Raw genomic sequence first — 71,720 nt, forward strand, 5'->3', positions numbered from 1 at the left:
GCAGAAGCTTTTTATCTTGATGAAATCCCAATAGTTCATTTTTGCCCTGGCTTCCCGTGCCTTTGGCGATGTTTCTAGGAAGAAGTTGCTGCGGCTAAGGTCGAAAAGGTTGCTACCTGTGTTCTCCTTTAGGATTTGGATGGACTCCTGTCTCACGTTTAGGTCTTTCAACGATTTGGAGTCTATTTTTGTGTGTGGTGTAAGGAAATGGTCCAGTTTCATTCTTCTGCATGTGGCTGTCCAATTTTCCCAACACCATTGGTTGAAGAGACTGTCTTTTTGCCATTGGACATTCTTTCCTGCTTTGTCAAAAATAAGTTGACCATAGAGTTGAGGGTCCATTTCTGGGCTCTCGATTCTGTTCCATTGATCTATGTGTCTGTTTTTGTGCCAGTACCATACTGTCTTGATGATGACAGCTTTGTAATAGAGCTGGAAGTCCGGAATTGTGATGCCGCCAGCTTTGCTTTTCTTTTTCAGTATTCGTCTGGCTATTCTGGGTCTCTTCTGGTTCCATACAAATTTTAGGATTCTTTGTTCCATTTCTTTGAAAAAAGTGGATGGTATTTTGATGGGGATTGCATTGAATGTGTAGATTGCTCTAGGGAGCATTGACATCTTCACAATGTTGATTCTCCCAATCCATGAGCATGGAACGTTTTTCCATTTCTTTGTGTCTTCTTCAATTTCTTTCCTGAGTATTTTATAGTTTTCTGAGTACAGATCCTTTGCCTCTTTGGTTAGATTTATTCCTAGGTATCTAATGGTTTTGGGTGCAATTGTAAATGGGATAGACTCCTTGATTTGTCTCTCTTCTGTCTTGTTGTTGGTGTATAGGAATGCCACTGATTTCTGTGCATTGATTTTATAGCCTGCTACTTGACTGAATTCCTGTATGAGTTCTAGCAGTTTTGGGGTGGAGTCTTTTGGGTTTTCCACATACAGTATCATATCATCTGCAAAGAGTGAGAGTTTGACTTCCTCTTTGCCGATTTGGATGCCTTTGATTTCTTTTTGTTGTCTGATTGCTGTGGCTAGGACTTCTAATACTATGTTGAATAGCAGTGGTGAGAGTGGACATCCCTGCCGTGTTCCTGACCTTAGGGGGAAAGCTCTCAGCTTTTCCCCATTGAGAACGATATTCGCTGTGGGTTTTTCATAGATGGCTTTTATTATATTGAGGTACGTACCCTCTATCCCTATACTCTGAAGAGTTTTGATCAAGAAAGGATGCTATACTTTGTCAAATGCTTTTTCTGCATCTATTGAGAGGATCATATGGTTCTTGTTCTTTCTTTTATTAATGTAGTGTATCACGTTGATTGATTTGCGGATGTGGAACCAACCTTGCAGCCCAGGGATAAATCCCACTTGGTCATGATGAATAATCCTTTTAATGTACTGTTGCATCCTATTGGCTAGTATTTTGGTGAGAATTTTTGCATCCCTCTTCATCAAGGATATTAGTCTGTAATTCTCCTTTTTGATGGGGTCTTTGTCTGGTTCTCAGATCAAGGTAATGGTGGCCTCATAAGACGAGTTTGAAAGTTTTCCTTCCATTTCTATTTTTTGGAACACTTTCAGAAGAATAGGTATTAATTCTTCTTTAAATGTTTGATAGAATTCCCCTGGGAAGCCATCTGGCCCTGGACTTTTGTTTGTTGCGAGATTTTGGATGACTGCTTCACTTTCCTTAGTGGTTATAGGTCTGTTCAGGTTTTCTGTTTCTTCCTGGTTCAGTTTTGGTAGTTGATACATCTCTAGGAATGCATCCATTTCTTCCAGGTTATCTAATTTGCTGGTGTATAGTTGCTCATAATATGTTCTTATAATTGTTTGTATTTCTTTGGTGTTGGTTGTGATCTCTCCTCTTGCATTCATGATTTTGTTGATTTGGGTCATTTCTCTTTTCTTTTTGATAAGTCTGGCCAGGGGTTTATCAATCTTGTTAATTCTTTCAAAGAACCAGCTCCTAGGGGCACCTGGGTGGCTCAGTCATTACGCATCTGCCTTCGGCTCAGGTCATGATCCTGGGGTCCTGGGATCAAGCCCCACATCGGGCTCCCTGCTGGGTGGGAAGCCTGCTTCTCCCTCTCCCACTCCCCCTGCTTGTGTTGCCTCTTTCACTGTGTCTCTTTCCATTGAAAAAATAAAATCTTTAAAAAAAAAAAAAAAAGAACCAGCTCCTAGTTTCGTTGATCTGTTCTACTGTTCTTTTGGTTTCTATTTCTGCTCTGATCTTTATTATTTCTCTTCTCCTGCTGGGTTTAGGCTTTATTTGCTGTTCTTTCTCCAGCTCCTTTAGATGTAGGGTTAGATTGTGTATTTGAGACTTTCTTGTTTCTTGAGAAAGGCTTCTATTGCTATATACTTTCCTCTCAGGACTACCTTTGCTGTATCCCAAAGATTTGGAACAGTTGTGTTTTCATTTTCATTGGTTTCCATGAATTTTTTAAATTCTTCTTTAATTTCCTGGTTGACCCATTCATTCTTTAGTAGGATGCTCTTTAGCCTCCATGTATTTGAGTTCTTTCCGACTTTCCTCTTGTGGTTGAGTTCTAGTTTCAAAGCATTGTGGTCTGAAAATATGCAGGGAATGATCCCAATCTTTTGGTACCGATTGAGACCTGATTTGTGACCTAGGATGTGATCAATTCTGGAGAATGTTCCATGGGCACTAGAGAAGAATGTATATTCCGTTGCTTTGGGATGGAATGTTCTGAATATGTCTGTGAAGTCCATTTGGTCCAGTGTGTCATTTAAAGTCTTTATTTCCTTGTTGATCTTTTGCTTAGATGATCTGTCCATTTCAGTCAGGGGGGTGTTAAAGTCCTCCACTATTATTGTATTGTTGTCAATGTGTTTCTTTGCTTTTGTTATTAATTGCCTTATATAATTGGCTGCTCCCATGTTCGGGGCATAGATATTTACAATTGTTAGATCTTCTTGTTGGATAGACCCTTTAAGTAGGATATAGTGTCCTTCCTCATCTCTTATTACAGTCTTTGTTTTAAAATCTAGTTTGTCTGATATAAGGATTGCCACCCCAGCTTTCTTTTGGTGTCCATTAGCATGGTAAATGGTTTTCCACCCCCTCACTTTCAATCTGGGGGTGTCTTTGGGTGTAAAATGAGTCTCTTGCAGACAGCATATTGATGGGTCTTGTTTTTTAATCCGATCTGATAGCCTGTGTCTTTTGAGTGGGGCATTTAGCCCATTTACATTCAGGGTAACTATTGAAAGGTATGAATTTAGTGCCATTGTATTACCTGTAAGGTGACTGTTAACTGTCTGTTGTCTGTGTTCGTTTCTGCTCTTTGCTGCTTTTAGGTTCTCTCTTTGCTTAGAGGACCCCTCTCAATATTTCTTGGAGGGCTGGTTTCGTGTTTGCAAATTCCTTTAGTTTTTGTTTGTTCTGGAAGTTTTTTATCTCTCCTTCTATTTTCAATGACAGCCTAGCTGGATATAGTATTCTTGGCTGCATATTTTTCTCGTTTAGTGCTCTGAAGATATCTTGCCAGTCCTTTCTGGCCTGCCAGGTCTCTGTGGATAGGTCTGTTGCCAATCTAATGTTTCTACCATTGTAGGTTACATATCTCTTCTCCCGAGCTGCTTTCAGGATTTTCTCTTTGTCTCTGAGACTCGTAAGTTTTACTATTAGATGTCGGGGTGTTGACCTATTATTATTGATTTTGAGAGGGGTTCTCTGTGCCTCCTGGATTTTAATGCCTGTTTCTTTCCTCACATTAGGGAAGTTCTCTGCAATAATTTGCTCCAATATACCTTCTGCCCCTCTCTCTCTCTCTTCTTCTTCTGGGATCCCAATTATTCTAATGTTGTTTCGTCTTATCGTATCACTTATCTCTCGAATTCTGCCCTCGTGATCCTGTAGTTGTTTCTCTCTCTTTTTCTCAGCCTCTTTATTTTCCATCATTTGGTCTTCTATATCACTGATTCTCTCTTCTGCCTCATTTATCCTAGCATTTAGTGCCCCCATTTTTTATTGTACCTCATCAATAGCCTTTTTGATTTCGATTTGGTTAGATTTTAGTTCTTTTATTTCTCCAGAAAGGGTTTCTCTAATAACTTCCACGCTTTTTTCAAGCCCAGCTAGTATCTTTAAAGTCATGATTCTGAACTCTAGGTCCGACATTGTACTAATGTCCGTATTGAGTAGGTCCCTGGCTGACGGTACTACCTCTTGTTCTTTTTGCTGAGGTGATTTCTTTCGTCTTGTCATTTTGTCCAGAGGAGAATAGATGAATGAGAGAACAAAAGGCTAACAGGTTTACAACGTCCCCAGCAAATATACTGTATACAAATCAGAAAAGACCTGAAACCAGGGGAAAAGAAAGGGAAAGAAAGAAAAAAGAAAGAGAAAAAGAAAAAAAAAAAGAAAAAAAGATAAAAACAAAAACAAAACAATTCAAAAAAGGAGAATATGATCAAATATGATCAGGCTAGTGCATAGATCAGTGCCACACACTAGATTTTGGGCGTATTTTGGTCTGTTAGAAAAAAGTGCCTCCTAAAATTTTAAAGGAAGAAAGACATATATGTACAAAATAAGGGTTGATACAATGAAGGGATGGAAGATGACTGTAAAGATGAAAAGTATGAAAGATTTTATAAAAGGACTTCCAGTAAGTGGTCGCTTCTCTGTTCAGAGAGTTGTTGCTACTCTCCTGTTCGATCTCCTGTTAAGTTCATAGGTGTTCAGAATGGTTTGATCCCTATTCAGCTGAATTCCTGAGACCAGACAAAATCTAGGTCTCCTACTCCTCCGCCATCTTGCTCCGCCCCCCCTAAAGTTTCAGATTTTACAGAAGAAAAATTGAGAGGATAAAACACACTTAGTCCAAACACCCCGCTAATAAAGTCAGTTATTCTGGAACTAGTGTCATAAAGTCCCCAACTTTTTCTCCTGGAGGCCCTTCTTGTGATGGTTTGTGGCGGATGCATGGGCCCAGGATATACAGAGCACGAGAGAGCGGGGTATTCTTGCTTTCATCTAGAAGACTGACTTTCATGGCTCACACATGTTCCTACTTATATACAGAAATATGCACGCCCTTGAACGTAAGTCTCTTTTCTTTCTACCTGTAGGTAATGTTCAAGAAGAAAAACAGGAAAAGACAAGGTCAAACGCTCATATGAGAAGAGGAGCAGTCCGTTGAACCAACGCTCCCCCGGTGCTCACCAGGAGGGCCAGGAGCGCTGGGGTCGTGAGAACCGCAAGGCACCGAGCAGGGGCAACCTGCCTCGCTCAGCGGAAATTCGCTTCCTCCTGGAAAAGTCACAAAGGTTACTTGAGGCGTCTGAACAGGGAGGCGCCGTGGCCAAAAACATTCCGCAGGCGCGCCCTCACCATACCTCCCGGCCCAATGCGGGCACCGACTCCTTTAAAGAGGCCCCTTGGAGACTGGGTCGCACCTGTGTTTTAACGCTCTCCTATCCGGGCCTTCTTTGCACGTGGCCTCAACCAAAACAGGCTCAGCCCTGAAGATGACCAAACCGACCCGCCCAGGGAGACGCGGACCAACCCTGCAAATACCGCCGGGGGCAAGGGACGCCGCTTCCGCTTCCTGCCTCTCGCCGTAGGGGCGTGGCTCCAGTTTGGACAGCCGGCCGTGTCGGACCGTTTCTCGCGGGGAAGCCGAGGTTTCGTACCGTGGGTGCTGAGGGTCCTGCAGTCGGCCCAGTGCGGGGGCAGAGAGCAGGGACAGACCCAAGGGCCTAGGATGGGGCCCGAACCAGTCCTGTGCTGTGTTTGGAATTCAAGAGGGCAAGGCTGAGAGGGGGCGGGGGTCCCCTCAGAGGATGCTTTTAACAAGGAATTTTTTTAAATTTTAATTTATTTTATTGTGTTATGTTAGTCACCATACATCATTAGTTTTTGATGTAGTGATCCATGATGCCTTTAATAAGTAATTTTGAGGGTTCCCACCTTATCTTAAAAATTCTCTTCAAACTCTACATTCCATATAGATTTCCTATTTTCTTTCTTAATGTATGTTTTAATGACATTATGATGTTTGGTCCTACAAGAATGCAATTTAGCATAGGATGTGGGATAGTGAATCCATTTTTCCTTTTTCTTCAGAAAGATAGTCTACTGTAGTATGATCTATTGATAAGCTATCCTTGACATACTGATTTGAAATTCCACTTTTATTAAACAGTGAATTGCTCAGTATACACCTGTATCAGTTTCTAGACTTTTCTATGACAACAATATAAACTTAGGGACATATCATACATACTTTTTTTTACAATAATTTTATACTATGTTTTAGCATTGAGTGGTAAAAATATAATGGCAGTTAATGGTTACTACATCTTTCTGGTCAAGTTTCTTCAGAGACATAAAATTTTTTATGAATTTACTTACGTAGCTATTATCATGATTTCCCCTTTTGTTTGTGTTTTGCAACAGCTATATTGAGAGATAATTCACATACCGTATGATTTACTCTTTTAAAACGGTACTGATCCATGTGTTTTAGTATGTCACAGAGTGGTGCAAGCATTACATTTTAGAACACTTGCATCACTCTGCAAGCACCCTTGGCTGTCCAACCCTTATTTTCCTCCTCCCTCAACATCTAAGCATCCACAAATCTACTTTCTTTCTCTGTCGATTTGTACTGTATAGTCATTTCATGGAAATGAAATCATACAATATTTTGTCAATAATTTCTTTTCACTTAGTATGCTTTTCAAGGTTCATAGGTTTTGTAGTATACATCATTTTTTAAAAGATTTTATTTATTAGAGAGCGTGCGTGCTCTCTGCGGGGGAGGGGCAGAGGGAGAGGGGGAGAGAGAATCTCAGGCCGACTCCCTGAGCACTGAACCTGGCTTGGAGCTTGATCCCAGGACCCTGAGATCATGACCTGAGCCAAAATCAGGAGTTAGCACCTTAACCAACTGAGCCATCCATGTGCCCCCATCATTTCTTTTTCTTGGCTAATGATATTCCACTGTATATTACATTTTATTTATTGATGAACATTTGGGTTGTTTCTACTTTGTGGGTATTAGGAGTGTGTATTTTTTTTTTTTTAATGTATGCTCTATGCCCAAGGTGGGGCTTGAACTCACGGCCTGTGATACTTTTTTTTTTTTTTAAAGATTTTTATTTGTCAGAGAGAGAGGGGACAAGCACGGGGCGTGGTAGGCAGAGGCAGAAGCAGTCTCCCCACTAAGCAGGGAGCCCGATTTGGGACTCGATCCCAGGACCCTAGGATCATCACCTGAGCCAAACACAGACACTTAACTGACTGAGCCACCCAGGCACCTGACTCCATACAGTTTATACAGGGATTTTACTCAGGACAACTTACAGATGGGGGGATCAGTTGGGTGACAATCCAGGTGCTACACAGCTAATCTCTGCAAATTCCGGAACTTACTCCACAAATTTTATAGATCAAGAGGATGCCCCCCCCCCTTTTTTTTCCATGGGGGAGCTGTAGTGAAATCAAAGGTTTCATATGCACCCAATTGACAGCTAAACTTTAATTAGATTTTGTGGTGCACTCTGTGTATCACAAAGGGGAGAGACTATGTTATCTTTAACAAATTTACAGAGGACCAAAGCAAGCCTACCCCCATTCTGGCCTTGGCTATATTAGTCTCCAAGGGGGCCAGAAGAGGTAGCCCCAAGAGAGCTCATCACTGGAACATGAGCAAAAAGAAGGGTCAAAGCTGCAGTCGGTATTGTCAGTGATCCTACAGTCCTTCAGTTCTCACTGTGGCTCCCACTTCCTAAGGACAGCCCTTCCCAACTACTGACCCTCATGCATCACAAATAAACTCTCATGGACACTGTACATATTGTTGCAGGTCATGAACCAAATGCTAATGGGGTGGACTGTAGTAAACCCTGTGTTGGGTCACCCACTCCTCCAAAATTAAGGGCTTATTCTCCAGGCTCAGGGAGTACAGCCATCTGACAGCCCTCAGCCTTTAACCCTGTTAGAGAATTGCCCTCAGCTAAAGAAGCTGACCTCACTTACCCACTCAGATCTCCTGCTGTGGGAGCATAACTGCCTGACAGCCATCTGTACCCACCACTGTCTTTGTTCTGAGGATGCTGCTCCCATCCTTGGACTGAACACAGTAGGGTACCAGTGCATGCCCACTGCCATGCTCACACAATGACATTCATGACCACGGTCAATTAACCCTGCCAAAATGGTGTCTCCTCTTTCTGGCATGAAGGACCTCAAGTTCCAGGCAGCTGAGAAACTTCAAATAGGACCTTGGCCATGTCTCTGGAAGTGCTACCGTTGTAGGTGTCAAGACTTCTAAACCTGCTGAGGCCAGAGTTGAGGAGACCTGAAGCAAATACTGTCCAATTGGCTCACTGGGCATGACATTAGGGCTGCTTCTACTAAGAAGCCTTTATTTCTGGACCCACATATCCCATATATTTAAGTTAGAGCACATTATGATTGTAACTGACTTAGAGTGTACATGCATCCTGTGAATTGTGTAGCCAGAATATCTACTGTATGCAAATGTCTGCTCTAAATGTGATCATACTCTTTGAAATTAAACATGTTGCATATTTTCCATTAAACAAAAATTTTAAAACCATACTCCACATTTTTTCTCTGCACGGTTTTACCTATATCCTCATGTTCCCTGACAAACTTTATAGGTGGTTTATATTGGCACCTCCATTTCCTCAATACTCACTTACCAACCCACTCTACCTGGATTATTTATGCCCCTATCCCTCATGTTAGAGGTAAAAAAATGGAGCCCTCTCTAATATCAACAAAGGCCTCCATGTCACCAGCAGTCCTCATTTGGTTAGTCCTTTCAACGGAACCAAAACTATTAACCACTCTGTTTTTCTTCAGAAAGGACCTCTTTGCTTCCATGACACTGTGGACTAAGTGATCTTTGAAATCTCCAAAGATTCTTCAGGAATGAACATTCCATAAAGTTGATTCCTGGTTTTGGTTCTTGTAGGAATTAAATGTTTCTTAGGTTATATTTTCTCATTTTAAGTCAAACCAAAGAAAGAATTTCTTTTTTGAGAATATACCTTCATCTTTGCCCACTGTTCCCTACACAGACATGGCTGAAAATTTGCCATTCTTTCATCTTTGTATCCCATGGGACCTGAATTGTGTGCAGTGAGGAAAGTCAGAAGAACAATTTATTCAATGAGGACTTTAGAGAATTCAGCCACTGAGATGATAATAACATGTCCTGTTTCCCGTTTCCTCTGATGGCAGCCTAAGGGAAAACCCAAATGGGCTCTCCTGGAACAGACTACAGAGAAGAGAAAGCTTCAGTGATAATCATCAGAGAAGGTAGGATCATTGCTGGAGGAATATGGAGGGAAAAGGGTGAGAAAGTGGCACTGGGTTTATCTCTAGAGTAATGAGACAGGTACAGTCCCATATTTAGTCAGCCTACAAAGGTGGTCTCTAATTTGAAGGTGCTTTACTTGCTACCTAAACCAGTCTTCCCCAGCTCTCATTCTGTTTCCCTCTCTCTCTTTCAGAATCTATAGATGCTCTTTAGTAAGTTATTTTCCACTGAGTCTCCTCTTTATTCTTTCCCATGAATTCTAGGTTCCTGTTCCATTTTCTGTCCCATCACTTATCATTAACTACTCACTGAATATGTGTTATGCATGATGTGTTGTCCTCTTTGTTTCTCAAGTGATTGGACTTTTAAAAAATATATTCCCTAACTGTTTTTGCTGGAAGATTTGTCTTACTGATAGCACTTAATTGTTCTGTATTGTTGTTGTTTTCCTTTAGTGTCCACAATATAGCTACAAATAATGCAATCACTTCTGACATTTGGTATTCAGGCTAATTTCCTATCTTACTAATCTCTATAAATATTCGAGAGAATATGTAGTGACTGAGTTGGAGTAGATTGTCTTGATCTGCTCACAAATTTAAGAGAAATAATTTAGTGTATTAATGTGGAATACCCTGTTGGCTGCAGTTTTTTTTTTTTAAGTGATCTCTATGCCAAACATGGGGCTCAAACTCACAACCCAGAGATCAAGAGTTGCACGCTCTACTGACTGAGCCAGCCAGGTGCCCCTTGGTTGCAGTTTTAAACAACTATTCTTTATTGGGTTAAGAAACTGACTGAAGTTTCATGTAGTTAAGAGGCTCATTCCAGGAATCTAACCACAGTAATGACTGTTACATTTTCTCAAATAGTTTTTCCATTGTGATTATGGTTATGATTCCTCTTCATTTCTCTATTTTTGTGATGCATACTTTTAGCAAACATCTTAGCATTAATGAGCTTTCCATTCCTAAAATACTTGTGTCATGTTTTTAGGATTACTCTTCTTAAATAGGTATGACTGCATTGTATTTAACTTTACTATTCCGTGTCTTTTCTTGGTCTACATTTAGTCATATGATGAGCTTGAAGATTCCTTTTTTTGTGTTCAGTGGACGCTTTTGGTCTCAATCTTTATTATACATCTAACATTTCATGTGTTGAATGCCTAGTATGTGCAGGCACCATGTAAATTTTTAGAAAGACAATGGAGAACAAAACAGTCACAACTTCTGACCCACAAATAAACATAAAATCACCAATGTGAGAGGCACATTAAGGAATAATACAGGGTGCTCCACTTGTGCTCTTCACATACTCTGTCCCTCCTGAACCTCACTGTCTGCTCTCCATCTCACTGGCCTCTCGAATCCCTTCCATTACCAAGCTCACCCAACCATGGGGAAAGTGCAAATTCTGTTTTTGGGAGCTGAAATATGTGCTTTTTCCTTATTTCCCTTGATTAACAATTACCCATCCTTCCTCTTGCAGCTCAAGTATACCTATTTCAGAAAAGACTTTTCTATGTACCTCCACAGACTAAATTGGTTCTCAATAATTATTTCTCTTTAATTAATTTCAATCTCCAGACATTAGGAATAACAAGGACCTCCTTTCTATCATGCATAATGTAAACATTTATTTTCATGTTAAATTTGCCTTTTAATTTTTAAAGGATGATTTCCTTTATAGAAGTTTTCGAGTATTTTAAATCAAATCTACCAATCATTTTTTTGCAATGAAAGTGCTGATTTGGGGGCACCTGGGTGGCTCAGTCTTTAAGTGTCTGCCTTCAGCTCAGGTCATGATCCTGGGGTCCTGGGATCGAGCCCCGCATCAGGCTCCCTGCTCCATGGGAGGCCTGCTTCTCCCTCTCCCACTCCCCCTGCTTGTGTTCCTTCTCTCACTGTCTCTCTCTCTGTCAAATAAATAACATTTTAAAAAAAGATCTCAAAAAAAAAGTGCTGATTTTTAATACAACAGAAAGCTGCTCCAGGGCACACAGGAGCACACACTCCCACACAAACTTTGTATTTTACTTTAATGGTTGTGTGCTTCTGTTTCACCCTATCATCTATGTAGTCCACCTGTTCTTCTCTCTTCTTAGAAGAACCACCTGGCAGGTGGTATCTGAAAGAGGGAGGTATAGAGTATTCATTAATGAGAAGTGCTGGAAGGTGGTCAAAAGAGTTACCAGACCTATTGTGTTTATAATGATCAGAATTCCACCTTTGATGGCTGCCTCAGTTTAATATTGATAAGTGATAGCCATACAAGATAGATTTATTGTGGTGGTAAGGACAGAAACTCACATTTTTAAGTGTCCACAGAATGTCACAAGAACCACAGTAGAAACATTACATGCATCATCTCATTTAATTCACTAACCAGGCTTACACTGTAGGAAATACTTACCACTCCCATTGTAGAGGTGTACTATCTGCAGCTACAAGAGATTAACTAACTTTCTCAGGGTCACACAGAGGGTAAGTTGGTAGACCAAATTTCTGTTCTAGAAAGACTGACTCAAGATCCCATATTCTAAATCACAGCTCTATACTGAATTTTGGGATATTTGTCTACCAAAGGGATCAACAAATAAAAATAGCTACCATTTATTGACATCCTACTGTGTACATGAGCATTCTGAATCCCCACAAAGAAGTTAATAGCGGTAGCCACATATTTAGAATGAAAAATAATAAGACAATAGCTAACTGTCTCATTGAAAGGAAGGATCACCTCATTGAATTAAGGCTATTTGAGTTGAGAATCCACATTGTATAACTAGTATAGAGATATTTGAATAATGGAGATTATCAAAGAAAGACATTTGATGTCTTCACTTATTTTGGATGATCATATAGAAGAAATTGGTTTATGTCCATGGCCTCAAATAGAATTAGACCTGTGAGTAGGAAATTAAAAAATAGATATCTGCTAAATTTTTAAAAGGATACCTAAGTACATTTAGATTGAAAACGAGATACCATTTGGCTGAGTGAATGAAATCATTGCCTTTGGAAGGACTAATGGAGGGTGAAAGATGTCCACCTAACGGTGGTATTATAAAGGTGATGACTGGCTGATGTGACAGTGGCTATTCACTGAATATTGCTTTCAACTCCTCTAGCAGGTACATCAGCTACATGGAAGCAGGAAACGATACCAGAGTATCAGAATTCTTCCTCCAGGGCCTCTCAGATGATCCAGAACTGCAGCCCCTCCTCTTTGGGTTGTTCCTGTCCATGTGTCTGGTCACTGTGTGGGGAAACCTCCTCATCATCCTGGCTGTCAGCTCTGACTCCCATCTCCACACCCCCATGTACTTCTTCCTCTCCAACCTGTCCTCTGTTGACATCTGTTTCATCTCTACCACCAACCCATAGATGCTGGTAGACATCCAGGCACACAGCAAGGACATCTCCTACACTGGATGCCTCATTCAGGTGTATTTTTTTTATGATTTTTGCTGGAATGGATGGTTTCCTCCTGACTGTGATGGCCTACGGACCAGTTTGTGGCTATCTGCCACCCCCTGCACTACACCATCATTCATGAACCCACGACTCTGTGGCCTGCTGGTTCTGGTGTGTTGGTTCATCATTTTCTGTGTCTCCCTGATTCACGTCCTACTGATGAACCAGCTGACCTTCTGTCCAGGCACGGAAATTCCACATTTCTTCTGTGAAGTGGTTCAGATTCTCAAGGTGGCCTGCTCCGACACCCTCATCAATAACATCTTCTTATATGTGTCCACTGCCATACTGGGTGTGTTTCCTCTCTTTGGGATCCTCTTTTCATACTTTCTGATTGTCTCCTCTTTAATGAGAATATCCTCTGCAGCAGGAAAATATAAAGCATTTTCAACCTGTGGGTCTCACCGCTCTGTGGTCTCCTTGTACTATGGGACAAGCCTGGGGCTCTATTTCAGTCCCTCTGAGACTCATTCTTCCCAGAGCTCAGTTGGCTCAGTGATGTACACTGTGGTCACCCCCATGCTGAATCCCTTCATCTATAGCCTGAGGAATAAGGATGTGAAGGGGGCCCTGGGAAGACTCCACAGTCGAGCCCTTTGTCTGTGATGGGTCACTGGCCTCAGAACCAAGGGGACACTGTGGGCTCCAAAGGCAAATATTGTGCATGTAAATCTTCTGGGTTTTTTTCCTCCCCTAAAAGACAGGCCTCACTGCTATTCCCAAAGTACCCATGGGTTTGCTTTTGTTAGGTTTTGTTTTTGTGTTAGTTTCTCCTTAACAACCTCCTCAATAATTCTTCTTCTCTTTTTTCTTCCCTATTTACAGCCCATAACATTCTTTGGTCAGCTTTCCTACAGCCATTCCTGAGATTTTCAATATTATATGTGAAGTACTTATATCAAGTGCCAGCATGGTTTCCTCCCAAAATTGTCCTCTGGAATGCTGCTATCCTTCACTTTAAGTTGGTTTTACGTTTGTTTTTCCCTGGAAGAAACAGAATGGAAATCATACAATAGTCATAACCAAAGTGCTTGCCATATCAACAAGACTGTACTTGTTGCTCTACATCTGTAAATTTGTGTATCTTGTCATTTCCTTAAGATATTTTCTCCCTTTTTAAAAAAGATTGAGGGTGCCTGGGTGGCTCAGTTGGTTAAGCAACTGCCTTCGGCTCAGGTCGTGATCCTGGAGTCCCGGGATCGAGGCCCACATTGGGCTCCCTGCTCAGCGGGGAGTCTGCTTCTCCCTCTGACCCTCTTCCCTCTTGTGCTCTCTGTCTCTCTCTCTCTCTCTCTCAAATAAATAAATAAATAATCTTTAAAAAAAATAAAAAATAAAAAAGATTGAGATTGGGATGTGGAAACCTGACCCTGAGCTCACCCTCCTAGGTTTGCTACCAGAGTGTTCCTGAAAACACTGGTGTCATTTTCAGCTTCAACAGTGGGATGTTGATTTGAAACCTTGTTGAGGGTTTTTTTCTTTTTTTAAGATTTTGTTTATTCATTTGTCAGAGAGAGCGAGAGCGCACGAGTAGGGGGGCGGCAGGAAGAGGGAGAGGGAAAAGCAGGTTCCCTGCTGAGCAAGGAGCCCGATGTGGGACTTGGTCCTTGGACCCTGGGATCATGACCCGAGCTGAAAGCAGACACTTAACTGACTAAGCCAGCCAGGTGTCCCTCATTTGTTCAGGTTTATAGGTAATATATTGCGTTGCATATCATTGAGATATTGCCTATTTGTCTTCTTTCCTCTTCCTTCTTTCCTTCTTGTCCTCTGCCTATTCTTTGTTCTACTGGACCTTTATTTCCCATTATTGTGGTTTTAAGCTACATCCTCAAGATCCTAATACATGATTCCATTAAGTTTCAAGCAATGTTGAATTTTTGTCTATGTGTACAAATTGAGGAGGGGACCAAAGAAGTAAATATGATTGCAGTACAGAATTGTGAGCATAATAATGTTGGTGTGTAATAGAACCTGTTGAAAAGAAAGGTAAAAGTTTTCAACTCAAGTAATTCCAGAGAAAATATTTACTTAATGAAATTACTGAGGTATAATTTGCATACCATGAAATTCACCCATTCAATTTTTGTAAACTTATAGAATTATGTGACCATTACCACAATGCAATTTTAGAACATTTCTATCACTCCAAAAGTTCCCTTGCCTCCAGTTGCAGTTAATGTCCACTCCCACCTCAGTCCTAGGCAACACCTTATCTGCTTCCTGTCTCTATAAATTGGCTTTTTCTAGATATTTTATGTAAATGTAATCATACAATATGTGGTCTTTTGATTCTGGCTTCTTTCACTTAGCATAATGATTTTTGAGGGTTATCTATGTGGAAAACTCATATCAGTATTTTGTTTCTTATAATTGCAGAATAATACTCAAACGTATAAATATACCTTTATTTGTTTATTCGTTTATCAGCTGGTAGACACTTGGATATTCCAGTTTGGGGTTATTATGAATAATTCTGTTATGAACTTTTGCATGTGCGTCTCTGTGTTGACATGTGTTTTCATTTCTTTGGGGTAGATAACTCATGGTGTAATTACTGAGTCACATGGTAAATTGATGTTTCATTTTTAAAAATCTGCTAAACTTTTTTCAAAGTGGATCCACTATTTTACATTCCCACGAGCAATGAATGATGGTTCCACATTTTCCATATCACCAGCACTTGGAATTCAGCAAAAACTTCTAATGGGACAATGCACTTGAGCACTGAGTGACAAATAATCAGTAGAAATTTAACTGAAGGATGGTTTGGGTAGGAAGTAGAGAGGCGAGTTGGAACTAGAGGAGAAAGGAACCGCATATACATAAACATGGAAAATTCAAGACAAAGGCATTTCAGGAGGCTATATGGAATGGATGAATGAGTTATTAGAAATAAGCCTAGACAGGCAGATGGAGGACAGGCTATTAGGAATCTAATGTGAGGGACGCCTGGGTGGCTCAGTCGGTTAAGCATCCGACTCTTAACTTTGGCTCAGGTCATGATCCCAGGGTTGTGAGATTAGTCCTGCATTGGCTCTGCACGGGGAATGAAGCCTGCCTGAGAGTCTTTCTCTCCCTCTGCCCTTCCCCTCTCCTCCCCGCTCTGCTCTTAAAAAAAAGAGAGAGAGAGAGAATCAAATTTGACATATTAAGGATTTTGAAAGCAATGGAGCACTAGAGCCATATTGTAATCACAGGTGTAGTATGAAGACTTTAGGATTGCTCTGAGTGGGAGAAATTGGAGGCAGAGGGAACAATTAGGAGACTGTTGAGGTAGTCGAGGGGAAAAGATAATGGGGACTCGGTCCTTGGACCCTGGGATCATGGGTGGCAATAACATGGGAAGATTTTGGAAGAGAGGCATATTAATTTCCTATTGACCTAGCCAGTGGCAATAAGATGGGAAGGTTTTGGAAGAGAGGTGTATTAATTTCCCATTGAAACTGTAACATACTGACATAAGTCTAGCGGCTTAAAATGACACAAATTTATTATTTTAGATTTCTGGAAGTCAGAAGTCTAAAATGCAACAGCAGGGCTGATTTCTTTCTGGAGGTGCTTGAGGAAGTCTGTTTACTTGCCTTTTCCAAATTCTAGAGATCCCCTCCATTTGTGGGAGTTTTGGAATTCAGGTATAAGACTACAAAGCTCCAGTAGGGCCCAAGAACAAGGAGGGACATTTTGAGGAGGCAGACCTATGCCCAGGTGGTCGGCTTGCTGACCACGGTCCCAGCCACACACCTGAAAACAGCCATATCCTCATGTGAACTTGGCTATAGCCCCATTTGGCCTTGGCACCAGCACCATCCCTCAGTCCCCAGAAGGAGACACATCCACCCATGCCTCTCAGGTAACAGGCTGCTGACCTCACTCTAAGATGCAGATCTTGAAGCAGCCCACAACCCAGCTCCAAACACTCTGAGCCATGGTGTAGGAATTATGAGGGGAAGACTCATCCATCAGTGCCGCTTGAGGCAGGCCTACAGAACTCAGTCATGGATGTGGACCCTAAGGCAGTCCTATGACATGGCTCCAGCCCCTCTCAGCTGTGTTGTGGGGCCATTCATGCATGCCTAGTGAGAGAGCCATACTTTTCCACACAACTGGGAAGATAGCCCTGCCACCTGTGGATCCTGAAGAGAACCTTTGTCCCAGGCCCAGCCCTACTGACCAAGGTCCTGGAGGCAGTCCTGTCTACCCAGGGACCAGACAAGGTCCACTTCCCTACTGATAGGATTTTCAACCACAGATTGTAGTACAGATCCAGGAGCAGCTGTATTACATGGCTTTAACCCAACTCAACTATGATCCCAGAAGCAAAACCACCAGGCCTGAAACCCAGCAGGAGAAGGTCTTTATCTAGTGAAAGCAGCTTCTAAAGACTGAAAGAAGTGTTTGCTCCTTCAAATGCACAGACCCTAATACCAATACCACTTGTCTGCATACTCTACCAGCTGACCTGTGAAGGATGCCAAGCTGAATATCTACCACTGTTACATGCAACAAATATTACCTGCCATTATATATTTACCATGAAATATTAAAACATATAAAGCTACCATAATCAAGAGTGAGATATGTTTATATATAAATACATTACTAGTACACAAGAGTTCTAGAAACTGATACAGGTATTTTTAAGAACGGTTTTTTAAATAAGGGTGGAATTCCAATTCAGTATGCCAATTAACTTATCAGTAAGTGGTACTAAAACAATTAGCCATATTTTCTGGAGGAAAAAATGTGACTGGATCCACTACCACACACTACATGTCAAAATACATTCCATGCAAATTAGAGATTTAAATGTCTTTAAATATATTTAAGAAGAAAATGATAAAATCTGAATAAAATATGTAATTTAAAGAGACTTAAAATTAAGGCAGGGAATGCAGATAGTCTTTTAAAAAACAGACTTCTTTGGGGGCGCTTGGGTGGCTCAGTCAGTTAAGGGTCCAACTCTTGGTTTTGGCTCAGGTCGTGATACTGGGGTCATGGAATCATGCCCTATATCGGGCTCTTTGCTGGGCAGGAAGTCTGCTTGAGATTCTCTCCCTCTGCCCCTCCCCATGCTCTCACTCTCTCCCATAAATAAATAAAATCTTTAAAAAAAACTAGACTTCTTCACCTATATAACACTTAAACCTTTGTACAGGGGGCCTAGAGGGCAGGGCGTGAGGCATGCAGGAGGGAGAGGGGCTAGGCTGCGGCAGTGCCCAGGAGCATGAGGGCCACAGTACTGCAGTCCTGGGGTCCTGGCATTTTTTAGCATCTGTGAAAGCTTCCTTGTAATTCATTTCTTCTCACTACAGTATTAAGAATTATACAAAATTGAAAAGATATGAATGAATATCCTAAAACAAGAGTAAGTAACATTAAACTCTTCTTGTTACTCAGATTTCTCTGGAACAAGCAGAATTGCAGATGGATTCAATGGAATTTTCTCTGATCAGTTATAGTATATGTTCTATAAGAAAACCAGACTAAAATATTTTGACAACCAAGAGGATGACTCTGATACAGAGACATCAAATGATTTGCCAAAATTTGCAGATGGAATCAAGGTCAGAAATAGAAATCAAACGACCTGGTTCCCAGTTCTGTACTGAGAATTCTAGACCACACTGCCTTTTGTGAAAAAACATCTGCTGATACTGAAATCTGTGATGAAGAATGTGACTCACCTGAATCGGTCAACAAACTCAAGAGGAGAGTCCTAGAGAAGTTCACACTGCTGAAGATGTTCCAATTGTTGCAGAAGTGCATGCAATTTCTGAAGAGTATGATTTGGAGACAGAAAACAATTCCTCTGAGAGTCTCCAAGACCAAACTGATGAGGAGCCACCAGCTGAAGTTTGTAAAATTCTTGACAGGAGCCAAGCTTTGAATGTGCCTGCCCAGCAGAAGCGGCCTTTACTGAGAGCTAATAGCAATGACTTCTGTAAATGTGAACTTTGTGAGTTCAACAGCAAATATTTTTCTGCTATAAAGCAGCATATGATGCTGAAGCACAAAGGTACTGATTCAAATGTGTGTTGAATTTGCAAGGAAAGTTTCTCTACCAACATGCTTCTGATTGAACACACCAAACTGCACGAAGAGGATCCCTGCATTTGTAAATACTGTGATTACAGAACAGTGATTTTTGAGAACCTCAGCCAGCACTTTGCAGACACCCATTTTAGTGACCTTTATTGCTGTGAGCAGTGCAATGCAGTTATCTTCAAGCAGTGAACGCTACCTACATTTCCAGGAGCACAGCTGTGATGGATAGGACTAGTGTCTGTTTTGTAAACATGAAACCAATGATCCAGAAGACTTGCAAAGCCATATGGTAAATGAACATGCGTGTAAATTAACTAAGTGCTAAGTATAACAATGGAGAACATGGACAGTACAGCCTCTTAAGCAAAACTGCCTTTTTTGGAAAAAGATTTTATTTATTTATTTAGAGAGAGGGCACATGGGGGGGAGGGGCAGAGGGAGAAGGAGGGAGAGAATCTCAAGCAGACTCCCCACTGGGTGCGGAGACTGACACAGGCTCAATCTCATGACCCTGAGATCATGACCTGAGCCCAAATCAAGAGTTGGACATTTAACTGACTAAGCCATGCAGGCACCCGCAAAATTCCCTTTGACAAATGTAAAAACTTCTTTGTATGTCAAGTATGTGGTTTTCAGAGTAGTCTTAATATGAATGTTAACAGGCATGTTGCTATTGAACATACTAAAATTTTTCCTCATGCTTGTGATGACTGTGAAAACAGCTTTTCAAGTATGCTAGAATATTGCAAACATATAAATTCACATTTATCTGAAGGGATTTATTTATGTCAATACTATTAACATTCAACAGGACAAACTGAAGATCTTAAAAGTTCATCTACATTTCAAGCATTCAGCTGACTTACCTTATAAACATAGTGACTGCTTGATGAGGTTTGGAAATGAGAGGGAATTATTAAGTCACCTTCCAGTCCATGAGACAACTTAATTATTTTCTTCCACTTCCATAATGTTGATGTAAACTAATAAATCTGACATTTTTGGCGATGTTAAAACAACAATTAAATGTTTGTACAATTAAAGATGAAACATTAACATTGTAACAGAGATTATCAATTCAATCGATGCATAAATCACATTCGATGATGCGCATGAACAAGACGTTTCTTTTTTTATTGATGAACAACTGACATACAGTATTTGGTTAGTTTCAGGGGTACACAGTGATTTGGCATATATACACGTCATGAAATGGTGACCACAGTAAGACTAGTTAACAGCTGTCACCATACAAAGAATGGTGAAATGTTACATTGACTATATTCCATATGTGGGTACATTACATCCCCTGTCTTAATTATTTTATAACTGGAAGACTGTACCTCTTAATCCGCTTCACATATTTCGTCCATTGCCCTCCCACTCCCCTCCCCTAAGTCTTGAATAGATGGGATACCCAATCGTGTTTTAAAAGATCTTTATTTACTGCAAAAAGGCCACCCAATAACACCCAAGATAAAGGCCTAAAAACGGGATTCTAAAAACTGGATTCTCGGGCTTATCGATATGGGACAACGACTGTAAAGGCTCTCTAGGACGTGCAAGGAGGGAGGCAGGAAACCTTTCACTGAGCAGGCTGTGGGGTTTGTCCAAGGGGTCCTCCCGCCGCCCAAACTGTAGATGGGCTTCGCCCCACGCCACCCCGGGCCGCCCCCGCGCACGGGTCCCGCTCTCCGCGGGTAGTCGCGCCCACATACCAGGTTCCAGCCCCGGCCGTGTCCTCCGGGCCGCAAACCAAGGGCCCAGCCCAGCCTGCCAGCCCCGAGCCGATGCGGGAGGGAACCACAGCGGGGCGGTCTGAAGTGCAAGCCCCGCCCCTCGAGCCCCGGCAGGAAACGGAAGTGGCGTCACATGCCCTCCGGGGTCTCTTCCACTGCCGTCTCTGTGCCGCCTTCGGCGCATGGGGAAGGTAGTGGTCGTCCGTGGGCCGGCTGGGGTGAGTGCGGCGTGAAGGGGAGAGAGAGAGAGAGAGAGAGGAGGGAATCCAGGGACGGGTTTAGTCCGGGTCGCCGATGGGCCTGCTGAGGGGCCGGGCCGCTCGGTTCGCATCCGCCTAGATCGCCCGAGAGGTCGCTGGGGCCGGCGGTTCCCGGCCGGAGCCGCTATGGACCTGCTGTCAGGGCGCTTCCGTGGGGTCTTTGGATCCGCTGTGCAAGCAACCTTTGTGACCTTTCTCCAGAAGGAAAAGAATTTCAGCTGTTGGGAGTGACCCAGACTCCGCCCCGCGTCCTCGCTTCTTCGGGGACCTGACTGGTGAGCTTTGGGCAAGTTGGTTCACAAGGGCCTGTGTTTCCTTTTCGTGTGGAAGGGAATGTTTCGTCTGAGAATGTGGCTTTGTCTCGCTGATCTTTGTTTTGGACACACTGTATCTTAGTAGGAAGCTGTTGTGCTTTCTCGGATGTCTGTAGTGTGCATATTTCAGTAGCTGCTTATACACACGTACACCGCAAGTCTCTGTACTAAAGGGAACGCTTTCACCTACCTTAACATCCTTCCCTCCTGGACCCGTCCATCCCCACCAAGTTTCAAACCAGGGGACTCTTGGAGAAAAGAATGGAGGCTTTATTACCCCACTTTGAGAATAATTGAATTTCACAATTACAGGACGTTTGGATTAAGTGTATTTTCCCGGCATTTTTGTTTCGTAAGATCTTAAACCTAAAGGAAATGTAAATACTACTGCTATGAATGTGCGTCGAAGTAAATTCACCCATTTTCGCGTTTTGCATGGTTGCTCTCTCTGGATAGAGAAATGTATTTTTTGGTGGACTGTTTGAGAGTAAAAAGGAAATAAATTGCAGGCATGATACTTGACCTTTAAATACTTGGAAATGTATCTCCTAAACATAAGGACCATTTTGCTACTAAAACGATAATACATTGATTTCACCCAAGAAAATTAAATATGTTATCTAATAGCTGCTCTGTAAAAACTAAAATCCTATGCATTGTTTCAAAATACGTTTTTGAATGTTTTCGGATGTAGGACTTGGTTAAGGTTTATATATGACAATATATATGTTTATGTCTCTTAGTTTCTTTTAAGCTAAAGCAGAGCTGTTGTTTCTTCATAATACTGACTTGAAAGAGTCATGCTCTTTGAGAAACTTAGACTTTTGATATTTGTGATTTTATTTCCATGATGTGTTTAAATGTTTTCTTTATCTTGTAATTTTGTAATATGGTAATTGGGTCCGGTACAGAGGTTGGTAGACTTTTGTCAGAAAAGGTCAAGGCAGTAATGTAGCTGGGGCTCAGGGATGCAACATCACTTGTCTCTGGGGTTCTAAAACAGACCAGGTTCGGCCACTGGTCACTGGCAAAAATCAAAGGCAGAGAAACGAGTGGTGGTGAAACGAGATAGAAATGTATGTCAGTGAGGCCAGTCCCCGGAAGAGAGCGAACTAGTATCTCAAAGATGGTTGCCGAAGTTCGGCCAGTTTTTTATAAGGAACATGTGGGACAGAGGTCAGTGCGTACTTGAAGGTGAGCAAAGATCAGATCAGTCATTGCCTTGGAATCAATCACACGGGGTCTTGCTGGCCCAGGGTAGTCCTTAAAGCTGGAGCAGGAAGTTTCAGTTCCCATCAGAGATGCTTTGCCCTTTTGGGCTTCTGTCTGAGTTAAGAGATGAGCTGGAAAGAAGACCTTAATCAATTAGAAAGTTTGAGGTCAGAATGGAGGTAGTTGCAGTCCTCTTTCAGTGACTGCATTATGATTTGTTGGCCATAAGGCCTGGAATTACTCAGCTCTGCTTTCGTAGTGCACAAGCAACCATAGACCTTAGTGAATAAATAGATATGGCTTTGTTCCAATAAAATTTGATTTACAGAAACAGCCCTGTGATTTATAGCTTGCCAGGACCTTCAGCTTCAGGTCCAGAGACTTCAGAAGAGCTTTCACATACTATCTTGTGGGTGGTATGCACTCCATATTATGCTGCATAAAGGAGTTACAAATGTACATCAAGTCATTTTATCTCCCTCACAGGCTATAGTAATTATTGCTCAAATTTAGTTACAATCTCACAAAAACCAGTTACCTAAAGACTCAATTGTAATGTTATCCTGTAATGACTTGCATCCTAATGAAAACAGGAAGGATATAGATGCAGCTAACCTTTTGAAGCATTAAACTTTGCATTTTCCCCTGCAGTGTTGGTATTGTTTCTGGTTTATTTTGTCCAGTGGTGGGGAATTCCAGGATCCTCCTTTTAGCTTTTCCCACCGTAATGGTCCTTACCCTGTGGGTCAGAGCTAAGGAAATTCTGCCAGTTGCCAAAAAATCCAATTATATACTTAGGTTTGGGGGAAGGAAATAAATACAGGGTGAGTGCTTGCTGCAGCTGGTCCAATCTGAGTTCACTGAAGTTAAGACTTTTAAAAAAATCACCTGACTACCATAAGCCTCCACTTTGGTGCTGTGCCACAATGGTATTTTGGACCCTCAGGAATTAGTGTCCTCTTAGAGACTGTCTATTTCCTTTTCCCCCATGCATAGTCACTTGTAAATGACTGTACATCCCCTTATGAAGAGTCTGTAGGAAGGTTTATAGTATGAATAGTGGTGATGGTATGAAGGAATTCTTAGTTTGTGATATGGCCTATGTCTGGAAGTTGGTTAGGGGGCTGTGACTTTCCACTGTGGTCAGTCACATCAGAGTTTTGGTTACTGTACTTGAAACTACTTGTTACAGACATCAAATAAAATTCTAGTACGTAGGTTGGCAAACTGGACCCTGGGCCAAATCTGGCTCTCCACCTGTTTTTGTAAATAAAGTTTTAGACAAACCTAACCATATTCATTGGTTTACATATTTTCTGTGGCTTCTTTGAAACCACAGTGACAGACTTGAGTATATATAGCACAGAGACTATTTGGCCTGCTCTGCCTAAGAAGTACTGTATGGATTGTTAGCGCAGGTTTGTTGACTTCTGCTGTAATAGGCTGTATATATATTTCATTGCAAGGGACCAATTAGGCTGGGATCAGTTAGCCACCATGAGGTATTTCTGCACGCCAGAGCACTCGGATTCCTGTTTCATTCTCACTGCTCTTGGTGGTTCATGTGCCCACTTTGTCTTTGGCAGTTAAGTGCCGCCTCCTTGATTTCTGCTACTCTGGCTTCTCATCATCCCCAGTGAAATCAGGGAGTTCATCTCAGTGATGGTATAGCCCCTACAGTCATACCTCACCTGTCATGGAGAATAACCACAGAGGCTTCTAGGATGGAGGCTGTCCACTTACCGGTTTCTCCGTACCTTTGTGGAGAATCTTCTGTTCCCTCAACATAGAATGGGGAATGGGGCTGTATATCACACAGGATAAATCCAGTGCTACACTGCTCTCTCCCTAGGATTTGCTCCTTCACATTTTGTTGTGGAAGTTCTGGCATGTGAACTCATTACTGTAGGTCACCATTGAGTCTCTGGGATCAGCCAAGCAAGTAAGCTGTTAGAGCTTTCCCTGGGTCCATGAGATAGTATATATTAAACCCAGACTGTCTAATAAGTGCCCCCATGTCAATGAATTTGGCCCAGTTTACTGTTATATTCCAACCTTATGGGTCTGGCATGCTTACAGTTTATTCCCCCACAGGGTACTCAAGTTTCTTCTGTATATTATCTAGTTGGAACTATTTTGTTGTACAGGCTGTTTTATCTTGCACTGTGTTGTATCCCTGTTCCCCATGACTGTGAATTCGTTGTCACTAGGGGCAGTAGCAGGTGGTTTGGGTGGATCTTGAAGAGAAGGAGCATTTCCTTCTAAGACTTCTGCCCCAGGTGAGATTTCCTCAGTATCTTTAAGCAGAGGAAGGCTCATTTCAGAAACCAAAGGGCAGGAGACTTCTGATAAGGGAGAGTTAGTATCTTGTGGATTCAAGATTGTACGTTTCATCTTTGTCTGACTCAATGTCCCCATTCGTTTTCAAGTTCTCATTCTTCCCGTATCAGTGCCGTAATTTTCACATGAACAACTAGTTGATGTAGACACTCTAATTGTGGTTGTAATTTTACCTGTGCAATTAAATTTCGTGTTTGATTTTCAACAGTGTCAGTCCTGTGGCCCCAAGAAATGTCCTTTTTAAGAGCTGTCTTGAGGCTTTGTGGTTATCAGACCTTGGTTTGAGCTTGTCTTAGTAAATCTGAGCAGGCCATTTTCTGTGCAACTCTAGTCATAAGAATCTATGTCTCGGGGCGCCTGGGTGGCTCAGTCGTTAAGCATCTGCTTTTGGCTCAGGTCATGATCCCAGGGTCCTGGGATCAAGCCCCACATCGGCCTCCCTGCTTGGCAGGAAGCCTGCTTCTCTCTCTCCCACTCCCCCTGCTTGTGTTCCCTCTCTCGCTGTGTCTCTCTCTGTTAAATACATAAAATCTTAAAAAAAAAAAAAAATCTATCTCTCACCACAGTCTTTGTAGTCATCATTACTGAGGTAACAGCATTCACTTGGATTCCCAAGGCAAGTGCTTCTGTGTACATCTTTAGAGTGAGCCATAGGTCAGAACTTGATTTTCATAATGCAGCTGAGTGTCTTTCAAGGAGCTCAGCATCTTGCTCCAGACCAAAGACTTGATGAAATCAACCCCCACATCTCATCTTTACAGGTGTATCTCCTGCAATCACTGTCTCTTTCAATTCTGTATAAGTCTGGGTCTAATCAGAAGACAAAAATCACTCCTTGATTTCTTGATATACATGGGAAGAGTAACATAAAGATGTAAAGAGCACTCTATTAGATCCTAGAGTTGAACAGTAATAAGGAAGGTCAGATTTATAGGGATGTCTTCTCTGCAAGACTGGGTCATATCTTATTTGCAAGGTATCATTGCAGTCCACTGACTGTAAAGAAGTTGGCTGGATGTCCTGTGGCAGAGGTAGTCAGCAAGCATTGGACAAGCATTTGAAAATCTCTGGGTTGCAGCCAAGCCCTGTTTGGTGGGCAGACACATCAGGTATCCATGGGAAATAAGTATTCAGTTTGCAGACATTCCTGGCTGGTGGGTGAGTGCTCAGAAGACTGAGATCCCCACACACTTACATTCTGAAGAGCTCTCCGAAAGAAAGTGGATCCTTATGTCAGACAACATTGTCATATAAAGCATTACTAGAGATAGAGCAGTTTACAATAGAAGAGTCAATATCTCCAAAATGATACAATTTCAAAGTTTGTATGTACCCCCACAGTATTGTTGCACAAAATATAAACCAATGCTTGACAGAAATACAAGAAGAAATGGACATTTCTGCACTTCCTTGGGAGGTTTTTTTTTTTTTTTTTTAAAGATTTTCTTTATTTATTGACAGATATAGTGAGAGAGGGAACACAAGCAGGGGAGGTGGGAGAGGGAGAAGCAGGCTTCCCGCGGTGCGGGGAACCCGATGCGGGGCTCGATCCCAGGACCCTGGGATCATGATCTGAGCCAAAGGCAGACGCTTAACGACTGAACCACCCAGGTGCCCTTCCTCGGGAGTATTAAGAATGTTTCTCCCTTATTGTTTCTCTAAACAAGAGAAAATTGTCAGGATATAGATTTATAAATGATGTGCACACTGCTTAACAACATATCTAGGAATTGACAGAAATCAGATGATGATCGTCTGGAATGAGGGTGAGGGAATGAACTAGAAGGGTGAAGGCTTTTTGGGGAGATGAATATATTCTCTGTCTTCCTTGTACTGCTCATTATATGGGTAAATTTGTCAAAGCTCATCCTCAGAATACTTACGATCTGCGCATTTCATTGCATAGCACTTTTCATCTGTAGAATGAAGTATCTTGCATTGTGAGGGTTAATTTGGCTTATGGTAACAAAACTGGAACTTCCAGCATTTGTCATCATTTGGATACCATTCTGTAGATCAGCATTTGGGCTGCTGTTCTCTGTTCACTTTATCAAAGAGAGTCAATAATTCTCTTTTCTTTTTTTTTTTTTAAAGATTTTATTTCTTTAAGATTTTATTTCCTTATTTAACAGAAAGAGCACAAGTAGGGGGAGTGGCAGACAGAGGCAGAGAAAGAAGTAGGCTCCCCGCTAAGAGGGAACCCGATGTAGGACTCCATCCCAGGACCCTGAGATCATGACCGGAGCTGAAGGCAGTCGCTTAACCAAGTGAGCCACCTAGGCGCCCGAGTCAATAATTTTCAACATAGGAGTTGTCCTTTAGACTGTAGCAGGTTAAAAGATTAAAATAAGAAGGAAGCCTTACTAAGAAACGAATAAAAATAAAATAAAAACTTGGTGAAAAACAAGTGGTAATGTGAAAAGGAAGTTCTGTGGAAAGACTCCTAAAATAGATCATTGTAAAGGACAGTGATTTGGCATTGCTCCTTTGCCAGGGCAAGGGGCAGTGGGCAAACCTTGATTGCTTTGAGCCTCAATCAAGACCCTCCTGAGGCTGTTGAATACTTAAAAGAGTCTTCTGAGTTTTGTAAAATCCTTCCAGCATTATTTTTCTTAAAAGTTTGGGTCCTATGTAGAACAGCCTGTGGTTATTTTCCTTTTTCTGTCATTACATTACCCAAGAATCAAACCACAATATTTGTGTTTGTATATAGGATACTCTTTATTTTCTCACCTATTTGATTTTTTGCTCCATAAACACTGATAAACAGAGGTGTTCATTAATAATTGAATGTCTTGTCCCTTTGGAATGTTGGGCCATTAAGCCCCGGGACCTTTTCTGTATATATCACTGTTTTCTGCATAGTGCCTAGAACAGGACCACAATTACTTAATTGTTTGTGGAAAGAACAAAAGAATAAGCCTGTTATGATAAATTAAAAGGAGGCACAGGGCTCCAAGCCACTCTAAGCTCCATGAAGTGAAGCTCGAGGGTGTTAACCAAATTAAACACTTCATTTTTCTCCTCTTCATAATATCCAGCAGTATTGTAGGCCAGTGCTGGCCAATGGAAATACAATGTGTAGGCCAAGTATATGATTAAAGCTTTTCTGTAACTGTAATAAACAAAAAACAAGGAAATCATATAAGTATTTCAGTATGTAACCCATATAAAAATTGAGGTATTTTAAATTCTTCTCATGAATTCAGAATTCATTGGACACAAAATTTTCCTTAGATGTATTTTATGCGTTTGAATCATGTAATAGAGTTGAGAAAACAGATACATTTAAGTTTACACAAACATATTTAAGTTTTCTAATAAGTAAATTTGCAAAAAGTTTTAAATTTAAAATTTAATTAAAAACAAATCTAAAATCCTGTTTTACTAACTGCATATCAATTACTCAGTATGTGACTTCTGGCTACCAAAATGGACAATGCAGGTCTAGAATGACGTCTGATCATATTTGGGAATAAGAACCTCAGGATCTCAAACATTTGAGAGAAGCCTATCTGCATTCAATTGTGGATCTCTTTTTTCCTTAATTGGATGGTACTGGGCCAATGATTAGTAAAAATCTAGCTTTATCAGCTATTAAATAGGGCTAATGATACCTATGTAAAGGGTTGTTATGATAATTAGGTGAGCTGATATACATACAGCTCCTAGTGAGACAGACATCTGTCATGTATCTATCGTCAGGAAATGGTAATAGCTATTACTGACTTTCATGCCAAAGGTTATAACATTTTTAGTGAATTTCCCATATATCATCTACAGAGAGAGAGCTAATGTATGATGTTTGATAATGGATTAGTAATGCTTGCTGATTAATGATTGATAGGAAAGGTACTCTGGGTAACACTGTCAAAAGTAATGAAGATTGCTATATTTACTTAGATTCTTAAGTTGCGCTGAAGTGATCTTGGCATCAAATTTCTCATCAGGCAAATTTCATCACTCTCCCAGGATGGCAACCATTGATCTGACCCACGGTAAGTCATTGTTGATTCTCATTTTCAGAGGATTCTTAAAGGTCACCCCTACACAATATAGGGCCTAAGCAGTCAGGCTGCTGGTTCACTTAGAGCTGAAATATGCCAGAGAATGCTGTTATCTAAGTCAGCTTCCTGGTGTGTGTGCTTTGGGACTTGGTGCTGCATAATCCCATTGATGAATTTTATTATCTTGGGCAAATAAAGAATCGGATTTCCCAGGGATTAGGTTTCCATACCTGTAAGATAAGATGATGACCCCTTTCCTCGTGGGCAGCATGTTTAACACGTCCCTTTTATGGCTCCATGTGAGTGTGTATTTACATGAGATTTCTTGAGTGTGCAGGGATATAATGGGAATCTCAAGCTAGGATGGAATGATTTTTCAGGTGGGTGATTCTGGTCATGCTGCAATCTAAGTATTCCTTTTTTTTTTTTTTTGCTCCAAGATCTTTCTAGAGATCCTTTTTGTCTTCCTGAGGAAAACACAGAGGCAGAAAGGATGGTGGCTGTCTGGCTGAAAAATTATCAACAGGTAATAAAAAAGCATATCAGTCAACAGAATGCCGTATTTATATCCACCAGGTGGATACGTTCCTTCTAGGTACATCTGTGTCCTGAGCTTCCTAAAGTAAATAAACCCCACATAAGGACTGAATCCCCACTTGCATTTTCCCTGGAAGTGGAAACTCTCCTATTGAAAGGGATTACTCTGAAAATAATCTTAGTATTTCACTAATCACCTGTGAACCTCATGGATACCAGGTGCATAGTTCCACTTTGCTGTGTGTTCTGACACGGTAAGGAAGGTGTTAAGTATCTGTTCCTCAATGAACTTAGTCATTCTGCGCTGTTTCTCAAGGATCTTTAGTGTGCTCAGAAGCCTGCTGCAATAGAGGGAAATAAGAACTACTACGGTTTTGCTGAGATGAGCTCAAAAGCTTAAAAGGTGCCATTAAAGCCATGTGCGTGGAGATGAGCAGTGAGTGGGTTTAGATGGGGAGAAGAGGACGGAGGACCATGGCCCCGCGGGGGCATGAGACACCTCACAGCCCTGCACCGGCGTTGGGCCTCCTGTCCTTATTCGCCATGAACACTGGTGGAGATGTTTCTTGCCTCAGGCCAACACAGGTGTGATGGTTTAGATTGCAGTGACCTTTGAGGATGTGGCAGTGGACTTCACCCAGGAGGAGTGGCTATTACTGGACCTCACTCAGAGAAACCTATACAGAAATGTGATGCTGGAGAACTATCAGAACCTGGTCGCAGTAGGTAAGGCTGCCAACATTCCAGGTATGTGTCATGTACTTTTATGTGTTTCCAGCCTTGGTGATGCCCTCTGAACATAACTGGAAAAAAGAGATGCATAGTCCCTGTACCAATGGCTTATAATCTGCAATGGGTGTTCTGTAAACGTGGCCGCGAGGCCAACAGCAACACCATCACTCTGTTTGGAGCATACAGTCTTAGAGGCCACTTTTGACATTCTGAATTATTAAGCTGGGGTTGTTGCCCCATCTTCTGTGTTTCAGGAAGCCATCCTGATGATTGTGATGCACTCCAGCATTTGAGGACCACTCTTCTAGTGGTTTCCCCATCAGAACAAAGATCTCCTTTCTTCATCTCCTTTATTTCTGATTTGAATAAATATCTTTACGCTCTGAAAATATGTGCATACATTCAAATTTGGCTTTCAGGGGTTAAGAGATAACTACTCTCTTGTCACAGAAGGGAAGTATTTGCCTCTTTTGGTCCTTTCGGGATAATTTCTCTGCTTTCATTAGAAATAAAGTTTTGGATTCATTGGAGGCTTTGTCATCTCTTGCATAAGCCTCTCCTGTTAATGTGCCTTTTCCTGTGGACAGAATATCAACTGTCAAAACCTAAGCTGATCGCTTGGTTAGAACAACAAGAGCTGAGGACAGTGGAGAAGGGAGTTTTCCAAGGTGAGTGTTGTTATTAACAACTTAACTGGTCAACGTGTAGGATGGCATCTTTGCAACTTTAATGTGTAAAATTTTTAAGATACATTTGTCTCAGAGGGCTGAAGCCATTTATCGCTGATGTTTTTGGATATCTTCACCTTCCTTCATTTTTTTACTTAAAATTTCTATGGTCGCACAAATGACCTGTTCTAACTCTTTAAGTTTATAATTTTGGGGCACCTGGGTGGCTCCGTCGTTAAGCGTCTGCCTTCAGCTCAGGTCATGATCCCAGGGTCCTGGGATCGAGCCCCGCATCGGGCTCCCTGCTCAGCGGGAAGCCTGCTTCTCCCTCTCCCACTCCCCCTGCTTGTGTTCCCTCTCTTGCTGTGTCTCTCTCTGTCAAATAAATACAATCTTAAAAAAAAAAAATAGTTTATAATTTTGGTGTATCCTCCTTGTCCAGGTATTTTTCACGTATCTACTTGATCATATGTTACCTTGATAATATTTTGTTATTGTTTGACATGTTTGATTTTCAGAAAATTATTTTTTAGTACTAGCCACTGAAGTCTGTCCCTACACACCTATTGTCATATTTTTCCCATAAACAAACTGGTGAACCTTTTTTCTTTCTTGTTATTTCACCATTTTTAATATGAATATAAAGAAAACTGAGTCTTAATTTAAAATTGTTTAGCCTATGATTTCTTCCTGCAAATATTTAAATTTGTATATTTGTTTTATTTCAGAATGGGAAACACAACCTCAAACAAAAGGGTCAGCATCTCACCAGGATTTTTTTGGAGGAAAAACAGCCACTGAAATACAAAAAGTAAGATTGATATGTGACATTTCTTATATTCCACATTCAAAAAAGATTGGTGGTCCTGTTACAAAATTCAGTGCAAGTTGAGATATTTGAGACAAATGGCATCCACCAAAGACAAAGTAATTCAGAGATACTCTGAATATGATGATTTGGGATTTATAATCCAAATCTATCTTGAAAATTGTTGCTCCCTAGATGCCACAGGTACACATTCCCAGATATATAACTTGTCATTGAGTCTTTAAACATTTTTGTGAAATTTTAATGGAATGATCTTAAGAGTAGATGGCATCAGTTTTTGGCAGAAGAGTTCCCTGGTTTAATTTGAAAGAAATCAACAGGAACTGTATTTATGTAATGAAAATGCTAAGAGTCATCATCATCATGTTTCTTGCATTATAAGGTTGAAATTTGTAATCAGTCTGAAAATCCTATCATCAATTTTCATCCCTTCTGTCAACAGGAAAGGACCTACCATGGAGCAGAACTCTCTGACTGTGAGCAAGGTGGAAAAGTCTTGAGTAAATATTTAAACCTTAAGACCCACATGAGAACTCGAAATAGAGGGAACAGTTTTGAGTGTAATCAGTATCACAATGGCCTCCTTAATCTGCAAAAGAAGAACTCTACTAGAGAGAAACTTTCTGAGTTTAATCAGTGTGGGAAAGTCTTCAGCCGGACTCCACATGCAGTGTATGAGAGAACCAGTGTGGCAGAGAAGACTTTTGAATGCAGTGACTGTGGGAAAATGTTCATTAGTCGTTCACACTTTCAGGCACATAGGAGAACTCACAATGGAAGAGATTTCAGTGAATGGAAGCAATTTATAAAAGCTTCAGTTTTCTCAGCAGGTCAGAATGAGCATGCGCAGACACACGCTGCTCAAGAACCCCATGAATGTAAACAATGTGGGAAGTCTTATGCAGATTCCAGGTGCCTCAATAATCATATCATTCGACTTCACACTGGAAGAAAACCCTTCGAATGTAGTGAATGTAGGAAAGCCTTCACTACAGCCTCACGCCTTTATGTGCATTTGAGGATTCACACTGGAGAGAAACCCTATCGATGTAAAGAATGTGGGAAACACTTCCAGTGGCCCTCACTCCTTCGTAAACATGTGCGTACTCACAGTGGCGAGAAGCCCTATAAATGTAAGGAATGTGGAAAAGCCGTCAGTCGTTCTTCAGTTCTTAATGAACATTTGAGAATTCACACCGGAGAGAAGCCCTATAAATGTAAGGAATGTGGGAAACACTTTGCTTGGCTGTCAGTTCTTCGTAAACATGTTCAAACTCACAGTGGCGAGAAGCCCTATAAATGTAAGGAATGTGGGAAGGCCCTCAGTAGTTCCTCAATTCTTAATGAACATTTGAGAATTCACACCGGAGAGAAGCCCTATAAGTGTAAGGAGTGTGGGAAAGCCTTCACTAATTCCTCACGACTTAGTGTACATTTGAGAATTCACACCGGAGAGAAACCCTATCAATGTAAGGAATGTGGGAAAGCTTTCGTTTGGCCCTCAGTCCTTAAAAAACATCTACGAACTCACAGTGGAGGGAAGCCCTTTGAATGTGGTGAATGTGAGAAAGCCTTCAGTAATTCCTCATATCTAAATGAACGTTTGAGACCTCATAGTGGAGAGAAACCCTATCAATGTGGTGAATGTGGGGAAGCCTTTAGGACTTTCTTATATTTTAATAGCCATTTGAGAAATCACTCTCGAGAGTAGCCCTATGAACGTAAGTACTGTGGGAAGGCTTTCACTAGTGCTCTCGTCCTGATTTGACATTTAAGCATTCGCACTGGAGAGAAACCCTATTAAAGTAAGGAGTATGGGAAAGGCTTCAGTTGGTCTTCCAACCTTCATAAACATACAATTCAAAGTAGAGAGCGATCCTTTCAGTGTACGGACTGTGGGAAAGCCTTCACCACTTGCACACTTGGAAGTCACACTGGAGATAAACCCTGTGAATGTAAGCACTGAGGGAAAGCCTTCTCTGTTCCTCAGGCCAATCTCAACATGTAAAAATTGATACCAGAGAGCAACCCCTTGAACGTAAGGAATGTGAGAGAGGCTTCACATCGTAGTCATGACTTGATGCCTAAAAATGCACAATAGATTGAAGACTTATTGTGCGTAATAAGTGTGACAAGGACTGTTACTCCAGACCATTTCAAAAACAAAAGAAGCCACGTTGGAGGGAAACCGTATGAGTATGAGGAATGTGGAAAGGTCTGCAGGTGTCCCAGTACATGAAAGAACTCACTAGTTAGATGCCTATGAAGTTAAACAATGTGGGAAAGCAGAGTCTTCTACAAACGGTGCTGGAGGAACATAGTGAAGTTGTGTTTAAGAGCCATATGGGACTCAGCTTACAGGCTGGCTTCATAGATCTGTTTTGAACATGTGCCACTCTGCCCTGAGCATTTTTGGGAATGCTCTGGCTTTCTGCCCAATAGCAATGAATCTAGTCCAGTCTAGTTTCTATACCTGGTTTGCAGCCTGGCCCCCTGTGGGACTACTACCATTAGACTTAATGTTATACAAGCCACCTGGATCCTCTAGGTATACTGACTTTGTCTAATACTGTGAAGATGGTGAACATGTGAGTCCGTTCACTGCTCACGGAGTTCATCTACAGTGCCTCATGCTGGTGAAGGGGGAGGATATAGGTCTCTACATTTCCTGAAAATGCTCTTGTTTCTCTCTCACACCTGATCTTTCTGGGTCAGAAAAGACTTTAGAAACGGTGAGGTTATACACCCTGATCTCATAGCCCTGGAAAGAGAGCAACACGCCTAGTACTAGGTTAGAAAATACCTTTAATCTCAGGCAGTACCTGGAGAGGCTAGGAACAGAGAATATTGTCTTTGTTCCCAAATCACCACAGCCTGGAAGAACAATTATGTCCTTTGCCTGTGTTCAGAAACAGCTGCACCTGGCATGTGACGTGCTGGTTCGTTTACATCACTTCAAATGTATGAGATGGGAAACCTTGTGAATAGGACAGGTCCTGATACTCTGTTATACTTGATGCCCCACTGGCAGTTCTTGAAAGTGGCCTTTGGATAGAGACAGAATCCATCAGAACCTTGTTTCAGTTTTGAGTTAACACATTCAGATACTTGTAACACTTGAGCAGCCTTTAGTTATGTCATGAGTGGCCTTGGAGGCTACAGCAGCTTACTGTCACTTCCCTTCTGGCTTAATCAAATCAGTGGAGTACACAGCAAATCAAGTTTAATGATAACTCCTGATCAGACATGATCTGGATAGGGGCACTGGGTGGCTCAGTCCGTTAAATGTCCAACTGTTGATTTCAGCTCAGGTCTCGATCTCAGGGTTGTGAGTTCAAGCCCTGCATTGGCCTCCAGGCTGGGCGTGAAGCCTACTTAAAAAGAAGTGACCTGGGTACATTCCTGTATGTTTGTGTTTGAAGGAGACTGGGAGATGAGGTGATTCTCTTGAGTCTGGGTGTAGTCTTAACTGCACTCTGTGTATCGCACTGTATATACACTGGCCTTAAGTGACATTGATTATCTCAAAACCCACAAGTCCTAATTCCAACAGTCTGATACCCTCATCAGTAACATCTATGTGTGTCAGTAACAATGCTAGCTGACTTTTGTCTCACTGGGATTCTCTTTTCATACTCTCGGATTGTCTCCTCCTTAATAAGAATGTCCTCTACATGGGGAAATATGAAGCATTTTCCACCTGTGGGTCTCACTGCTCTGTGATCTCCTTTTCCTATGGGAGAAGCCTGGCAGTCTAGCTCAGTTCTGCTGGAACCATTCTAACCGCAGAAGCTCGATTACTTCAGTGATGTGCACTGTGGTTACACCCATACTGAACTCCTCATCGACAGCCTGGGCAACAAGGATGTAATGGGGGTCCTGGGAAGACTTCTCTGCCTAGGAGAGATGGTCCATGATGGGCCACTGGCCTCAGAACCAAGAGGACCTCGTCGACCCCAAAAGCAAATATTGTGAATTTAAGTTTTCTGGTTATTTTTCTCTTGTGATAGATATGTTTATTTTCCTCTAATCCCAAAGCACCTATGACTTGCTTCTATTTATCTTTGTATTTGTTTCTCAGCAACATCTTCAGTAACTACTTTGTTACCTTTCTCCCCTAATTACAGCACCAAATTTCTGTCTCGGTCAGATTTCCTATAGCCATTCCTCAGATGTCCAACATTAGATAATGAAGCACTCACATCAAATGTGGCATGGTTTTCTCAAAAATCGTCCTCTGAAATGTCGATGTTCACATTCGTTTACTTGGGTGTGCTTTTTACATAAGTGGAATGAAAAGGGTATTTCAGTTGTAATTGAAGCGCTTGCCATATCAAAACTGTTCGTGCTGTTTTACATGTATAATTTTATGGAATTAGGACATTTCTTGGAGATATTTTCTCATTTACCCCATTTTTCACAAAAAGTTTGTGATTGCAATGGATTCTACCCGGGACACACTGACATGGTTTTGAACTTCCAGTGTAGGAAATCTAGATTTGAATGGTAGTTTGCTTAGGTGTTTTCTGTGCTATATTGCACAGGTAAGTCTGACATATTGCCTCATTCTTTGCCTTCTGTCCTCTTTCTTTCATTCCCTCTTTTCCTTTATTATCTTTGTTTAATTGCACCTTTATTTTCCGTTACTGCCAACACGACCCAGGTGGAAACTACTTTTCTCAGTGCATGACTGGCAGCTGGTGGAGGGAAATTAGAATGAAAAATGAATGTTTCATGGTAGAGTATCCGTTTGGGAATATGAAAACATCTGGAAATGGATAGTGGTAATGGTTGCACAAAAACCAATGCACTTGATGCCAAATGAATAGAATTGTACACCTAAGTGTTTAAAATGGTGAATTTTGTTACATGTATTTATACACAAAAAAGTGACAAAATAATGGAAAGAGATTGTGAGATTTCTGATATCTTTAATCCCATAATGTAATTGACGATTGCTAGGAGTTTTTAGAGAAATGTTTTAATATTAGCCCTCAACAGTCTAGACCACAAAGGAATCCAGAAGGACTTGTGTCCATCTGGTTCCTGGAGGTGGGCCTGCTCACTTTGGTCTCCCTGCCGATCTTGAAGCAGCCCACAACCCAGGTGCAGACACTGAGCCATGAAGTAGGAGGAATCCTGTTCACCCAGGGGAAGACTTGCCCATCGGTGCCCTGAGGCAGGCCTACAGAACTTGGGTCATGGATGTGGACCCTAAGTGAGCCTTGTGACTTGGCTCCAGTCCCTCTCCGTTGTGGTCTGGGGCCATTTATGCCTGCTAAGTGACATGTTAGGAGCCCTACCTATCCACAAAACCAGAAATTAATACTGCTGTCTTTGGACCCTGAATTGATCCCTTATCCTAGTCTCAGCCCTACTGACCAGGGTCCTGGAGTGATACCCTTTCTGACCAGGGTCAAGACAAGGTCAGTTTCCCTGGTAACAGGATTGTGTACCATAGACTCCAATGCAAACCTGGCAGCAGCCAGGTCTGGCCTCAGTCCCACTTGACTGATTCTAGAGGCAAAACCCATCAGTCCAGGGACCTGACATGAGACCGTTTTTATCCATGAAAACAGTCTATACAGTCTGAAAGAGATGTTTGTTCCTTCAGTTACAGAGACATGTATGAAAGCCCAGTTGCCTGCAGACATGGCCAGCAAGCCATTAAGTAGCCTAAGTTGAGCTGACAGATGAAGGACTTTTCTGTACTGATGTGACACTGTAAAGACTGGAAGAGTGGTTACTCAAATGTGTAGATATAAAGGCAATGATCACAAGAATTAGGTAAATATGAGATCACCAATGCAAGTACCTCAAGCTGAGCACCTACAGTGGTAGACGCAACAAACATTACCAACCTTCACATATTTACCACTAAATATTAAGACTTTCATAACACTACTATAATCAAAACTGTGATGAGCACAAGTAAATGCAATACTAGTGCAGAAGCATCTAGAGACTGATACAGGAATTTATTAATAAAGTTAGAATTTCGTATCTAGGTAAAAAATAGTTTATAATTGGTACTGAATTAGTTGGCCATCTTTTCTGGGTAAAAGAAGGGATTGGATCCACTACCCCACCCCACGTGTTAAAATATATCCTATGAGGATTAAAGAGCTCAGTGCTTTTAGATGGATTATATTTAAGAAGCAAACTATAAAATCTATATTTGAGTTTGAAAGGACTTTTTAAAGCAAGTTAGGACATCCAGATACAATTTTTATTTTATTTTTTTAAAATTTGAGATAGAGCACACATGGGGTGGAGGAGCAGAGGGAGAGTCCCAAGCAGACTCTCTGCTGAATGCAGAGTCCAACTCAGAGCTCGATCCCACGACCCTAAGATCAGGACCTGAGTTGAGACCAAGAATCGGATGGCCAACTGCGCCACCCAGGTGCCCCTCCAGATACAATTTTTAAAAACACTTATACATAAAAAAGGATTTGTGCAGTAAAACATGAAACACTAATGTAGCAAAATAGATATCGATACAGTAGATGCATATAAAACTTTTAATGATGCCCATGAACAAGTCTTGATGAAATATGTTTTAAATCAGCGTTTTAGGGGCTCCTGGGTGGCTCAGTTTAAGTGTCTGACTTGGGCTCAGGTCATTATCCCAGGATCCTGGCATTGAGTCCCACACTGGGCTCCCTGCTCAGCCAGGAGTCTGCTTCTCTGTGCCTGCCATTCTGCCTCCTTGTGATCTCTGTGTCAAATAAATAGATAAACAAAATCTAAAAAAAAAAAAAAATCAGTGTTTTAAAAGATATTAACTGTACAAAGACAGTCCACTCAAAATCACAGTAAACATGGTTAATGGAGTAATTTTAGAACCATTCTTGAATAAAGGAAGAATGCCCAGTGTCAGTGCTTTTTCACAAAATGTGAACAAAAATATGAAAGATTTACAAAATATCATTACATTGAAAGCAAAGAATCAATGATTAGAGTTTACCATTGTGTCCAACATAAAAATAAGGGGAAATAAAGGCCTATATACGAGGTTGATGGAATAGGGGCAATATAGTAGTTTATGAATTAGGAGGGCGATAAATACTGAAAAAAATGAGATGCTAGACATAAACCCATATTTATTAGTAATTACGTTATATTATGGATTAATGTTCCAAATGAAAGAAAAGGATTTGAAAATATTTCAAATAGATAAGCTCCACATACAGTACGTACAGGGAGATTACCAAATGAAGGAAAAACAAGCTGATACAGCTATAGTACTTAACCAACTTCATGAAGTAGGAAGTGTAGGGCCTTTATTCCCCTCTTGCTCAGCTCATGAGGAAACCTCTTGTAGAAGAAATTTCATTACTGCATTGCAGATAGCCTGGCCACCATTGTTTCCCTCTCCCAGAAAACCATGACTCTCTTAAAATGTCATTCCCATTACCAAAGTTCTTGGACGTGTGATTTGATTTTTCCCTTCCAAGGTATTAAGTTAGCCTGTCACTACCTCATGGATGTTGGCAGAGGAGCTGAGACACTGACATCAGAGACAAAGGCCATAACTGACTGATGGTATGGCCAGTAGCATAAGCATCAGCATGTGTAAATTGGCTCCCTTTGTCCCCCTCTCTCTCAGGGGTTCCAAAGGGCCCAGGTGCTGAAGGAGAATGCTGAGCTTGTAGAACCTAGTGTATTTGAAATAGTGAGCCTGCTCTTTATCATTTCTCAAGTTTCCACAATGCAAAGCCCCATCTAACAAGCGGCCCAGGGAGAGTGATCAGGGATTTACATTCTTCCCAGGTAAAAAAGTGAATGAGAGCAAGAGAAAAAGGTGTACAGAGAACATCTACTGAAGCTGTAAGACGTGGGAGGCTTGCTTTGGATTATCATCACAATGGTTTCATTAAGCCTCAAAGAGTGTCATCAAGAAGCTGCACCCGGATGGCCACACATGACATAATCCAACCGAAAGCTGCTTGGGCATCAGAGCTATATGAATTTGTATCACTGAGGCTGTTTTCACAGCACATGGATGGAATGACAAACAACCGTGACACCTGTTGCTTGAGCTACAAAGATGGTAGGGTTGTTTTGCCAGGCTGTGGTGTTGGATGTAGTGGAGGAGCACATTCATTATTCTTACCCTCTTGCTGTACAACTTGAGTAGAAGGGCCTCCCCAGTTAGTAGGGTGGTGTTCATAGGGCATGTGCTCATGCTGCCTCACATTACTAGCTGTAATCTCACCTTTTCTCCAGTCATCCCATGCTTCATCCTGAGATTTCGAGATAGGATCGGGTGAGAAAGGGACACAAGGTCTTCTTTCCAAAACTGACAGACACGTTTTACATCCCCTACCCTGGCCAGTGTGGTTCAGTGTAGATGGACTCAATGCGCAGTTTTAACAGTGATGCAGGCCCCATGCTTGAAATGTAAGACCATGCCAATCCAGTAAGAGAATCCAGGTGGGTAGAAGACAATAAAATGTGACTCGTGTAGGCCCACTTTTGGGCAGGTTGCAAGGTGGAAGGTGCAGCGACTAGCTTGGCCTGGCCAATCAGGGCAAAGATACATCATGCCCCCAGAAAAGGTTGGGACACAATGATGAATTGTTTAAAACAGATCTTACAACCACCCACAAGGCTAATGCCTGTCAACAGACATAAGATTCTTGTTTTTAAAAAAGATTTATTTGAGAGAGAGAGCGCAAGTGAGCACGAGTTGGGGATGGGGGGAGGTAGAGGGAGAGAATCCCCAAGGAGACTCCCTCCTGAGTGCAGAGCCCGAAGCAGGGCTCAATTCCAAGACCCATGAGATCACAACCTGAACTGAAACCAAGAGTCGGATGCCCAAACAACTGAACCAACCAGGCGCCCCAGCAGAACATAAGATTCTGACTCAGTATAATTTCCAGCATTCCATAGTTTCTCTTGAGTGTGAGCCACTTTGTGTTTAAGGATGAGGAATTATCTAATGTAAAATAACAAATATCTTACACCAATGGAGCATACTGCACAATGAGATCACAAGTGAACATTGAGGAATTCAGGAGATCAAGTTTTCCCACGTATCATATAGAAGATTCTCTGCACTGCAGGATCTACCACATTTAAGGAATATATTTCACTGAGGAAACAGTAAAGTGCTCTAGATGTTTCTTATAGCACGGCTTCACTGTGAGAGCTAGCATACTGGGTTTTCAGGAGATTGATGTCTTTACCACAGTCTTTACACATGGAGACCATTCCTCCAGTTTGTTTCTCTCATATCTTCAAAGTCAGTGGGGAGTATTGAGGTCTTTAGCACATTCCTTACATTGATGGGACTTCTCTCCAGGGTGAGTGCTTTCATGACAGTTAAAGGAACTGGGGAGAACTGCAGGTTGTACCACAGTTTTAACATTTATAAGGGTGAATTTTCATTCATCTAATATTAATTGGGATAATTGGAAGACCTTCTCAAAGTGTTTACATTCTGGGTTTCTTTGCATGTATGTTTTGAAAGGCACATCACTGAGAAATGTGTCATTTATAGGGTTTCCCTCCTGTATGAATTCTTAACATGTTTAAGTTAATCTTGAGGAAAAAGTAAAGGTTTTTATGTATTCCTTATATTGAAAGGCTTCTCTCTAGTGTGAGCATGTCTGTAAGTGATAAAGCATGAATAACAGGCAAATGCCTTCCGCCACACATTACACTTTTCTCCAGCATGATTCTAAGGTGAGTATGATTTAAGTAGTAAAGGTCTCCCACATTTGTTATATTTTAAAGGCTTCTCAGGGCGCCCAGGTGGCTCAGTTGGATGAGAGCCTGACTCTTGGTTTCAGCTCAGGTCGTGAGCTCATAGGTCTTGAGATCAAGTCCTGTGTTGGGCTCCATGCTCAGCATGGAATCTGCTTGGGATATTTTCCTTCTTCCTCTCGCTCTGTCCCTCCCTCACCCTAAAATAAATAATCTTTAAAAGGCTTCTTTCCTGCGTGTGATTTTATATGTTCAGTAAAGCTTGAGGATGCACTTAGGCCCTCCCACATTCTTTATATCCATAGGGTCTTAATCCAGTTTGAATTCAAATGGATTAAAACATGAATAATTTTGGAAGGATTTTCTGCGTTCCTTACATTCACGTTACTTCTCCAGAGTGCAATATTTTATGTTTACTAAGAGAAAAAGAATTAATGAAGGTTTTCCCACATTCCTTACATTTATCAGGGTTTTCTCCAGTATGAATCCTTAAAGGTCTTGCTACTTTTGAGACATCAATAAAACCTTTCCTGCATTTCTTACACTCATAGTGTTTCTCTCCATCGTGAGTTCTAAGAGAATTCATAAAACGTGAGGAAGTAGTGAAAGCTTTCCCATGTTTGTTACATTTAAAAGGCTTCTCTCCAGTGTGAGCTTGGGTAAGTTCAGTAAGTTTTGAGAATGCAGTATAGGCTTTCCCACATTCCTTACATTGGTAATACTTTATTCCAACGTGAATTCAAATGTGATTAAGACATGAGGAATTTTTTAAAACTTTCCACATTCTTTACATACAAAAGTACTCTCTCCAGTATCAGATTTGTATGTCTCTTAAAATTGGAAGATGTAATAAAGGCTTTCCCACTTCCTTACATTTATAGGGTTTCTCTCATGTCAATTCACATGTATATGTAACAGTTTGCACACATGGAATATTTTCACATTCCTCACATTCATAAATCTGTTAGCAGTGCAAGTTTCTTCATGCACCCTCGTGAAGAACAGGTTTCTCACCTACCTTGCTTTCATAGACTTTCTTCTCCATCATGAGTTGTCATTTGTGCTTTGAAGTAAGATTGATCACGGAAGGTCTTCCCACTGTCACCGCATGTGAAGGCTTTTTCTTGGGTGCTGGTTTTCCAGTACAGAATATTTGGAGTCAGGTAGATGGGTTTTTCTGTATTGATTAAACCCAGAAAGTCTGTCTCCATTACAGGTTTCCTTCTGCAGAGAAAGGAAGCTCTTTCCATAGTCCTTATCCTCATAAGTGTTCCCTCCATTTTGAGTTCTCCTGTGTGTCTAAAGGCATGAGCACTCACCAAAGTCTTTTCCATGTTGCTCACAGAGAGTTCCCATTTAACATGGCTTCTTGCCTGTCAGGGAATGGATGAATGATGCTTCAAAGATTTCTGTGACTCATTAATTGATCCTACCCATCTCAGAATAGAAATAGCATTACCATGCTGATTAGGATTCTTATCATTTCCAGTGCATTCATACACCTCCTGCCCTGTACATTTCTTTCCAGCTGGTTGATGGACTCCTTCTGCCAGCATGATGGGCCACCTCCTATAATCCTAAAGGGAGTTCTTTTGTTTCATGGAATTGTTTTAAAATTCAACATCCATTTATATATGTGGGAATGAATACTTGTGGGAATTGTGAAGTGACAAGTTTCAAGGTAGGTTTAGTATATCCCCAGATTCATCACACTGAGAATATCTCACAAGAAACATTGTTTTGTCTTTGGAAAATGTCCCTTATCTCAAATATCTATCACTTGGGCTAATGTTCCATCTAAGGAAAATCTCAATCTTTTCCAAGTATGGAAAATAAAAAATACTGCTTTATAAACTTAGTGATTTTACTGTTCCTATCCTATTGGATGTTTTTTCTCCCTTAAATATCCTGCCGAATTACTGAATGTTTGGTTTTATGCTGTATTTCCTGTTTGAAAGTAAGAGAGAATAACAAATATAAGAAATTGTAGAAATAAATGTAGGTTAAAGGAGTTAAAAATAGTGCGGTTCATTTGAATTTGTTACAAAATTAAACATGCCAAAAAACAGTACAATAGATTTGAAGAGTTTGGCTATGTCAACAATTTAGTAATGATATTAAGGAGTTGGTGAAAAAAATGGCTCTATGAAATTAAACACCATGATTCTCTTCTTGAAGGGCAGCATGGCTCACAGTGCCCTTCCCTGGCTACAGGTGAGAGAGGACCACTGTGGCACTGTATGGCAGTAGTGTCTATTTGTGTGGATTTACTTGAATGCAGAGAAATATTCAGGAATTTCAAGCTAGAATGGAATGAATTCCAGTCAGGTGAATGTGGCAAGTATAGTCATCTCTGGTGTTCAGTCTTCTTTCTTTTCTACTAGGTTTTCCTTCTAAGGACATGTTCTTCTTTCTCGAAACAAGAACAGCGGCAGAAAAGATGAAGACTGAGTGTTTAACAGGTTCTTCTCAGGTAAGAAAAAAGTTTGTCCTTCAACAAAAATGACATAATACATCCACCAGATACATACATTTCCTTCTAGGTAGACCTGTTTCCACAGCTTCCTAAAGGAACAGAGCCACTCTGAGCCCTGTTGAATTTTCTCACAAAGTGGAGTCTATCAGAATGATGAGAGAATACCAAATAATCTCAGTATTTGCATTTCATAATGGTGACTGCATGTTATTTTGGTGCTTTGACATGATGAGGCTGAAAGTGTGCATTCCTCAAACAGTTTATACATTCATCAGTGCTTACAGGTGTCTCTTTTCTCAGGAGTTTGCTGCAAGAAAATTGGACAAGAGCTTTTAGACTTGTATTAAGTTTATGCCTTAGAGGTTTCATTAAAGCCAGGACTGAAGTATATCAACCATGAGTGAATTCCCAACAGAGAGAAGAGTATTTAGGACTGTTTTCTGAAAGGTATATGCAAACAAACTCCAAAGGCCAAAGGAGATGTAAGACCAAAGGAGGCAGACAAGTGTACTTTGATGAGAAATGGTTTATTAAGAGGACTCACAGACAGAAGTGTCCCATGGGCAGCCACAAGACAAAAAGGTCTCCACAACCCCATGACCCTTAAGATATGTTATTATAGCCCTAGAAGCTGGGAATACATGCTGGGGTACCACACAGAGGAGAATGTTTCACAATGGATGTGTGCCATAGTCATATCTCCAGGGCAGGTCAAGGACATTATGCCCTGAAGGTATACTGAAGGGTGTGGTTAAACAAAGGGGGAATAATTTGGGGGTTGCTGTGTGCAAGAAGAGCTGAAGTCACAGAATGGTCCTCAAGGAGGATTTGTTCAGGGGCATCTGGGTGGCTCAGTCAGTTGGGCATTTGCCTTTAGCTCGGGTCATGATCCCATGGTCCTGGGATCAAGACCTGCATCAGGCTCCCTGCTCAGCAGGGAGTCTGCTTCTCCCCCTGCCCCTCCCCTTGCTAGTGCTCACACACATGCGCACGTGCTCTCTCTCTCAAATAAAATCTTAAAAAATAAAGGGGGGGGAGAATTTGTCCAAGATGGCCCATTAGCCTGGTTCATGCAAGGAACACTGTGCCTTGGGGAAAATTAATAAAGAGAGACTTTGAAACCCTCTATTGCCACTGGGTCTCCTGTCTTCATTCCCCAGTGAAGATTGATGGAAATGTTACTTTAATTAAAGCCAGCACATATGTGAGTTTAGAATTTAGTGATCTTCAGTGATGTGCCTGTGGACTTCACCAAAGAGAAGCAGACTTTACTACACCATCAGAGAAACCTATACAGAGATGTGATCTGGAGAGTCATGGTTTCATTTCACAGGTACATACACTTAGGTCTTGAGTAATGTGACTCTTCCTTTGTGAAGGCAATAAAATTAATGAGATTATGCAGCAACTCTACCCCATGTACACATAACAGGAACCTGACATACAGAAGAGCATTTTCTGGCCCACTCCAGCTCTTCTTAGATGAACCAGAAGCACTGCTCAGGCTCTGACCTCAGGACTCTATATTGTGCAGGCAGAACCTAAGGCAGAATCTCTGAAAAAGGGCATTAATAAGGACTTATCGTAAGTCAGAGGGGGAGACGAACCAGGAGAGATGATGGACTCTGGAAAACAAACTGAGGGTTCTAGAGGGGAGGGGCTGGGGGGATGGGTTAGCCTGGTGATGGGTATTGAGGAGGGCACATTCTGCATGGAGCACCGGGTGTTATGAACAAACAATGAATCATGGAACAGTACACCAAAACAAATTATGTAATATATGGTGATTAACATAACAATAAAAAAATTAAAAAAAAATAAGGACTTATCATGGGACATACCCCAGACCATCATCCTGCAAAGCTAAGGGTGAAATCTGCTTGAATGATGCACTATGTAAACCAAGATCATTTCAGAGCAGCTTCGGAATATAAGTGGATAGGGCCATCTCCATCCCTCTGGAGATCAGGTTATTTGGAGTTGGGTTCATATTAATTAATAAAAAATACTGATTAGTAATGGTTCAACAGGATCAATTACTTTTTCTGTGCAGATGACATGCATGAAAGCTGCTAAAACATGGTGTACAAAAGATTATTAATATCAACTGCCATTAACTGAGGGCCATTATGTATCAGATATCTCACTAGGAGTTTTTAGCTCACATATATGTGTGTGGAAAAATCTGTATATCTGAATCTACTTTTTTTAACGATTTTATTTTTAAGTAATCTCTACACCCAACATGTAGAGTTGAGATCAAAACCCTGAGATCAAGAATCACACGCTCTATCCATTGAGCCAGCCAAGCACCCTTCCCCCATCTTTTTTTATTTTTAAAGATTTTAAGTATGAATCTACTCTTTCAACTGTAATGATCTAAACACAAATCAAGCATATCTGATAAAAATTTAGTGTCCAATAAATTTTTTTTTAAAGATTTTATTTATCTGACAGAGAGAGACACAGCGAGAGAGGGAACACAAGCAGGGGGAGTTGGAGAGGGAGAAGCAGGCTTCCTGCCAAGCAGGGAGCCTGATGCGGGGCTCAATCACAGGACCCTGGGATCATGACCCGAGCTGAAGGCACGCTTAATGACTGAGCCACCCAGGCGCCCTTGTCCAATACATATTTAACTTTGAAGAAAATAATGCAAAATATCTCAATTTTTGGTACTGAATGCATGCTTTAGTAACTATTACATAAAGAAGTAAAATATTCTTCAAAATAATCTTAACTTTTTCATTTTTGTTCATTATAGATACTGAAAATAATTATATACATGGTCTACACATACTTTTATTGGACAGCACTGGTTGAGACTGCTGCTGGGCATATAAAGGAAGAAAAAAGAAATTTTTGTTTTGATTAATACCACTGAGATTGCATCATTGGATGATGAAGTTTGAAGCTCTTGTCCGTTTCAATTCTTACTGCTGACTTATTCCTTTTTTCCTTTCAGTAAATGTTATGTCTGTGGCAGATGCTAATGAGAACAGTTACATATACAGAAAATGTACCAGGCATAAAAGATCCAACATTCCTATTGTAGAAGATAGACAATAAAGTAATAATTGACATATCAATTCATAAGTGACATGGGAAAATACACAGGTGGGGGGAAAAAAAGGGTGTCCTGGGGTGCCCGGGTGGCTCAGTCATTGGGCATCTGCCTTTGGCTCAGGTCATGTTCCCAGGGTTCTGGGATCGAGCCCCACATCGGGCTCCCCGCTCAGTGGGAAGCCTGCTTCTCCCTCTCCCACTCCCCCTGCTTGTGTTCCCTCTCTCACTGTCAAATGGAGATAAAATCTCAAAAAAAAAAAAAAGGTGTCCTGTACACACATCCCACATACATTCTGTTGGCTTCTGGGCAAGACAATGGAGAAAAAGGGAATCATTAGCTCTTCCATATTTAACCTAAAAAGATTAGAAACGGAATGCCAAAGTTTTTACGAAATAACTCAAAATATGTTAAAGTGCTGAGAAGCTCCCACAGGTGTTGGTTGGAACCTCAAATCAACAGATGTGCGCTTCCTCTTGCCTTGGGAGAGGGGCAGTGCCATGCCACACTTTGCTCAACATGTGTGCATTTTATGTGTCTTTTCAGACAACCACCATTTCATATTTTGTATCTGTTCCTTTTTCTAATTTGCTTTTAATGTTTCTTCATTCTTCCACAGACTTCCTTCATGTTTGTTTTTTAACATTCAATATTTTAAGTCTAACTCCTTTTTATTAAAATGAATAAACTTTAATAAATCATACACAGGGGCGCCTGGGTGGCTCAGTTGGTTAAGCATCTGCCTTCGGCTCAGGTCATGATCTTGGGGTCCTGGGATGGAGTCCCGTGTCAGGGTCTCTGCTCAGTGGGGAGTCTGCTTCTTCCTCTCCCTGTCTCCCCCCTCCCTGCTTGTGCTGTCACAAATAAATAAAATCTTTAAAATCCGTCTTCCTAAATAGAATGTAAGGCCCATAGTGGCAGTACTATCTCTGCTTCGATGGCCATTACTTACCTGCCCCTGGCACATAGCTTAGCTCATTAAGGTTATTCAATGATCATTTGTGGACTGTCAAGAGTATTGCCATTCCCCATAAAAATGGTACAGTATATGCATGTACAAATTGAAGTCTCCCCCATAATAGCACTACAACAAAAAAATTAAATAGGAATTATATAGGCTGTCTGTGCCCAATACAAGCCAAAACACTGTACTTCTAAAAATGTATTTGAGTATTGTTACTCAGGAAGGAGGTGGAGCAGATATTTTGAAAACAGGTGCCTTGCAGTTAAAATTTAAATTTGTTCCTTATGCTTCCCCAGATTTTTTTTTTTTTAAGTAAGTTAAATGCCCAACATGGAGGAGCTACAACTCACAATCCCAAGATCAAGAGTCACATGCTCTACTGAATGAGCCAGCCAGTACCCCCTGTGTACTGTTCTTTTAGGCACAACGCTATTGCACAGGTAAGGACTACAGTATACTGTCAACATAAATTTTATATACACTGGGAAGCCAGGAAGTTAATTTGACTCATTTTATCAATATTTGCTTTATTGCAGTGATACAGAACCAAAACTGTGATGTATCTGAGGTATGCCTGTACTTTCTTCTTCAAGAGGCAAAGTCTAGCTTTAAATAGACGGTCCAGGTGATCGCTACCTTAAGTAATCATACACAGCATCACTAACAGGAAGATGATACCAATCTGTCTTCATGATGAAATGTAACTTGAGATACACAACATCACCTACAAGTATTTTATAATTGATCCTTTGAAGCCTTTAGACCAGGAGCTAGTAAATAGTCACAGGCCTGTTTTGTAAATAAAGTTTTATGGGGAAACAGCTATACCCATTCATTTACTAAGATCTATGGCTTCTTCACTACAAAGCTAGGACTAATTTGAGACTTTTTGTCCTGCAAAGCAAAACATACTTTTTATTTGGTCCTTTTCAGACAGAGTTCACCAACCACTGTTCTGGACCCTATTACCAACTGTCAGGAAATAACAGAAATGGAGTAAACATTTAAACCAGGAAAACAAAGTCATAAATACCAAAATGCTCACAAACAACCTAACTTTACACCTCAAGAAGCTTGAACAAATGAAGCCCAAAAGTAGTAGAAGGAAGAAAAGAACATTGATCAGAAAGGAGACAGACAAAAAAGGCAACAGAAAGGATCAAGAGAACTAAGAGCTGAATTTTTGAAATGATAAACAAAATAGACAAACCTTTAGCTAGACTCACACACAAAAAAGAGAGGTCAAATTAAATATATAAGAGGAGGTGTTACAATTGATACCACAGAAGTGTAAAGGATCCTAACAGACTACTATGGACAACCATATGTAAAAAAATTCAGCAACCTATGAGAAATGGATAAATTCTAAAAAACATACAACCTACTAAGACTTCATCATGAAGAAACAGAAAATTTGAGCTGACTGATTAAAGAGAATCAAGAATCAAAAACCTGAGTAAACAAAAGTCCAGGACCAGAGGCTTCACTGGTGAATTTTACCAAATAATTAAAGATGAGTATCAATCCTTCTCAAACTCTTCTGAAAAACAGGAGAGAACACTTGTGCACTTATTTTATGAGGCCAGCATTACCCTGATTCCAAAACCAGACAAATAAACCACAAAAAAAGAAAATTACAGGCCACCATCCCTAATAAACATAGATACAAAAATCCTCGATAAAATATTAGCAAAACCAAATTAAACAACACATTAAAGGGATCAAACACCACAATCAAGTGGGATTTATCCAGGGAGGCAAGGGTGGTTCCGTATCTGCAAATGAATCAATATGATAAACCACATTAACAAAATGAATAAAAATCACATGATCATGTCAATATATACAGAACAAGCATTTGACCAAAATTCAATACCCACTCATGATAAACACTCTCAATAAAGTGGGTATAGAGGGAATCTCTATCACAAAAGTCCAGTGGCATTTTTCACAGGAACAGCACAAACAATCCTAAAATTTGTATGGCACTACAAAAGACTATGAATACCCAAAGCAATCTCGAGAAAGAACAAAGCTGGATGCATCACAACCTGGATGCCTGATTTTAAACTATACTAGAAAGCTACAGTAATCAAAACAGTATGGTATGGGCACAAAAAGATACACAGATCAAGGAATAGAACAGAGGGCCCAGAAATAATCCCGTGCAAATATGGTCAATTAATTTATGACAAAGGAGAGAAGAAATACAATGGGGAAAGGAAATGATGTTGGGAAAACTGGACAGCCACAGGTAAAAAATGAAACTGAACCATACACAAAAATTACCTCAAAAGAGACTAAACACTTGAATTTAAGACCGTAAACCATAAAACTCCTAGGAGAAAACAAAGGTAGTAAGCTCTCCGACACACTGGTCTTGGCGAGGAGTTTTTGGATTTGACACCATAAGCAAAAGAAACAGAAGCAAAAAGAAACAAGTGGGACTACATCAAACTAAAAAACTTTTGCACAGCAAAAGTGGTTGTCAGAGGTGTGAGTGGGGTGGAGAAACTGGTGAAGATTGTCAAAAAGGGCAAACTGCCAATTATAAAATAAGTCCTAGGTACATGACTATCATTACTATAGTATGAGACTATAGTAACACTGTGTTGCATATTTGAAAGTTGCTAAGAGAGAAGAGCTTAGAAGTTCTCATCACAAGGAAAAGAAGTTGTAACCACGTGTGGTAATGGATGTTAACAAGACTTACTGTGGTGATCATTTCCGAATATAAACAAATATCGAATCTTTATGCTATACAACCTGAAATATAAGGTCATGTCAATTATATCTCAATTAAGAAACAGAAGTTATCAAAATGTGTGACTTTCTAAAAGAACATGTGACTTTTCAAAAAGACAATGGAGAACAATAGCCAATGCTGTAGGTTAAGAGACTAAAAGACAAAAAATTGCCATATATAATCTTTGACTGCATCTTAGATCCAAAAACACCCAAAAGCTTATTTTGGAACAATATGGAGGATTTCAGTTTTGTCAGAGTGGATAGAGGACATTATTATTTCAAATTTTCATGGGGGAAATAACACTATTGTGGTTTTATGAGCACAATGTCCTTATCTTTAGCAGATACATCACCAAGTATTTAAAAGCCAAGTATCCTGCCTGCAATTTATTTTCAACTTACTCTCTCATACCGTTCACCAAAAAATGTACTTCTTTATCCAGAGGACAAACATGCAAAATGCTAGAAGTGGTTGAGTCCGCTCAATGGAAATTCATAGTACTGCATGTTCATATTTTATTTAGGTTTAAGATTTTTCAAAGGAAAAAATATATTAAGTCTAAATATCCTGTTACTGTGAAGTTCAATTATTCAAGAACTAGGACAAAAAAGCCTCCATCTGTTTTTGTTAGAGGCCCGTGGTTTAAAGTTTTGTGGGACCGTAGTCTTACGAAGTTCAGGTGAAGAGACAGGTGAGTATTCTTGCTTCTCTTTAGTAAAAAGACTTGTGGTCTACATATGCTTCCACTTCTCTGCAGAAATACGCACACCATAGACATCTAAGAAAGTATATTAACTTCCTACTTAAACCTAATGTGTCCAAAGTAAAGAACGCGCAAAAATAAAGCCAAACCGTCAGGTGAAACATTCCTTTGCATCCAATAGGAAAACAGACCCGTCGGAACCAGCTCCCCCCAACAGAGCTCACCGGAATGAACCGGAACCGCGTGGTCGGTGAGGGCGCGCGGACACAGCCAGAGTCTACCAACTCGACAGGCGGAAGCTCTTTTCCCCCTGGAGAAAAGTTACAAAGGTTGCTCTGCAGCCTACTTAAGAGGGAAGCAGTATATGAACCGAACCCCAAAAGCGTCCTTACATTTCCCGGTCCAGCTACTCCCGAGGACACTCCCAGCGGAAGACAGCGGTGCGCGCCTGGTCTCTTTTTTTTAAAGTTTATTTTTTTTTAGTCATCCCTACACCTAAAGCTGGGCTTGAACTCACGACCACAAGATCAAGAGTGGCACGCTCCACCGACTGAGCCCGCCAGGCGCCCCACGCGCCAGGTCTCTTTAAGCCGGCTCCTGGGAGGCCCGGCACAACCTCGTCCTTAACTGCCACCTTCCAACCCCTTCCCTCTCCCTCGCCTTGGCCTCCAGAAGCTGGCCTGCGCGGACCCACGGCCAAAGCGAAACCAGGCCAGCGACGGAAAAGCCCCCGGCGCCTCCGTGACCCCACTTCCGCTTCCTGCCTGAGGCCGGAAGGGGCGGTCCCCGCTTTCCGGCCCTCCTCCCGATCCGACCACATCAGGCTGGAAAGCTCGTTTTCTCCCGCGTGGGTGTGGGCGGGTCGGGGTGGCCCAGGCGCGGGAGCCGGGGACGGAAGGGGCCCGGAGACTTGGCGGAAGTTAGAACCAGCGCCGCGGGCGGGGCCTACTCCCGAGGGCGTGGCTATAGGTGGGAACACACCCAGTGCCTGTTCCGACTGAATATTTAAGATGGAAGGGCGAGCGTGCGGTTGGGCTCCGACCTCAAGACAAGCACGGGGTTGCTGCCTGCCCCTCCCTTTGTTCCTGGACCCCTTACAAGGATTTTCCCCTATCTGACATTCTTGCCAGTTCCTAAAGTCTAGCTCCTCCAGTCAGTCCCTTCTTTAGGTCTTTATTTGGGCACCATGCTAAACTCCAATAAGTGATTCCCTTGTATTTTTTTTTTTTAAAGATTTTATTTATTTATTAGAGAGAGAGAGAGAGAATGAGAGATAGAGAGCACGAGAGGGAAGAGGGTCAGAGGGAGAAGCAGACTCCCCGCTGAGCAGGGAGCCTGACGCGGGACTCGATCCCGGGACTCCAGGATCATGACCTGAGCCGAAGGCAGTCGCCTAACCAACTGAGCCACCCAGGCACCCGATTCCCTTGTATTTTCAATGTAATGTCATTTTCTGCAAATCTGTGCACCCCACTTCTAATGTGTAATTCTTTTCATTTTTTGAAATAGCATTGATACCGGGTATTCTTCACTTCTCAGGAATACATCTGAAGTTTCTCCAGTAATCATGTTCTCTGTGGTTGCTGGGGTTTTCAGTGGCTGGCCTTTGGGGAGTTAATAAAGATGTTTAAACCCTGATTTTAATAAGACATTTTATTAAGAATTGTTCATGTGCATTATCACATGTGTCTTATGCATCTATTGATAACATTTTTGCTAGGTTGTTTCATGTGTTGCTGTACAAAATAATGTATGTAGCCAAAGAATCTGTTTTTTAAAAATAATTTTTAAAAGATTTTATTTATTTGAGAGAGAGAATGAGCAGGGGGAAGCACGAAGGGAGAAGCAGACTCCCTGATGAGCAGGCAGCCTGACATGGGGCTCAATCCCAGGACCCTGAGACCAGGACAGGAGCTGAAGACAGCAGTCTAACCGACTGAGCCACCCAGGCACCCCCAAAATAATTTGTTTCTTGCCTTTAAATGTCTTCAAGCTGTATACCGAATTTGTTTCTTACATTTATTAAAGACATTACCTTTTTTTTAAAGATTTCATTTATTTATTTGAGTGAGCGAGAGTATACCGAATTTGTTTCTTACATTTATTAAAGACATTACTTTTTTAAAGATTTCATTTATTTATTTGAGAGAGTGAGCGAGAGAGGGAGAGAAGGAGCAGGAGGAAGGCCAAGAGGGTGAGGGAGAAGCAGACTACCCACTGAGCAGGGCGCCCCCACTGGGCTCAATCCCAGGACCCTGGGATCATGACCAGAGCTGAAGGCAGATGTTTAACCGACTGACCCACCCAGGTGCCCCTATTAAAGACATTTAAATCTTTAATCCTGCTGGAGTTTATTTTGCCATGTGGTGTGGGGTAGTGGATCCAATTATTTTCTTTCCTCCAGAAAAGATGGCCAGTTGTGGCACCACTTACCAGTAAACTTTTCTTGACCTAGTCATGTGAAATTCCATCTTTATTAAATTCCTGTATGTGTCGGTATACGTTTCTAGACTCTTCTGTGCCAGTAATACTAATACCCATATCATACTTTTAAAAATTATAATATCTTAATATTAAGTTCTAATATTGTGGTAAAAATATAATGGCAGCTAATATATGTTGCACCTTACTGCTCTAGTTGCTTCAGAGACAAGAAATTTTTTATGCTTCTAATGATGCAGCTATACCATGATTTTTTTTTTGTTGTTTTTTGGAACAGCTTTATTGAGCTATAATTCACATAACCTACAATTTGTGCATTTGAAACTTTAACATTCAATTTTTTTAGAATTAAATTCCAGAGTTGTGCAAATAGCACAATTTTAGAACTTTTTTTTTGTCACTCCAAAAGTACCCTTTGGCTGTCATAATCCCATTTTCCTCCTCTCTTAATGTGTAGGTAACCATGAATGTACTTTCTGACTCTATAGATTTGCCTTTTCTGGACATTTCATGTAAATGAAATCACAAAATCCTTTGCTAACAGCTTTTCACTTAGCATGTTTTCAAGGTTCATATGTGTTGTAGTGCTTATCATTCTTTTTTATTGCTGACTGCTATTCCATCCTATGGATATACCACATGTTATTTACGTACCTATCAGTTGATTCACATTTGGGTTGTTAACATTTTGTGGGTATTATGAGTTATGCTGCTCTGAACATTCACATATTTTTGTGTGTGTGCAGACATATTTTAATTTATCCTGGGTATTGTTATTAGTCAATTCTCCAGAAAAATAGAACCTACAGCCCTTAACTTTTTATGGTGAGCTCAGAAAGATTATATATACACACATACAATGGACATAATATACATTATATGTACTTATTATATGCATACATGACTTTTATGTAAGGAACTACTTATATAACTATGAAGGCTGAAAAGTCTCACAATATACCACCCCAATCGAGAGACCTATGAAAGTAGGTGGTGCCATTCAAACACCTGAGAGCCAGGCTGCCCACGGGATAGATTTCAGTCCCTATTTCAAAGCCGGAAAACCAGGAGCACCAAAAGCAGGAGAAGATCATTATCCCAGTTCAACAATCAGACAGAGAATGAGAATTCAGTCATCCTCTGCTTTTTTGATCCATTCAGACCCTAAATCGGATTGGATGATGTCTACCCATGTTGGGGAGGGTGATATGCTATGCTCAGTCTATTGATTCAAATGCAAATCCCCTGAAACATGCTCACAGACACCACCAGAAATGACATTTAATGAGATATCTGGGTATTTCATGACACAGTCTAGTTGACACATAAAATTACCACAGGTATCTACCTAGGAGTGGAATTGCTGGGTCATATAGTAACTATATATTTGAAGGACTACCAGACTGTTTTCCAAAGTGGCTGCACCATTTTACATTCTATCCATCAGTGTATGAGTTCCTATTTCCCAATGTCACTTGTTAATTTTTGTTTTTACGTATTAGCTATCCTAAGTGGTGAGAAGTGGTATCTCCTTGTGATTGGGTCATTTTTCTACTGACCAGTGATGCTGATGACTAATGGTATCTTTTCATGTATTTGTTACTATTTGTTATGTCCTTGGAGAAATGTCTCTTCCAATCTCTTGTCTATTTTAAAATTGGATTTTTTTATTGTTGAGTAGTAAGAATTCTTTATATATTCTGTATAGAAGTTGCTTTTTGCATGTATGAATTGCAAATATTTTCTCCCATTCTATGGGTTGTCTTTCACTTTCTTGATGTGTCCTTTGGAGTACAAAAGTATTTAAATGATGATTGACCTGTGAAGTACAAAAGATCTTAATTTTGATAAGCTACAATTTATTTTTTCTTTGATTGCAAATTGCTTTTGGTATCAAATCTAAGAAACCATTGCCAAATTCAATGTCAGGAAGCTTTCCTCCTATGCTTTCTTCTAGGAATTTTGCAGTTTTGTCTTAATGGTTGACTTTGATCCATTTGTTTTTGTTTAAAGTAAGAGATAGAAAGCAGTAACATTCCAGTGCTTCGTCACATATGGCTAGCAGTGCCATTCGCACAGTCTAGGAACTCTTAACTGCTCTTTACTCAGTTAACAACCAAAAGATATAGCTATTTATTTATTCTCAAGTTTTGAAATAGGCAAAATTGAATTATTAAGTGGAGAAGCCATAGAAATAAGCACCTCTTTATTAGTTATGTTTATATAGTAAGTTTTAAAACTTAGGTCAGTTTTAACACATATTGAGGCATATTAATTATTTTAACTAAGTGTCCACGGAATCACATTTTATCAAGGAATAAAGCCAAAGACCTTTATTTATTTTTCATCGTTGTCAGGGCATCTATGCTTAAGATGGGATATTTTAGGGCAATGGGTACAATAACTATGGGAAATTTAGACACGACTACAATTGCAGTGAGGTACACCTATTTTCTTCTAAATTATTTTTTATGATTATAGGAGAAATGTTTAAATTTAGTGGGGTCCCCAGGTATAACTATCACTTGAGCCCTAATATTGATTACAATTTATGAAGCCTTGTCAATTAGTATATTTTAGCAATGTTATGGTTAATTTAGAATTTACATTGTGAAGGCTCAAAAGCCTTAGTGCCCCTTTTTTGATATGTAAATTTTTAATATATAACTTTTGTGACATATTTGTTATATAATTATATATAAAACTTGTTATGTAAGTTTTTAACATATAAACTTTTATAAACTAGGTTTTCAATTGGTTCAAATTATGGATCTTTGTTTTAATTTAGTTTTGTGTGCATTTTATAATTTACATATATATCTATATTAAATGTTACAAATGTATATAACTTACTTTACCTTTTATTTTCTCCCCTGTATCTATGGATTTATTTTTCATTGTTGTTTTTAAATTAGTAAGCAATTGAAGACTAACATTATGTTTCTTAGACCTGACAGTTACTTGGTACAGAAGATTTAAAGTTCCCGCTCTTTGGGAAAGGAGGGATTACTTGTAGCCACATAAAGCCCCTGTAGCTATACTTTTTTTCTTTTGGTCTTTCATCTTTCCCCATTTTTTTTTTCTTTAGGTATTTACCTATAAACTCCTGAGTCCTGAGTGGACCTTTGCTATGTGAAGTGGCCTGCCTTTCTAGACTATCCCTTTCAACCTCAGAGGGACTGGAGTCTCTCCAAAAGAGCAATATGGGGAAATCCCAATTTTATAACATTTGGTTTTCAAGATGCTCTTACATGTTGATAGGCAGTGGCACTTGAGAGCCCATGCACATTGACCAGGAGATTTACAAACTGGTTTGAGTTGAGAAACCTCCTGAGGTTTCTTAGGGAGAGCAGGGAAAAATGTTCTTACCCTTTCCCCTTTTCCATGAAACACGAAACCAGGTAGGCAGGGGAACAAATCACAGAAGTGAAGCAAGGAACAACAGAGACATATGTGAGGGCTGCTGCTGTCTTGGCAGGGAAGGCTGCTAAGGACCTCCTGTTCTCTTTGTCTCCCACAGGAGATGTAGTGGCTGAGGAGATCCACCCTTGGTGTCGCAGGGAACACCACCACATAGTGCTGAGGAGAGAGGTAAGTTGTTTCTGATTGTCCTTACATACTGGTAAGGAGAAATTGTTAAAGGCTAGGTCAATAGTTTACATTTATACCAAGTGAATTATAACATTATTAGGGAAGAAAAATGGGCACTATATAAGAATGAAAAGACAGGGGTTCCTGGGTGGCTCAGTTGGTTAAGTGTCTGCCTTCGGCTTAGGTCATGATCCCAGGGTCCTGGGATCAAGCCCCACATCAGGTTCCCTCCTCAGCAGAGACCCTGCTTCTCCCCCTTGCCCCTCACCCTTCTCATGCTCTCTCTAATAAATAAATAAAAATAAAATCTTTAAAAAAAGAAATATAAAATGACATTTGTATGCATCTGGCTATAGTGCCTCAAAGTGAGACAGAACTTAAAAAAACAATCTGACTACCCACAGTGATAGTGACACATTTAACATACCTCTCTCAATAGAGGGCAAATGAGGAGAGAAGGTCTGTAGTGACACAAATTTTAAAAACACAAAAGATTCATCTGTCAGACACACTGATTATACAATTACAGAATAGGCACTGTTTTCAAACACACTTAAAGGGATTCATAAAACTTGACCACATATGAGATGTTATCAGCTAACTGAAATCCCTTGTAACAGAAGCTTCCCTCCAGATGGTTTACATCAGTTAGGAGTTTATTTTTCTTGGGTTAGATGAAGCCCAGAAATAACCAACCCAAGGTTGGTACAACCAAATAATACTGTATGTCCCTGTTGTATAATCAGTAGCCTCTGACTATCATCCTCTTGGTCTATTTTCTAGGAAAGAAAAAGAGACGAAACACAGGGCAAATGGTGAAGACGCCAGCTGAGATACTCCCATTGCCATGGGCTTTTTTAGAACCCATAAGCCATGGCCTCTGCCTATGTCTCACTGGCCAGAACCAAGGGCTCATGGGCACTCATGGTGGCCAAGAAAGTTGAGAGAGTTCCTTAAAAAACTGTCCACACTGCCAACTTGAATACAACTGTAGTTCTGTTACTTTAGGAAAGGGAGGGAGGAATGGATCCGGGAATACTTGTTGTATCTGACACATTGGGCCACATGGCAAGTCTCCAACAATTTTCTGTTTGAATAATGTCATACAGAATCTGTATCATGAAGACCACGCATTTGTGTATAATCCAATTAAATTAGAAATCTATAAAAAATAACTAAAATATGCAGAGTCTGCACATTATAAAATACATTTCTAAATAACATATAGGTCCAAGACATCTTGATGAGAATTGGACAACATTTAGTACTAAATTATGATGAAAACATTATTTATCAAAATTTTTGTGATGTAGGTTAAGGGGAATTTAGAGTGCCATATAACCTTTAATACTCATCAGTTAACATGCTGTCACACTTTCAGGATGAGACACTCACTGATAAAGACAATCACAGAAGGATAACATTCGTTAAGATTGGTCCCAGTATAGCGTAAGTCAAGAATCGTGCCTGGGCTTTCTACATGGGTCACAACAGGGCTGCTCTCCAGTGTGAATTCTAAAATGAGGAATGAGGTGTAAAGGCCCAATAAAGGCTTTCTTATAGTCATTTCACTCATACTTTCTGCCCAGTATGTATTCGCTTGTGCATTATAAGGTTAGTGCTGGTGCTGAATGCCTTTCCACACTGAACACATTGATAGGGCTTCTCTCCTGTGTGAGTTCTCACGTGTACCCTTAGGCAGGAGGAATTCCTAAAGGCCTTCCCACATTCTTTACACTCATAGGTTTTCTCTCCAGTATGAGTTCTCTTGTGCACAATGAGGTAAGAGCCTGTGCTGAAGGATTTTCCACACTGACTACACTCGTAAGGTTTCTCTCCCGTGTGAGACCGTGTGTGTTTCTTAAGGGATGACTGATCGATGAAGGCTTTCCCACAGTCACTGCATTCATAGGGCTTCTCTCCAGTGTGGGTTCTCATATGCTTCTGAAGGGATGAAGGAACAGTGAAAGCCTTGCCACATTCCTTACAGTCGTAGGGTTTCTCTCCAGTGTGAGTCCTTTTGTGCACATTAAGATGAGAGCTCTGGCTGAAGGATTTTCCACAGTGATTACACTCATAAGGTTTCTCTCCAGTGTGAGATCTCACGTGCTTCTTAAGGGAAGACTGAAAAATGAAGGCTTTCCCACAGTCACTACATTCATAAGGCTTCTCTCCAGCATGAGGTCTCCCACATTTGTGAAGGGACGAGGAGCTGGCGAACGCTTTCCCGTGCTCCTTACATTCTGAGCTTTCCTCCATGGTACATGTTGTTTTGTGGACACCAAGGGAGGCTCTTTCTCCATGATCACAGCATTCACAGAGTTCCTTTCCAGTAGGTACTTGCACATGTACTGAAAAGGAAGGGTGTAAGCTGAAGGACATAAGACATTGATTACACGCATGAGATTTCTCTCCTTTGAGAGTCCTTAAGTGTTTCCTAAGGGATGCCTCTTGATTGAAAGTTTTGCCACAATCATTAAACTCACGAGTTTTCTCTCCACTGTGAGTACTTACATGACTGCTAAGAGCTGAGGTGTGGCCAAGGTGTTTCCCATGTTCTTTATATTTGTAGCATTTCTCTCCCTCACAATATCTTGTATGTGTAAAGTGATAGTTCTTTCTGAAGAATTTTCCACAATGATCAAATTCCAAGGGTTTCTTGCCAGGTTGAGTTGGTGCCTGTAGAACAAGGAGTAAGTAGTGACTAAAGACTTTCTCACTTTCTTTACACTCATGGGAATTCTTTTCTGTGTGGATTCTGCCATACATAGGAAGTACATGATTATGACTGACATTTTTACTATTTTCAGTGCATGTATGTGATTTTTTTCCCCTATTAGTTCCTTCAAGTTGGATCAACTGAATGCTCTAACCCAGGACTCCATCATTCCTAACAAAGGGCATCCTAAATACAGAGTTTTGCCAATAATGAGTAAAGAATGAATTAACTATGTATTAAACACTTAACACTGGGATCATATTTACATAAATGTTTACTTTTTGGTGTTCTCTGTGGGGCAGCAAGTGTTGAGCTTGGTTGAGAGATTTCTCTAATTTTATGAGATTCAGGAAGACTCTCCTGAGACAGCTTTCTGGTGAGTGAATGCCACCTGCCTCTCTGTCTTGCCTCATTTGGAAGCTGGTGCTTTAACGCAGTGGCATTCAAAGACTTCTCCTACTGTAAAAAAAATCAGAAATCATTCCTGGTGAATCTTACCGTTTTTATGCCATTGCAAGTTTTTTCCCCAGGAACATTCTGCATAAGAATTCCATCTTTTGATTTCAGTTGAATATCCCAATCTGAAATTGAAAATTTTTGTAACTATTGGGATAAAAAATAGGGATAACAGAAAAAAGGAGGTGGGCACCCTATGGATTTGTTTTCAGTAACATTAAATATGGAAAGGAAATGTGAACGAGAAGATGTAAACTGTGGCCAGAGGGACAGTTCCAGGAACTTGGCTCTGGGAGAAGATGCCAATGATAGGAACAAGCAATGGAAATGGGAAGTATTTTACTTAGAAAGGATTCTGGAGGTTTGAGATAATAGGAGAGTGTATTATCTTGAAAGCAAAGTAGGGAAAATGGAACAAATGTATTCAAGGAAATGTCAAATTGAAAGAGGAATTAAAACAGCTTTTTCTCTGAGACCACACAAAAATGTGAATGAATGGCAAGATGGTGAAAGATGGAAAGCTCACATAATGGCCCAGTTCTGCCACACACTGACAGTCCCAAATGGACCATCCCTCACCATGCCTGCTCCTTAATGACTCCTTTCTGCCTGGGGCTCACCTGTACAGGCACCTTGGAGAACTGCCCCCTCCTCAGTCCCCAGCACTTCCTGCTCCACCTCCATGATCAGACTGTGTTTGCAGAGAGGATACCCTGCTCATAGAGAAAGACATGTGAGGTGGGGGAACTGTGAAGGAGACAAAAAATCTGTCCATGAAACTGATTCCGATACTTTTGATATTTAGGGATTCTGAAGACAGGCAAGTACAACTTCAGGAGTGACCAAAGAATCAAATCTGAGCTCTTTTACAAGATCCCCCAAACAGACACCTATGTATGCCCTATCCACAGGGAACTGACCCTCGAAATCCAAGCCCAAGAGCAGACACATACTGCAAATTACCTAAATCTTGTAATAATAATGAAAATGAAATCAGTGCACTTTTTTTTTTTTTTTGATGAAATCAGTGCACTTTTAGAGGAAGCCATGAGACTGCCCCACAAGGGCTGGGGCCATTCATTTTGTGTTTACCATGTATTGTCATTCTTTTCACATATCCTGGAACATATGTGAGGAAGGACCATCTGCTGCATGAAGAAATGAGAATATGAAAGAATAAGGCCAATCTTACCCACGGAGGCCAGGTTCCTGTAGTTCTCCAGCATCACATCTCTGTACAGGATTTTCTGAGCAGGGTCCAGCAGTGCCCACTCCTCCTGGGAGAAGTCCACCGCCACCTCCTCAAAGGTCACTGAATCCTGAAACACAGGATTGTGGCTCAGGCAAGGCCCATCTCTAACAATGCAGCAAAAGAATGGCGGGGGAGGCTGCTAGCACTGGGGAAGGAGACCAGCACACAGCAGCCTCACATGTGCTTCGGAGGCCTCCCATTACCTGCCCCGAGGCTCAGTTCTTGGAACTCTCTTCTTTCGCTCGCCCTGCCTAGACTATCTCATCCAGACTCATGCTTTTACCAGCTTGTCTAATATATAGTTGACCTGATCTTTGCACCACTAGGACTCTTCCAGTCTTAGTCAAGATCGAGTATAGATTGACTGTACTGCTGGATGAGAAAAATACTCGGAAAATGAATGATTTTCCTAGTGAAAAATCTCTCTTGTCCTGCATAGCACCCAGCAGAATACGAAACTAATATTCAACCTGGAGGAAGATCTGGGAAAAAAAGAAATTAACAAATGCTGTAGTAATAGAAACCTTTCCTAAGGCATTTTTTTTGTCTCGTTTTAAGAGGCCCAGAGAACTGGGGAAGACTGAGGCCAGTTCAGTTGAAGCTGTAGGTCAGGGGCAAGAGATGTGTCCTTTGGAACAGCAATGTTTTTTGGAAACAGAGTAATTTCCTCTATACCTGTGACCACGTTGTCAGCAATCCTGCAGCCATTCTTCCTCTTGTATGTCTCCCTCCTTACCAAACAGGATTCTGAGCAAGCACACCTAGAGAAGAAAGAAGCCATGACAGTCTAGACTTAACAGACACTCAACACATACAACCTAGAAGTCTCCTCATACTAGCTTCAGAGGGACACCCCCCACCCCGCCACACACACAGTACAGTTCCCTGTTAGGATTTTACCTCCCTATCCAAGAACTAGGCATCAGGAATACAGGATGCAATTATTTTTCGTTTTTAAACTTTTTTTTCCAGTCTGAACTACTAAAAATGTCTACAGTCAATAGGCACTGAGGAGCAATGGGCCCCCCAGTACCAACATGCCTCTAAATGTCATTTGCCCATGAAAGAAACCAGGGCTCATTTGAGAAACAGCTGAGTCCAGTGTAGAACACAAAATGTTCAAGGTGCGTCTGGAACATCATATAGCAGAAAGCAAGAAACCCAGCAAAGGCTAATGGGGTTGTGTCAAAAAGATACAGGAGAAAACTTAAAAAAAGAGCTCCCCCTGGCTTAAGATGGAACAATTTAATAAATAATGACTGCAGTGTGTTGAAATCATCAAATCTAAAGCAAAATCATGAGTTCATAACGATATTAAAAAAAAAAACCCTAATGGTCAGTACTGGAGGAGGCCAGGATATCAACTCAAAATTCTGAAAATTCTAAAAGGAAAGAATCAAGAATATATCCCTCTCTCCTTTGTGAACAATATTTTATGATTGCCAAACTGTTGTGATGAGGCAAAGTTCTTCTTTACAGAAGAATCATACAAGCTTTACAAGAAGCTTCATTTATTATAAAGAAAATGCTAGTCAGAAAGTCACCATTTCGCAAGCACTAGTAAATTAATGGATCATGGCAACGACAATTAACAGCTACTAAATTATTAGGTGGAAAGTGAATGGGGATGTTCACTTTTAATTTTGAAAAACCTTTCACATTGAAAGAAAAGAATGGTGTGAATATGAACTTCCACAAACTCTTCACCATTAAAATTTGCTTTCTCTCTCTACCCGTGTTCCCTCTCTCCTTCAGCAAGAAATGTTAAGAATCTATTCGAGGGGAAACAGAAGATGTCATGAACCTTTCCTCCTATATACTTCAGAGTGACGCAGGAACTTTAACATTTTCTAACGTAACCACAACGAGCAAAATCAGGACTGTTTAACATGGATTTAATATTACTATGTAACATACACTCCATATGCAGAATTTCACTAACTGGTCCAATAACGTCCTTTATAGCAATCACTCTGTAAATTTCTCGTATGGGACCATGCCCTCAAACCATGGTTCTTTACTCTTCTTTGACCTTTGACCTGTCCTTCAGCCTTTCATCTTTCAAGATATGAAGAGTCCAGGTCAGATGTTTGACTCCACCTCAATTTTGGCTTGTCTGGTGTTTTCTCATGATTAGATTCAGAAAGTTCATTTTTTGGAAGGATTACACAGCTGATGTGTGTCCTTCTCAGTGAGCCACTTCAGGAGGCATATGATCCAGTCTGTCTCGTTACTGGTGGTAACTTTAATCAAGCAGTTAAGGTGGCATGCCACAGGTTCTCCTACTAAGTAATCATTTTCTCCTTTTGTAATTAATAAGGACTCTTATTAACCAGGGGGCAAATGAAGACTGTATAAACAAGATGGAGAACTTTATAAAGGAAGGATCAAGCTGACACTGGAACCAACTCATAAATCTTAACATCACAAAGTAGGTATCTGGATCGCAGAGAAGTTCTGGTATGATGTAAGAAGAAACAGCACCAGTTGTGAAGTACTTTTGCAAAAAGACCCTGACAAATCCTTTCATGTAATTAGCAATTTATAGAAGGGGGGAAGAGGAGAAACTGAGGGACAAGTTAAAAGGACATCATGAAGCTATAAACAACCAAACCCAGTCCGGGGGACAGAGAAGGAGGGTTACTACCGGCAAAGAGACTGGTCAAGAGACGTAACAGCCCACTGCAGCATATGGGCCTTTGATTCAGACAATACCAACTGTAAAAACACATTTTGAGACATTTTGGGGGAACTGAACACAGACTGGGTATTAGATGATACTGGTAAAGAGAAAAGCAGCCCGACATCCAGGAGCTGCCCTGGTACTGTCAGCTAGGTGCGTGCATTCTCCCACTGAACATAAGCAACTTCACAGAATGGCAACAGCAGACAGGGCTGCTCTGTGACCATGACATACTAAGACAAAACCACGGCCATTCTGTAATCATGTCTGAACACAAACAATACATAAACATTATCTAGGCCTCAAAAATGAACAAACATCCCCCTTTCTGGGCAACGTGTGCCACTGCTGCTTCTTTAGAAATCACTTACGGCTTCCCCCTTGGTGTAGTTTTCCTTCCTTCTAGGTAAGCTTTACTGATAAACCCAATCACAGAGCAGAACCCTCTCCCAAAAGCACCTGGCACAAGCCCACACCCTCTGACAGGCCCCACGGTGCACAATGCTGTGCATTCTGCCTTGCTGCAAGGAGTGATAAACCCAACTTGTGGAACTATATGTGTGGCCCAATTTGTTTAGCCAAAGACCACTGAAAATATCAAAAAATACTGTTCATTTAGAGGGATGAGGTAAGGTATTGTGATAATGCTAAAAACTTCCTGTTAAACGTTTTTAATCAATGGGATTGCCTCATTAGTCTCTTAATCTGTAACAGTTCTCCTTGAAATTTCAGCATAAATAGCCACATGTGGATAGTGTATTAGACGGTCAGGCTATGATGATCAACTTAGGTAAAATATTGATAATTATCAAAGCTGAGTGTTGATGACATAAGGATTCACTACACTGTTCTATTCTCATGTGCTTGAAAATTTCCTTATGAAAACTTTAAAAAAAATTTAAAAGAAGGGGGGCACCTGGGTGACTCAGTTGCTCAGCATCTGCCTTCGGCTCAGGTCATGATCCCAGTGTCCTGGGATCGAGCCCCACATCGGGCTCCCTGCTCAGCAGGAAGTCTGCTTCTCCCTCCCCAACTCCCCCTGCTTGTGTTCCCTCTTTCACTGTCTCTCCCTCTGTCAAATAAATATTTTTAAAAACTTAAAAGGAAAAGATAAAGACATCTTTAAGGAAAGACCTGAGAGAGTTTACCATCAAAAGATCATCACTAAAGTAAATTCTCAGTATTCCAGGAAATGGGAATTTGTGCAACATTTTGAAATGTTAAAAAAGTAGAGTGAACAAAAATGAAATGGGTAAAACTAAGTGAAGCTTGATCATATAAAATGGTAATAATAGTATCTAATCTGTGAGATGGAAAAGCAAGCTAGAATCCTAATACTGAATAATAAAAACACGTAAATTTGGAGGGAGGTGATTGCAGTTTTATGTTCCTTATATTCTTGCAGGAGGGAATAGAGATGTTGATTAGCTCTTGACTTTAAGTGTGCCTAATAAGATAGCTAGGGTGACCATTAAAGGAATGGACTCAGCAGGTTTAACTCACAGTCTAGAAGAAAAAATGGAATAATAAAAAAAAAAACCCTCAATTATCCCAAAAGTAAGTAAAATAAGCAGGGAAAACAAACAAAAGAAGCAGGTAAAAAAAAAAGCACAGTGCAAGACAGTAGAAAATATTGATATCAATAATCACAATGAATATACAGATAAAAGGATTAAACTCTACAGTTTAAAAGCAAAGACTGACAGGTTAAGATGAATTCCAGCTCTATGCTCTTTCACAAGATGCATTTAAAACCAAAAGAAGGGCACCTAGGTGGCTCAGTCTGTTATGCATCTGCTTTTGGCTCAGTTCATGATCCCAGGGTCCTAGGAGAGAGCTCTGCATCAGGCTCTCTGTTCGGTGGGGAGCCTGCTTCTCCCTCTCCCTCTGCCTCTCCCCCTGCTTGTGCTCTAATAAATAAATAAAATCTTTTAAAAAAAATCCTGAAAGACTGAATCTCAAAAATAAAAATGATACACCAAACAAATATTAACCAAAATTGTTTGATTTCACAAATTTTTTTTTTTAAATGTAGGCTCCATGCCCAGTGTGGAGCCCAACATGGGGCTTGAACTCACAACCGTGAGATCAAGACCTGAGCTGAAATCAAGAGTCGGACACTTAACCGACTGAGCCACCCAGGTGCCTCTGATTTCACACATTTTAAAACAAAAGGCATTATGAAAGGCAACTACATTAGGATATAAGGTTCAGTTCACTAGGAAGATATAAAGATTCTGAAGTTGTGCACACTCACAGTCTCATCAAAGCTAACAAAATTAAAGGAGAAATAGACAAATCACCATCAGTGTCAAACACTTTAACATACTGTCAGTGATGCAGAGATTAGTGGTGTAAAAAAAAAAAAAAGATATAAAGATTTGAATAGTAAAATGAACAAGCTTCACCTAAAACACAAACACTACGTTCAATAAATGGAGAATACACATATTTTTTCAAGCATACGTGGAATGTTTACAAAAACTAGCTCTCTTCCTATAATATACAGCTAGTCTTAAAGCTTTCAATTTTAGTCTATGTGCTGCCAATGCAAGCACAGTTTTAAAACTTTCAAAGGATTTATATACAGTTTTGTTCCTTGACCAAAATGAAATTCAGTTAAAAAAGAAAACTATTATGTAGAGCCATATGACACTGCCATTTTTTTTTGTAAGATTTTATTTATTTATTTGACAGAGAGAGAGAGAGAGAGAGCAAGTACAAGCTGGGGTAGCAGCAGGCAGAGGGAGAGGAAGAAGCAGGCTCCCCACTGAACAAGGCCATGCAGGACTCAATCCCGGCACCCTGGGATCATGACCTGAGCCGAAGGCACACGCTTAACTGGCTGAGCCACCCAGGTGCTCCAACACTGCCATTTCTATAGGTTAAAAAAAAGGGTGGAAAGTTAGCAATGTTCACATGGTTCAATCTAATATGAAAAGCCATACATTTGGAGTTTCGAGAACATCATCTTTATGAATGTCATGAATAAAATATATAATTAATAAATTAAATTGGGAATTAGAAAATACATAATAGTATGGTTATCAATCAGTTCTAAGTACCAAAACTTGGAAGCTGCAGCTAAAGTAGGCCTTAGGAGAAAAAAAAGCAAGCTTCATATACTTACATTAGAGAAAAATGAAGTTAAAAATTAATGTTTCCAGTTTAAGAATTTAGAGGAAAAAAAAATCCCAAAACAAAAGAAGAAAAGTTAAAGGAAGGAAAGAGAAAAAAATGAAGAACTAGAAAACAAAAAGTAGGGGCGCCTGGGTGGCGCAGTTAAGCAGCCAACAACTCTTGGTTTCAGCTCAGATTATGATCTCAGGGTCGTGAGATCGAGCCCCGCCTCCGGCTCCACACTGAGCACAGAGTATGCTTGAGATTCTCTCACCCTCTCCCTCTGCCCCTCCCACTTGTGCACTCCCTCTCTAAGTAAATAAATAAATCTTAAAAAAAAAAACAAAACCCCAAAAGTAGAGATTAATCAAGCAAAAAAAATTAGGTCCTTTGAAATTGATGAAATAGGAAGAAATCATGCATGATTATTCAAGAAAAGAAGGGAGACAGCTCAAAGAAAATTAAGAAACACCCCCCCAATTATAGAAGCTACAGAGATTAAACATATAAGATATTATGATTAACTTTATGCCAATCAAACTTAAAACTCACAGGAAATAGATCAATTTCTTGAGAAATAAAACAAAAAAATGACTCTACAGAAACAAACCGAGTAGCGCTAAAATTACAAAAAATGAACTAGGCGGTGATGGCTATACAACATTGTGAATGTGATTAATGCCACTGAATTGTATGTTTAAAATGCTTATAATGGCAAATTTTGTTTTCATATGTATGCATATAACACACATGTATATAACACGTGATATACACGTGTATGACATATACACATATGTGTGTATATATGTATATATAGTAAGATATATGTTAATATATATTATATATTTTAAAGTAGGCTCCACATGCAGCATGCAGCCCAATGTGGGGCCTGAACTCACAACCCTGAAATCAAGACCTGAGCCAACATCAAGAGTCAGACACCCAAACAACTGAGCCACCCAGGTGCCTCTTATGTTATATATATTTTTCATCACAATAAGAAAATGCAGAAAAAAACCCCAAAATAATCTGGGCTGTTGCTGACCTGCTCAGGAGAGATTTCAGGCCTCTCCAGCCCCAATAACTTACTCCCTGGACAGATATCTTAATCAAAACAAAATATAAAACAAAGAAAAAAAAAACAGAATACAGATCTAGGCATTTAAATTTCCCCACAAAGAAAACACCGGGCTTGGGTTGTAGAAGTCGGTTCTGCCATTCAAAGAGGAGAGAATTCCAATCTGACTCAAAATTTTCCAGGGATCAGACACACTTATGAAGACTCTGGTTAAATCACATATTTGTATATTACTAAACATTAGTAGAGATAATAACTTACTGAATCTATAAAGCAAGAGTTATATATTTAGGTTTTATTTAGAAATTTAGGCATCATGCAAAACTCCAGACTTGTGCATGACCCAAAATGTCATGTTTGCATTTTGGTTATTCTATTACAATACCTTATACAATTACCACAAGGGAGAAAGGAGAAGGAGATGGACCCAACTCTTTTATAAAAATTTTACAAAACAGTTTGACTTAATCAAAGGTATTACCTTGATTAAGGGTATAAAGGGAAGAAAAACGTTCTTTGTGACTGTTATAATATTGACATTAAGCATTACACGGCCATAGTAAAAAACCAAAATGATAGGCAAATCTCATTAATAAACACAAAATAACCTAAAGTTCAAACCAAATACATCAATAAATGACAATCTTAATAGATCAGAACCAAGTTGAGTTTATCCCAGGAATACCAGAGATGCTTATTAGAAAATCAATTAATATAATTTGTTTTATTCATAGATCAAAGGAGAAAACCGTGATCATCTCAATGAAAGAGTAAAAGTGTTTTGTAATAGTCAACATTTCACATAACTTAAAAATAATCTTAACCAACTCTATTAAAAAAACACAATTCAAGGGGCGCCTGGGTGGCTCAGTTGGTTGAACATCCAGTTCTTGACTTCAGCTCAGGTCATGATCTCAGGGTGCTGGGATGGAGCTCCTCCCCTGCCCTCAGTGGGGAATCTGCTTCTCTCTCTCCTTCTCCCCCTCCCCCTCGCTCATGCTTTCTCTCAAATAAATAAAACCTTTAAAAACAAAAAACAATCTTAGTAAATAAAGAAAGAACACAAGTAAATATCTTTAACTGGAAAATGTATCAGAACTTAGAACAAACATTAACTTCTAGTGATAAGCTGAGGGCCTTTATTTTGAGACATGGAAAAAGACAGTGGTGACTCCTCTAGTCAAGTCTGAAGTCTTAGCCAGTGTTGTATATTAGGGAGGGTTGGGGAGAAACGCGGGGTGGAGATGGGGGAACAAGGATAGGGAGACATAACAGAATGGAAGATTATAGAGGAAGAATAAATCTGTCATTATTCATAGAGGATATAACCATTATGCAAACATCCAAGAATCCGCAGGTAAATTATTTGAAAACCAAAGAGGTCTGCACTTTGCTGGATGGAAAATAAACACTCTGAAGGTTCAAAATAGAACAAGGCTGGGGCGCCTGGGTGGCTCAGTCCTCAGGCGTCTGCCTTCGGCTCAGGTCATGATCCCAGGGTCCTCGGATCGAGCCCCGCATCGGGCTCCCTGCTCCGCGGGAAGCCTCCTTCTCCCTCTCCTGCTCCCCCTGCTGTGTTCCTGCTCCCCTATCTCTCGCTCTCTGTGACAAATAAGTAAAATCTTAAAAAAAAAAAAAAAAAGAACAAGGCCCATGGACCAGGGCGGTTGGCAATACCTAGAAATACTACACATGACCCAACAACTTTACCTCTAAAAATCGACCCTGGCGTAGGAATGGGAAGGAACACGCACAAGCCCATACAGAGGGGAACAACTCAATCGTCGGCCCACGGGGTACTAGATGCCTCCGCAGAACTCCAAGCCGGGGGTGGGGGTGAGGAAAGATCTTTGTGAACTTAGGAGTATTTCAAGGCAATGCCTAACACAGAAAACGAAATACAGAAAAGGGTATTTTCTTGTGGAAAAATAACTAATTTGGGGGAGAATTTTAAAGAGAGGCGTACAGGGGATGGGCTGAAGGCCTCCCAGGAGCACCCTGACCGCATCTCCCCACCTGCTTCCTTTCGGGGCCGACGACCGGGCCGCGGATGGAAGGGGGTCGAGGCTCAGGAAGGACAAGCAGGGACGCCCGGGAGCCCCGGTGCGGAAAGGCCCGCGACGAAGCCCGGAGAAAGTGCCGTGACGCCGGAAGAGCGGGTGCTGTAAACCGTGCCCTTGACCCCTCTCCCATCCCGCACAGCAATCTTTAACCTGCACAACCACACCTGGGCTACAGCCAGGCGAAGCAGACAGCCAACGGACAGAAAAGCGGGTCTCAGCTTCCGCAGCAGCCCCGGAAGAGAGCACCGAACGGACGCACTTCCGCTTCCGGCCACGGCTTGAGCGTGGGAAGTAAGATTTTTATTCCCTCAGAGGGGGTGGGGGGGCTCCTGGCTGGCTCAGTCCATAGCGTATGCCACATTTGATCTCGGGTGATGAGTTCACGCCCCACCTTAGATGCAGACATAAAAACGAGTAAACGGGCAACGCGACGAGCGGAGCAACTTGCTTTTGATCGCAGAGCCGTCTTTGACGCTATAAGATCTACCCAAGGGGAAAAAGTAGTTTCTCAAGACTGAAAAAGGGGCTGAGCGACACAGGAAAAGGGGCCTAAACCTCACTTCTAAGCCATTATGGATTCACCTGTGAGGTCAATGCCCCTCCTATCTTCCTAACCAAATAAGTCCCCACCGAGGTCGGACTCAATTTAAACAATTATATCCTGGTATTTAAAAAAAAAGAAATTAACAAAACGTTGGGTTATCAATCATCGGTTTAAACTACCCACCAAAAAATGGTTTTTTTTTTAGGGCCCCGAGAATTGACAAATCTGCATAAACGGAGTCCATGATATAAAAGTGAAAATCCCAATCTGGTAGAGAAAAGGGTGGATATTACGTCTTTTGGGGTTTTGTTCCTACATTTAGACACTCCAAACTCACGATTTACAAAAGCTCCATAACCCCCTTTGTGACTTTTCCTGACACCCCCATGAATAAGACATCTGCCCAGACACAGAAGGATTTAAGAATTAGGAGAACCACTATTAATATTATTTAATGAAGCTACCCAGAAGTGTGGAGATCTGTGGTTAAAAGAAATCTCAATCCCTTCGTGGTGGGCTGTGCTTCTCAGGCAGAGGGCTCCATAAAATGCCTTCCAGTAAACAGAAGGCCCTTTAAGTGCTAGGAACCTAAATACGAACATTAAACTTAT

General features: G+C 40.8%; 2 protein-coding genes, 2 long non-coding RNA genes and 2 pseudogenes across 9 annotated transcripts; 4 read left to right on the forward strand and 2 right to left on the reverse strand.

Annotated features, from left to right (window-relative positions):
* The first annotated feature begins 12,481 nt into the window (after nt 1-12,481).
* LOC114197762 (olfactory receptor 7D4-like) lies at nt 12,482-13,417 on the forward strand (annotated as a pseudogene).
* Nucleotides 13,418-18,155: 4,738 nt separating this feature from the next.
* LOC114197625 (zinc finger protein 639-like) lies at nt 18,156-19,808 on the forward strand (annotated as a pseudogene).
* A 920-nt stretch (nt 19,809-20,728) lies between these two features.
* Nucleotides 20,729-37,529, forward strand: LOC114197749 (zinc finger protein 426-like). Of its 6 annotated transcripts, none has more exons than XM_028088895.2 (8): nt 20,730-20,816; nt 21,060-21,133; nt 28,628-28,722; nt 29,172-29,257; nt 29,868-29,994; nt 30,588-30,668; nt 31,397-31,479; nt 31,940-37,529. In XM_028088895.2, exons 3-8 carry the CDS (start codon nt 28,698-28,700, stop codon nt 33,206-33,208), a joined length of 1,671 nt encoding a protein of 556 aa, XP_027944696.1. In that variant the 5' UTR covers nt 20,730-20,816; nt 21,060-21,133; nt 28,628-28,697; the 3' UTR covers nt 33,209-37,529. The 6 variants fall into 6 exon arrangements, with proteins under 6 accessions (XP_027944695.1, XP_027944697.1, XP_027944696.1 ...); XM_028088897.2 differs by having other exon boundaries at nt 28,675-28,722; XM_028088894.2 differs by having other exon boundaries at nt 20,729-21,133.
* A 5,187-nt stretch (nt 37,530-42,716) lies between these two features.
* Nucleotides 42,717-46,893, forward strand: LOC148165188 (uncharacterized). The gene is made up of 3 exons (XR_015766597.1): nt 42,717-42,889; nt 43,593-43,681; nt 46,446-46,893. It is a non-coding gene; the product is annotated as an uncharacterized LOC148165188 (long non-coding RNA).
* Nucleotides 43,207-51,857, reverse strand: LOC114197752 (uncharacterized). The gene is made up of 3 exons (XR_003606945.2): nt 51,554-51,857; nt 51,386-51,471; nt 43,207-43,991 (listed from the first exon to the last, which is right to left on the reverse strand). It is a non-coding gene; the product is annotated as an uncharacterized LOC114197752 (long non-coding RNA).
* A 4,606-nt stretch (nt 51,858-56,463) lies between these two features.
* Nucleotides 56,464-62,383, reverse strand: ZNF177 (zinc finger protein 177). The gene is made up of 5 exons (XM_028088900.2): nt 62,297-62,383; nt 61,562-61,688; nt 60,990-61,082; nt 60,412-60,494; nt 56,464-59,873 (listed from the first exon to the last, which is right to left on the reverse strand). Exons 1-5 carry the CDS (start codon nt 62,327-62,329, stop codon nt 58,767-58,769), a joined length of 1,443 nt encoding a protein of 480 aa, XP_027944701.2. The 5' UTR covers nt 62,330-62,383; the 3' UTR covers nt 56,464-58,766.
* Nucleotides 62,384-71,720: the final 9,337 nt, after the last annotated feature.

Source organism: Eumetopias jubatus, unplaced genomic scaffold (assembly GCF_037043125.1).
Source record: "Eumetopias jubatus isolate StellerSeaLion01/CBP00866 unplaced genomic scaffold, mEumJub1_p1.0 scaffold_1, whole genome shotgun sequence".
NCBI classification, from domain to species: Eukaryota; Metazoa; Chordata; class Mammalia; order Carnivora; family Otariidae; genus Eumetopias; species Eumetopias jubatus.

Excerpts from the sequence above, each read along its gene's own strand:
- LOC114197749 (XM_028088894.2), top strand. The coding sequence starts at position 28,698 with ATGGCAACCATTGATCTGACCCACG. Across the intron at positions 28,723-29,171 it reads AACCATTGATCTGACCCACG|ATCTTTCTAGAGATCCTTTT; the intron begins GTAAGTCATTGT and ends TTTTGCTCCAAG. Across the intron at positions 30,669-31,396 it reads GGAGAAGGGAGTTTTCCAAG|AATGGGAAACACAACCTCAA; the intron begins GTGAGTGTTGTT and ends GTTTTATTTCAG.
- ZNF177 (XM_028088900.2), bottom strand. The coding sequence starts at position 62,329 with ATGGCTGCAGGATTGCTGACAACGTGGTCACAG. Across the intron at positions 61,083-61,561 it reads CAGGAACCTGGCCTCCGTGG|GGTATCCTCTCTGCAAACAC; the intron begins GTAAGATTGGCC and ends CTCTATGAGCAG. Across the intron at positions 59,874-60,411 it reads CTTGCAATGGCATAAAAACG|GCACCAACTCAACCTGGCAA; the intron begins GTAAGATTCACC and ends CTTGTTCTACAG.